General features: G+C 40.9%; 4 protein-coding genes and 1 non-coding gene across 12 annotated transcripts; 2 read left to right on the top strand and 3 right to left on the bottom strand.

Annotated features, from left to right (window-relative positions):
- Window positions 1-3,285: 3,285 nt before the first annotated feature.
- Window positions 3,286-7,164, bottom strand: LOC104091212 (uncharacterized). Of its 4 annotated transcripts, none has more exons than XM_070187438.1 (10): window positions 6,986-7,161; window positions 6,700-6,786; window positions 6,403-6,606; window positions 5,773-6,201; window positions 5,053-5,456; window positions 4,808-4,907; window positions 4,656-4,715; window positions 4,304-4,390; window positions 4,014-4,142; window positions 3,286-3,904 (listed from the first exon to the last, which is right to left on the bottom strand). In XM_070187438.1, the coding sequence occupies exons 4-10, from the start codon at window positions 6,148-6,150 to the stop codon at window positions 3,599-3,601; spliced, it is 1,464 nt and encodes a 487-aa protein (XP_070043539.1). In that variant the 5' UTR covers window positions 6,151-6,201; window positions 6,403-6,606; window positions 6,700-6,786; window positions 6,986-7,161; the 3' UTR covers window positions 3,286-3,598. The 4 variants fall into 4 exon arrangements, with proteins under 4 accessions (XP_070043539.1, XP_070043540.1, XP_009594788.1 ...); XM_070187439.1 differs by having other exon boundaries at window positions 6,522-6,606; XM_009596493.4 differs by lacking the exon at window positions 6,403-6,606.
- Window positions 7,165-36,452: 29,288 nt separating this feature from the next.
- On the top strand, window positions 36,453-37,865 carry LOC104117444 (fasciclin-like arabinogalactan protein 21). Its single transcript, XM_009628502.4, has one exon. The coding sequence runs from the start codon at window positions 36,514-36,516 to the stop codon at window positions 37,702-37,704; it is 1,191 nt and encodes a 396-aa protein (XP_009626797.1). The 5' UTR covers window positions 36,453-36,513; the 3' UTR covers window positions 37,705-37,865.
- Window positions 37,866-39,466: 1,601 nt separating this feature from the next.
- Window positions 39,467-39,540, top strand: TRNAN-GUU (transfer RNA asparagine (anticodon GUU)). Its single transcript has one exon. It is a non-coding gene; the product is annotated as a tRNA-Asn (tRNA).
- Window positions 39,541-39,851: 311 nt separating this feature from the next.
- Window positions 39,852-45,991, bottom strand: LOC104117442 (protein TIC 62, chloroplastic). 4 transcript variants are annotated; one of them, XM_018778025.3, is made up of 15 exons: window positions 45,713-45,986; window positions 44,696-44,798; window positions 44,526-44,598; window positions 44,387-44,435; window positions 44,103-44,279; window positions 43,796-43,877; window positions 43,626-43,698; window positions 43,414-43,524; window positions 42,633-42,785; window positions 42,335-42,462; window positions 42,029-42,199; window positions 41,502-41,675; window positions 41,236-41,418; window positions 40,837-41,019; window positions 39,852-40,140 (listed from the first exon to the last, which is right to left on the bottom strand). In XM_018778025.3, the coding sequence occupies exons 1-15, from the start codon at window positions 45,891-45,893 to the stop codon at window positions 40,086-40,088; spliced, it is 1,896 nt and encodes a 631-aa protein (XP_018633541.1). In that variant the 5' UTR covers window positions 45,894-45,986; the 3' UTR covers window positions 39,852-40,085. The 4 variants fall into 4 exon arrangements, with proteins under 4 accessions (XP_018633541.1, XP_009626794.1, XP_018633542.1 ...); XM_009628499.4 differs by having other exon boundaries at window positions 42,029-42,244; window positions 45,713-45,985; XM_018778026.3 differs by lacking the exon at window positions 42,029-42,199 and having other exon boundaries at window positions 45,713-45,985.
- Window positions 45,992-47,751: 1,760 nt separating this feature from the next.
- On the bottom strand, window positions 47,752-51,516 carry LOC104117441 (protein DETOXIFICATION 29-like). Of its 2 annotated transcripts, none has more exons than XM_009628495.4 (7): window positions 51,149-51,516; window positions 50,178-50,719; window positions 49,996-50,082; window positions 49,586-49,642; window positions 49,111-49,349; window positions 48,427-48,632; window positions 47,752-48,086 (listed from the first exon to the last, which is right to left on the bottom strand). In XM_009628495.4, the coding sequence occupies exons 1-7, from the start codon at window positions 51,401-51,403 to the stop codon at window positions 47,991-47,993; spliced, it is 1,482 nt and encodes a 493-aa protein (XP_009626790.1). In that variant the 5' UTR covers window positions 51,404-51,516; the 3' UTR covers window positions 47,752-47,990. The 2 variants fall into 2 exon arrangements, with proteins under 2 accessions (XP_009626790.1, XP_009626791.1); XM_009628496.4 differs by having other exon boundaries at window positions 50,178-50,715; window positions 51,149-51,396.
- Between the last annotated feature and the right edge of the window lie 19,558 nt (window positions 51,517-71,074).

Genomic DNA, 71,074 nt, shown 5'->3' with positions numbered 1-71,074 from the left:
ATGCCATTTGTTGTCTCTACTCTTTCATGTTGACTCGAATTATGATAGAACACTTGCACAAGCATACACGCAATTAATCACCCATATCGTTTAGAGAAGATGAACCATGATGTCTATTGATCATTTACATATATCCTCGTATACTTGCCTTCTGTGTGAGAGTTGTACTATTGGTGCTGAGTTGTCCGTTCAGTTATGAATTATTGTTATTGCTAGCACGTGAGTTGTCCGTGCGGATATGAGATTAATGGAATTGGCACGTGAGTAGTCCGTGAGGTTGAAATTTATAATGTGGGTACAAGATGCCAAGTGATTTGGGCTCGTGATTCGAGACCCATGATTCATGATTTTGAGGTTTGGTACCTCGAGGAAATTCTTGAATAAATCTTGTGTGAAAGCGATTGTTCTTACTGAGTTGTTACTTATTTTCCTTTATTTGGTTTCACTGGAATTAAAGAGTGTTCAACTTACTCTACAGCATGTTACCTGTTCATTCCATGTTTCTAATTGTTGTCTCTAGTTTCCTATTGTGAGTATTGTTTTGTTACTTCTACCATGGTTAGTTTTATAATGACATTGCTCCCTGTTAGTTGCACATTCATACTTGTACAGGATATTAAGTCCAGTATTTTGTCTTGATTGGCCCTCATCACTACTCCGCCGAGGTTAGTCTTGATACTTACTGGGTACCGCCGTGGTGTACTCATGCTACACTTTTTGCATATTTTTGTGCAGATCCAGGTACCTCGGAGTTTGTTGATCATTAGCTAGTTGATCGGACATTGTTGTGGAGACTCAAGGTATACCTGATGCTACATTCGCAGGCCTCAGAGTCACCTTCTGAAATTTTATTTTGTACCGTTTAATTCTATTCTAGAACAGTTGTATTAGAGATTTTCTAGTAAACTCTGTAGAGTTTATGACTTGTACTACCGGTTTTGGGATTGTTGGCTTGTATTGATAAGTTTCTGTTTCATATTTAATAGTTGTTGGTTGAGTTTGCCTTTAATTCAGTAAGTATTAGGCTTACCTAGTCCCTAAGGCCAGGTACCATCACGATATTTTATAGAGAAAAATTGGGACCGTGACAGAGTTAATTGAATCGTAATTTATAGATATTGAGCAAACCTCTTTTGTTGTATACACAAAATCATCACATAACTAAAACAAAAATTGCTACTCCTTTCACCCATTAATTTGTCAATATTTTACTGTGAATATTACAAAAATATTGCCTATCAGATAAAAAAATTTACGTATGAAAATAAAAGTAAGAACAAAGAGAGAAAATTAATGAAGAGAGAAATAAAATGTTTCTTACCTTGGATTGAAGGAAGGAAGATCATGTGTGAGTTAGGTATAGGTTCATTGCCCCTAAAGCCTTTAAAGACTTTCTTAATGGATGGACGGGTAATAATTTTATATGTAATAGGTATGTATAGTAATTATTATCCAAGTGGGTACAACCGGGTAATTAGTATAAGTTTAATAGGTAGTCCCCATAAATTCCCCAATGAATAATAGTCATCGCTTCGGTATGACCGTTACTCATTTTTTGGAATTTGAGGGCCATAAAACTAGAATTAAGGACGAATCCTAGATTTTCATATGCTATCACCCACGACATCTGCATGAAATTCAGGCAACCGGCCCCGAATCTTCTAAAACTTTTCGGGCCCACAAAAACGACATAATGAACAACAGTCATCATTTTGCCATGACCGTTCCTCATTTTTTGGTATTTTAGGGCCCTAAAAGAGGAATTTAGGCCAATTCTCAGATTTTCGTGTGCTATAGGCCATGCCATCTCCATGAATTCAAGTGACCAACTCCGAATCTCCTAAAACTTTACGAGCCCATAAAAACGACCTAAGGAGCATTAGTCATTGCCTTGCCAAGATCGTTCCTCATTTTTTGGTGTTTTAGGCCCAAAGCTGAAATTCCGCCCGATTCCTAGATTTTCGTGTGTTATAGCCCACGTCATCTGCATGGGTCCGGGCGACCGAACCCGAGTCACCTAAAATTTTGTCAGACCATAAAAAATGACCCAAGGAACAATATTCAACGCATCACCTAGACCATTCCTCGTTTTTTGGCGTTTAGGGCCATAAAACAGGAGTTCCGCCCGATTCCCAAAATTTCATGTGCTATAGCCACACCATCTGCATGGGTCCGGGTGACCGAACCCGAGTCGCCTAAAATTTTGTCCGACCATAAAAAATGACCTAAGGAACAATAGTCATCGTCTCGCCATGACCGTTTCTCTTTTTTTGGCGTTTTAAGGCCATAAAATTGGAATCTCGCCCGATTCTCAAATTTTTATGTACTATAGCTCACGTCATCTGTATTGGTCCGGGCGACCGGACCCGAATCGCCAAAACTTTTGCCAGACCATCAAAAATGACTTAAGGAACAATAGTCATCTGCATCCATCTGGGCAACCGGACTTGAATCGCCTAAAATTTTGCCTGCCCATCAGCAACGACCTAAGGAACAATAGTCATCGCTTCTCCAACCGTTCCTCATTGGCGTTTTGGGGCCATAAAACTGAAATTCCGCCCTATTCCCAGATTTTCGTATGCTATAGCCCATGCCATCTATATGAATCCGAGCGACCGGACATGAATCGCCTAAAATTTTGCCGGCCCATAAAAAATGACCTAAGGAACAATAATCTTCACTTCGCCATGACCGTTCCTCTTTTTTGGCATTTTAAGGCCATAAAACTGGAATTTCGCCCAATTCCAGATTTTCATGTGCTATAGCCCACGCCATTTGCATGCATCCGGGCGACCAGACCTGAATCGCCTAAAGTTTTGCTGGCCCATCAAAACGACCTAAGAAACAATAGACATCTTTTCGCCATGACCGTTCCTCATTTTTTGGTGTTTTAGGGACATAAAACTGGAATTCCGCTAGATTCTCATATTTTCGTGTGCTATAGCCCACGCCATCTGCATGCATCCGGGCGATCGGACCCGAATCGGCTAAAATTTTGTCGGCCCATCAAAAACGACCTAAGGAACCCTAGCCATCTTTTTTCCATGACCGTTCCTCGTTTTTGGCTATTTAGGGCCATAAAACTGGAATCCTTCCGATTCCCAGATATTTCCGTGTGCATGCATCAGGGCGACCGGACCCGTATCGCCTAAAATTTTGTCGGCTATAAAAAACGACCTAAGGAACAATAGTCATATACTGCAATTTTAGCTTTTTGCATGCATGTCCCACTTAGAGCAAATGCTCAAACTAAAAGATGTTTCACAAAAGGAAAAAGAGTTGCAGTTTGTGACCAAAATATTACAAAACTCATTCATTAAAATGAGAAAATGACAGTTGAATCACAGATTATATTACATAGACTCAACTACAGGTACATATCCAAAATACGCGTGTTTAAGCATCCGATACAAGTATATGCAATTCCAGTGTATTTTGAAAAATCCGCACAAAGTATTTGTAACACCTGTTAATATGGCTATGTCAAGACAAATGAAGGATCTTGTAACATAGGTCAAAGCTATGCCACTTCTCAGATTAGCAGCTCAAAACTATCTGCTAAACTGAACAGTTTTGATCAACTTGACAGTGATTTTGATCATAACGATATGACAGACTCGAGCAATTCATGTGAAATTAGGTAACGGAACGTGAAGTTGTGAGGAATCCAATCAATTTTCTTCAATATTCTCCCTTGATATTTCTTTATGAAATGTTCAGGTAATGCGTGTTGTATCATTTCCATCAATCCAGAAGCGCACAAATCAACTTCCTTCGCATAAGATTCCACATTCTTTGGGAGTAGTAGTTTTTGTTGCTTGTTTACCCTTGTGTTTGTCTGAAGGTACTCTTCTTTAGCCACTTCAAGCTCCTGGAATACTCTCTTTGGCGTGTACAACCGGAGCTAAACATAATACATGGAGTGAGAAGTGAAGTAAAACGAAACTAATATCAAAGTAGAAAAATAGTCGTATCTGTTGCTCCTTCCGTTTCAAATTATGTGACACACTTACCAGAGCATCAGAATGGCTTCCTGAGCATAGAGCAAAGCGTAGGCGAGGGTCTGGGCGCTCTATTGCATATCCTTTTCTTGTATCTCCAGCCTTAAATTTTTGCTTTGGAAAGAACAATGATTGAATCCACTACAGGAAAAATTAAGTTCAATAATCTCCATTTGAGAACACAAGTGAAACTCATTATTATACATAACATTCACGAGTCTAATGAATTAACAATCTATAATGCATGAACCAGAGGGAATCAGGGGACTGAAGTTAAGTAGAAAAGCAAGAATGGGATTTACCTGACCTGGTCGGGGCAATCGACATCCTAGTATAGAACTCTGAATCATCTCCACATTTACTGTATTCCCTCCAATGTTATAAGCAGCCTGTAACAAGAAAAATGTTCCAAGCTATAAGCAGCAACGAATCTAGAGTGTCATTTATGGGTTCACGCCAGTAGTTTTCGCCCAGACCCTATGTGTATTAAGAAATCAACTAAATATCCATAAATATTTGACTATTGCCCCAACTATTACTGTATATTAACTTGAAGTCGTTGTATATTAACTTCAAATCCTGAATCCACCTCTGGACTTATAAGAACCAGTAAAGCACCTAAATAAGTTTTCATAGACATCAGACTATTATTACCTTGAGAAGTTGAGATACTCTCTTGAGATTACTTCGCGGAATTCCATAAGCTAAGAATGCCTGCAACATATACAATGCTTGTTACTAATTCTTCACATCCTGATACGCAGTATAGATTTCTGCAGAAAATTTTGCTACAGAAATGTTATTACATGCATCACTAGTGCGTTGTGGACATTAATCCAGAAAGCTAGCTTTTCTTCATGTTTCAGCTTTCTCGGATCAACTTCCGCCAATTTTGAGACTAGATACCTGTATTGGCAAGTTGAAGAACTTTTAAGTACTAAGTTACACAACTCGGAAATCTTACTGAAAAACTTTAGGTTACATATGTTTAGGTACAATTCTTTATTTGCAAGAGGAAAATGCAAACTACAAATTGAGGTAGTAGCCTTACCTAAAATGTTGTAACATGTGCTCTACACCATCTAAGCTCCGTTTATCTCGACATAGCCCTTGCACTTCAATCATTGTGACAAACGATCCACTATATTCTCTCGACTCTTTAATGTGAAAAGGGTTATTCATTGTTGAATTGGAAGATGAACTTTCTTCGCATTGTAAAGCCCCCATATCGGTCTGACATTGAGGAAAGGATTCCAGCGTTGATGATGATAACGAGATTGGTGAGAATGGGTAATCATAACTGAACAAAGGGGGATCAGCAAGCTGAAAATATATGGCTGAAATACACTTAATCATTTCTTCAGACAGCTGGTTTGGGACACGTCGAAAATGATTTGAAGAACTAGTAACAAAATGTTCTGCCGCTCTTCCATTTGAAGTGGATACCTGAGCATGCTGGTTACAATTACATGATACAATTTTGACATTGTCAGTCGCATCACAAATAGACAATAGCAATAATAAGTCTAGTCATTATATATAGGGCTTTAAATAACCACACAAAGAAAGTAGTAGACTCCGCCTATAACCAAAGTACACTACACGCGTATCCAAGATTTAAATTGTACAGGTTCAGATTCGGATGTTCTAGCAAAATCAAAGACTGAATGTTCTAGCAAAACCAAATAATAGACTCCTCCTATAGCTAAAAAACTAATTATTCTAGAAAACTATAAACTTTAAACACACTGCATTCTCTAACATTACTTACCTCAAGCATTGACAAAGGCAAAGAATGGTATGAATCTACAGCATCAGCAAGAAATCCGACTGAAGGCGAAGGTTTGAAAGAAGCAGCAGTGTGAGACAATGATGAGTGGCTTCTCATAATAGTAGTGTCAACTAAGTTTGGAGCTCCTTTTTTCTCGGTACATTCTTCTGGTGGATTTCCGAAAGGCGACAAAGAAGGACTAGTACTATTAGTTATTGGATTTTCCTTCGATTTGTTGTTGTGCTTCTTGACTTCTGAAAGTTTCCTTTCTTTGGTAGCTGAATTGGATTTTGTTTTGTCATCCTTCACAGACAGTGATTCTAACCGCTTAGCAAATGTTTTTCGGTAAAGTGAAAGAAGATACTTCTCTAAATACATAACTTCCAGCTCCAAAACAGCAACTTCTTTAATCAGATCCTCATTAGCAGTCTACAAGCAAATTGAAACAAGAAGAAATAGCTGAGCAAAAAGTCAATTTGATCAGTGTAATGAGCCTAAAATAGGGCAGCCCAGTGCACTAAGATACCGCTATAAGCACGGTTCGGGAAAGGGCCGGACCACAAAGGTCTATTATACACAACTTTATCCCGCCTCACCCGTGACCTCCCGGTCACATGAAGGCAACTTTACCAGTTACGCCGATAGGCAGAATTGGAAATATAGGATTCATATAGCCGATTCCAACTAGTTTGGCGTTAACACTTAGTTGATTGATTGACTGAATTAACTTCAGCTCGCAGTCTATTTACAGCTGATGATTTATTTCAGTTATTCCTTTTCTTCGTTCTTTTTCAAGTTTCAGTCTCTCCAGCTAATCTTGCTAGCCCTTTTTCCCTATATATGAAAAAGCATAATCATGTAACTAAAAGAGCAAGTACAGAACTAGAAATGCATGTCAGATGAAAATTTGGTAATGAATCTTCTTACATCAACTTCTTCCTTTGAAGAATTATGATTTTCACTGACTGGTAATTGTCTTTTCAGCTCAGCATAATTCTTCTCTAGCCCCATATCCTGCAGCATAATGAAACATAAAACTGTTTAAATGGGAACAGATATTGACAACTGTTGCCCAAAAAGAAGCAGGACCAAGTTATCAAGAACATCCAAAAAAAACATTAAATGCTAACAATTAAGAAGAGGGCCTTGTAAAGATCTGCTCTATAATTAGGAGCAGATCAGTATAATATATTGACAGAGGGATATTACTCACCAAACAAGTATCCTTAGGAAATTAATCAAAACTTCTGTATAATGGCAAAGAGGTTCAATCTCATAATATATTCCTAATCAGCGTTATGCTGTAGCATTCGATTTTCCAATCAAAGTTGTTGGAAAGAAAGTGGAGGGTATCATTGGTTAAAAACAACTTTTTTTCTTCCCTCCTTTTAATTTGTTTGACATATATAGTTCATTAGTTAATTTGACTAGAGACGGAATTTAAAAAGAGGAAGGAAATTTTAAAATATGGGGTCTCGGAAAAAATCATAAAAAAAATAAATAAACTGATGTGATCTTAAGCATGCATGTTAATACTTATGTGGAAACAAAAACTTCTTATTAAGAAAATATTAGAATATAATATTGTCATTTTTTTTTAGAATAGACTAATAAAAAAATAGTTAAATAAAATATTACTCACAACAAAATTTGGCGGAAAACAAATTTGTGGATTGAGTCCATTTCACATTACATTTTGTAAAATTATTTTTATCTATTTAATTAATTTCCACTGTTGGCAAAAAGAAAAAGTAAGGAGCGTCGTTTGTTTCTGCTTCTTGAAAATGTGGTTATTTTGACTAGTCACTTGTCTTAAAAAGCAGTAGAGCCTTTGTCGTGGCCCCTTTTTCCTTTTGCATGGTGGGAGCTTTTTCTTTGCATTAAAGTAAATTAGCTAGTAACCTTTTTAAATTTAAAAAAAAAAAAAAATTTGCTGACTCGGTAGATTAAATGGTAAAAAGTAGTAGTAACAATATTTTCTAATGCATTTGGCCGATCATTATCAAATGACCAAAACAAGAGGCAAGCTAACAGATTGTACCACGTTTCTAGAAGACATGTTTGGCAAAATTATATGGGGTTAGAACTTAGGACTAGTTTAATGAATTGATTCTAGCCCAGTGTTTATCTCGCACGTTGATACATCTTCGAATTTTACTTCTTCTTTTTTTTTTTTATGTGGCTGGAGTTTGTCTTGGACCCTTACCTTGTATATTAAAATCCAAAAATAGAATACATGCCTGAGATGGACATAAAACCTAATCTCCATAAAAATAAAAGATGAATTGGACATTTCCAATTCTGAAAAGTATGAGTGGAATTGCTCTAAATTGTGATAACGGATAGACAATGACATTTTCATATATGATAGAGAGGACTCCTCTCTTTACAATTTGAGTAACCAAGACAAAAAATAAACATTATGCTCATTGTTAGTCTATCTATAACATCATGTACAAAATATATTGTTCGAATTTTACTTGTTTTAAAATATGGGGTCTCAAAAATATCATATTGTTGCTATTCATATACAGAGAACCAATGATGAAATGCTAACTAAATTAACTTATGGAGCTTAGCTTGGAGCAGTATTAATAATAATAGTTTTCCCTTTTCCACCTCTATACGTAAATTAGAGTAGGACCATATCACCCAATCAGAGGGAAGACAAATCTTTATCAGTAGCTGTTGAGATATAAAGTCGGAGTGGGATTTTAGCTTTTAGCCATTGACAAAGGTCATGCACTATAACAAGAGGAGAATAGCGAGAGTCACCTCAAAAGTGCTGAAAGTGAAAGGCCAAAGCAAAAGCCTAAAGGAATACAAGGAGAAACTTAAATGACCACCTTAGTATTTGGTTGCTTTACCACCCCACAACACACACACACAAAAAAAAAAAAAAAAAAACCATTTAACTTTTTTTTTTCTTAAACCCCTCCCAAATTAGGAGGATCTATAGTGTTTCCACACTTCTCCTACAATGAGACTCGAACCCAGGAGCTAACGGTCGTGGGTGGAGGTGTCTTTTACCAACTGAGCAAGCCTCAGTTGTCAACCATTTAACTTTAATGCTCAAATTTGCAGCCAAATGCTGGATTGAGTCACGTAAAAGAATCTTTTTTTAGCAATACTGACCATGCATACGATTTACATACATTAACTAACTAGTTTGACGGATTATAGCAAGTTACTTATATACATTAACTAACTAGTTTGACGGATTATAGCAAGTTACTTATATATTAAGAGTGTTTTTTAGATAGATTGCGAATCAATTAGTTAGAATACAATGAGAAAATTACTTATTAATGTTCCAACTGCAGCCACAATATGTCATACACATTTATTAGCTAGTCAAAAGCTCAACCAACTGTATGTTTGCAGAAAAGACCTTTTTTACTTTGCATTCTTTTTTAATCAGTCATCACCAAAACATTCTTGCTGAATAAGTTTCATACTTCAATTTTTCGCTTTAGAGGATAACGAACACCACGTGTGACTGATTTTCTGCCTTTTGTCAATACATGAGGGTCTATCTTTTCGTGCACTTTTAGAAGAAAAAATTACATGCAGTAATTTTTGTTTATACATTTATAAAATAAAATAAACTTTTGGAAAAGTTTTTAAAAGTTAGATAGGAGAATAAAGGAGGACAAAGAAATTTTTCTTTTTGAGATTTTATAGTATTGGATAGCTTGAAATGTTACTTTACCATTTAATCATACAGCATGCTTATTAAAAATTTCACATTTTGCTTTTGATTACTTTCACCTTTCAATTTCCTATTCAACTTCTCTTTTATTAAGTATCCTAGGATAAAGGTATCCTATGCAACAAGAAAATTAAGTGTAACCATTTTTGACTTGGGTAATTTTTGAAATTATCCTAAGTGAGATCACAATGAAGTGCATTTGAAATTGATATATGTAAAAAGAAAGTAACTATGAAGTCCATCATAATTCATAATTGTTGAAATATCAAAATAAAGGCAGTAAATACTTTGGCTCATGGCCATCATGATAAAATTAATTAGTGGGTATCTTAAAAGAAACTCTAGTAGTAGTTAAGACGAAAAATATATACTGATTGTTTGAATTTTTTCAAGAAAATAGTTTAACTGGTTGTACCAAATTATTTATGATCTAGATTATCAACTCAGACACGTCACTAAAATATTTTGCATTACAATGCATAAATCAGATTCAAGCCTTGTCTCAACAGCCACAGACTATTATAAGTATAAGAAATCATTAAAGTTAAACGATAAAGATTGAAGTATCAGATTGATTTAAACTAATTAATTATTTGTTTTCCCTCAAAATCGAATAACAATTGAATTTATAAGTGGTTTTAAGGATACGTGATTTAATTTGATACTAAACGACAAATCAGATTGCAATTGAAACAAGTAATGAAAAAGTGAATGCAAACCGCTTAAGTTGAACAGTCTTAGCCTTTGAAGGTTAGTCACCCTCGAGCCAAAAATGCTTTTATTGATAACAGAACAATAACAGAATAATAAGAACTTGAAGAGAATAATAATATACTACTTTGGGATGCGTGTAACGTACAATGTGTTTTTATAAGTAATCATACCCCTTTTATATAGTAGGAGAGTCCTATTTTAGGTACAATTTTATAAAAGGTAAAAATCTCCTGGTTTGCTGATTTGCCGGTTCTTTATTGATACGTGCCGAGATTCCCGCCGAAATATCCGACCAGTTATGGATATTTCGGCCTTCCGTTATTTCGGTCTTCTGTTGGTTATACCGGCAATGCTTCCTCAAGCTTATTTGGGGTCAAGGTCGATTTCGGGATCATGGGCTCAATGTTCTCGAAGACGGATATTCTGACCTCGTGTTCCAGTTTGATGAGACTCGGGGTCAATCTTCAACCCTTCGCGTTCCGAGTTCGATCTGTTATGCAATAGTCGAGCCCGATTTTGATCATATATAGATAGTCCCCTCGTTTTTCGAAGAATAAACGACGAGAAATGATATTAGCTTTCGATTCTCACCTCGATACTTCGCGTCAGAAACGACAAAATGAACGGAATGTCTCGTCACTGTCTTAATGGCATTACATGCTCGTCAGTTGCTGGTCGGCCACTCCTGATTTTGAACCGTCGTTTGGAAATTATAAATACCCCCTTCTTCATTCATTCAAACTTTACATCCAAATCTTCTCTAGTCTTGTTTCTTAGAAATTTCAACACTTCTCAGCATTAAATTTCTGGCTATTCTTAAATCATTTTTCAAGAACTTCAGCTCTGTTTTTATCCCCAACCATCAAGCTTAATCTTTAAACTCCCTTTATTTTCTTCATCTATCAAAGAAATGGCGAAGACGTCAAACTCCGTTCCCCAAAAACAAAATTCATCTGCCTCGCGACCAGCTGTAGAGGAAAATATTTCGTATGCTGCTACCGAGGAACCGGCACCGGAACCTCCTCTGAAAATGTTCATCCCCGGGGGGTGTCTGATCGGTGCTGATTTTAAGAACGAGAAGCCCTCCTCAGTACCAGTTCGGTGTGAGTCGGTCTCGAGATATATTTGCTCGATCACCGAGGACATACTTTTCGAGGTCAAGAAAGATTGCAATTGGGCTAATAAGCACGTAATGGTCCCCAAGCCCGAGGAAGCCATTACTACCCACGTGGAGGGATTTTTAAGTGTCTACACTTCTCCCTTCACGCTGGGTCCCTTGGACCCGGTCATTATCGCATTCTGTAAGAGGTACGAAGTGACCCTTAGTCAAATTCACCCTTCGTTTTGGAGGATAGTAATTCTCCTTCATTTTTTTGTAAGCAAGATCGAGGGGTATCCCTTCACCCTCGACCATCTTATGCGCCTATATAGTCCCCAACTTTATCGAGAAGGACTAATCAAGCTTGCTCGTCGGGCCAGTAAGGCCCCGTTCTTGAACATCGATGAAGATCGGGATCGAGGCTGGTTAGACCGATATGTCCGAGTGAAGACCTCGGATTTGATCCTAGCCGAGCACATACCATTCCTTGAGAAGTGGAACATGACACGTAGGTATAATCTTGTTTTTAATAATTTGTTCATCGCTTTCCCTTTTCCTCCCTTCTCATCGATGTTTTGTGGTGGTACGACTGTTGCTCGGATGCCGGATGTAGTTCCTCGACTCAAGGAGTGGGTCGAGGGCATTGTGTCGCAGAAATCGTATTCTGAGCGCGCATGGCACGAGTTTTTGAAGGGCCGGTGGGAGGCCTGTTCTCATGGTGAGATTCTTTTCTTGAGTGGATAACACTTAGGTTTCCTTTGTGTTGTTGAGCCCTTACTCATTTCTTTTTTCTTTGCAGGTCTTTCCAAGGATGTGACAATGAGGTCTCCATCTGGTGACGAGAATTGCCCCGCCGAGTCTCTGGCTCCGAGACAGGGTGGGGAGAAGACAAGAAAAAGGGCTTCGAGTTCTCCAAACACGAAATCGAAAAAATCGAGGAGGAGGCTGGTGCGCAAATTCAAAGAAAGCATCAGCGCCCTAGAGCTCCCATCGGACTCACTCCATCGGCTGAGAGATAAGTCCAAAGAAGAAGAAGAAGCTTCTGAACTGGTGGCCCGCGTGTGAAGCGGCATCGAGATGCCTCAAATCGGAGGGGCCGATGAAAAGACAGTGGTCGAGGCCTCCGAACTAGGGAGGGGCGAGGCCGTTTTGCCCCAAGTTAGGGAGGCCGATAAAGAGACCGCGGCCGGTGCTTCTCGGGCAGAAGATAATGCCTTGAAGGACGTACTTGGAGTGATAGATCTCTCTAAGTCGCCTTCATTTACCAAATCTATGATTAACGAGGCTCATACGCTAAGTGGGCGTCCCAACACGCGGACCCAAGGGGTGGCAGACCCCTTTCACAACTTTTTTGATGGTTTAGACTCTACCGCCTCGGAAGACGTCACCGGGTTGGGTGATTTACCGATACCAAGGAAAAGTCCGCCTTCGGGAACCAGTGGGCCTTCTTCAAGTCCGAAACTAGTCGACCGGTTCCAAGCTCTGAGTGTGAATCCTAACCGGAAGCGGTCGGTCATCATGTCTATTTTAGAGGATGCATGGGTCCTTTCTACCCCCGTAGGGATCGCCAGTTATCTTCGGTATCTGGTGATTGAAGAGGATCAAGCCAAGATGAATGAGGTGGAAGCCCCCTGCCTATTCAACGAAGCACAACAAGCGTTAAAATGGGTAACTTCGGATGCCTCTTGACGACCTCTATTATGTACTTAGATTAAGTCGTAAATAATCGTAACTTTTTTCTTTGTGCTTGCAGGTCTCGATGCTTCATCACGAGACTTTTCTTCGATATCGGGAAGAGTTAAACCAACATGAGGCCGAGACTCGAGGGCTTACTGATAACAGGGGTGCTTACAAACTTCTCGGTGAGAAAGTCCAGGTTGAACTAGAGGCGGCTCAAAAGGAGCATGCCGACCCGGTCGAGCAGGTAAGAAGAGTATTTGAGGTTAGTGAAGATGAGTCAGATATGGTGGCTAACGGTCTGAACCCGCAGGTCCAAAAGAAACTTGATCAGATCGAGCAGCACCAGGTGGAAGTGGATGCGGTGAAGGCCGAGGCCGAAGAATGGAAAAGAAACACGGACCGTTTGGCCTCGGAAAAGGAGGTTGCCCGGGCATAGTTGGCTTCGGCTAAGGTCCAGCTTCGAGTTGTGAAGGAAAAGGCCTTGGTGCATGCCAAAAAGATCGAGGAGCTTCAATTTCAGCTAAATACGGCTGTTTCCGATTGAGAAAACCTGGCCAAGGAGCTCCAGACGGCCAAGTCGGAGGCCAAGGCAGTTAAAACCGATGCCGACGATATGGTGGCCATTTATAAGGCCGATGCCAAGGCATCTCAGGTTCGAGCAAAATATTTCATCGAGCACGCAAAGTGGCAATCTAGAAGGGAAGCCCTCGAGAAAATTCATGCTCGGGGTTTCAACTTATCGGCTGAGATTAAGAGTGCCAAAGAGCTCGAAGTCGAGGCCAAAAAATTGGCCTATCCCGAGAATGATGAGGAGTCTGAAGATTTGGGCGAGTCCGAGGATGGCGGAGACCCCGAAGGTGATGATGCGGCCCCCGACAAAGACTAGGCCACTTAGGCCCTTTTTAGAGTTTTTTATTTTTTGCTTTTTGTATTATCGTTTTGTTGAGGCCGTTCGGCCTTTGTAAAAATTTCCATCGGGGCAGTTTAGCCCTTGTAAAAAGAATTTTTGATTGTATGTAAGGATTTTTCCCTTCAACAGCTTTTGATTTTTCCCTTTGCTTTATTACTTATATTTGCAAAGATCAAAATGCCTTAGCATGAAATAGTTAGGTTATGTTCGGAGGTTCGAACAAACCTTGCCTTCAATATTAAGGCATCATGGGTTTTCGGTATTACCGAAAATGTTTCCCAAGTAGTTTAGATTATAGTTTGTCGAGGGTAGCCTTTAGAACCGGTTATGAAATTTTGAAGGCCTTGTTTTTTTGTTACGGGTCTCTGACGTCTCCGAGACGTTTTAGTATGGCCATAGCCTTTTTAGTTCGGGTGTTGCCCAGTGGGCTTTACTCTGAGTTATCTGGGCTTTGCCTAAGATAACAGTCCCCGAATAGGGGTGGCCATAGCCTTTAATGTTCTGGCGTTGCCTAATAGGTCTTGTGCCCCTGGGCTCCGATAGCCCGAGCCGTTCGAGTTTGATTTTGAGCGGAAGTCCCCGATTGGGGTAGTCGTTTGAATCCGGGTAAAGGCAGCCCTTAGGCTTTGTACCTTTAGGGGATCGGATGTATGAAATTCCTTTTAAAAAAAAAGAAAAAAGAGAAATTCTAAAAGGATAAGATATTTATCCGCAAGGTAGAAACTTCTTTTATTCTTGTGCGTGATAGTTACACATGTGTACAGGTTTTATGCCAGGGATCGAGTAGTCTATGTGGGCACGGTTCATGTGACCGTTTTGCCCTTACAGTAAATCCTACAGATCGAGACGAGATCATTGAATCATAAAGTTTCCTTACTTGCTAAAGTTGTTATCCGAGAGTGATGTCCCCCAGTGTTCGAGGTCGAGAATAGAGAGGCCTCGAATACTTTTGTAGTAACCTTTGATACCGGTTCGTAACCGACCTTCAATTATAAGTTAGCACGATTTACTGTTGCCTCATTAAAAACCTTATCGAAAAACCCATTTGGGACAAAATCGCTTCAAGGGAAAAAGAGTGCAACGCGCGCTTTCTGACTTAAAAATCATGTCGCTTCTCAATGATTCCCTGCAAGTGTTAGTTCGGAATGTAAATAAATAAAAGGAAATGAATTGGATCGTACCTTAGCAATAGTATCATTTCAAGTGCGCTATGTTCCAGTTGTTTGGTAGTTGCTCACTGTTCATCGTTCCGAGTTTGTACGATCATTTACCGATGATCTCGATTATTTGGTAGGGGCATTTGGTAGTTACACATGTGTACAGGTTTTATGCCAGGGATCGAGTAGTCTATGTGGGCACGGTTCATGTGACCGTTTTGCCCTTACAGTAAATCCTACAGATCGAGACGAGATCATTGAATCATAAAGTTTCCTTACTTGCTAAAGTTGTTATCCGAGAGTGATGTCCCCCAGTGTTCGAGGTCGAGAATAGAGAGGCCTCGAATACTTTTGTAGTAACCTTTGATACCGGTTCGTAACCGACCTTCAATTATAAGTTAGCACGATTTACTGTTGCCTCATTAAAAACCTTATCGAAAAACCCATTTGGGACAAAATCGCTTCAAGGGAAAAAGAGTGCAACGCGCGCTTTCTGACTTAAAAATCATGTCGCTTCTCAATGATTCCCTGCAAGTGTTAGTTCGGAATGTAAATAAATAAAAGGAAATGAATTGGATCGTACCTTAGCAATAGTATCATTTCAAGTGCGCTATGTTCCAGTTGTTTGGTAGTTGCTCACTGTTCATCGTTCCGAGTTTGTACGATCATTTACCGATGATCTCGATTATTTGGTAGGGGCCTTCCCAGTTCGGCCTCAATTTTCCATCATTCGGGTTTCGGGTGTTTAGTGTAACCTTTCTTAGTACCAGGTCCCCGGCGCTGAAGTGTCGAAGGTTGGTCCTTCGATTGTAATATCTCTCGATCCACTGCTTTTGGGCGGCCAATTGGACAAGGGCTGCTTCGCGCCTTTCGTCCAATAAATCGAGGCTCGTGTTCATAGCTTCGCCATTTGACTCCTCGGTTGCATATCGGAACCTGAGACTCGGCTCTCCGACTTTGACCAGTATTAGAGCTTCGGTGCCATAGACTAGTGAGAACGGGGTGGCCCTTCTGAATAGGGTTTCGTCTTCGGATAGGCTAAACCGGGCTACCTTTTTACGTAGGGCCCTCGATTCCTTTGGATCCAACGGCAGTTTTCCGATCTTCAGGTATTCTATATATTTGTTTCTCCAGTCCCAAGTTAGGCTTGTTGAGTTAATATCAGCATGGCCTTCCTCCACTACCGATCTCATAAGTTGTACGACTGACCCCGAGTTGAATTCGTCATCCTCGAGAGATGACCCTAGGTTAGCGAGGGCATCGGCTTTGCTGTTTTGATCCCGAGATATGTGTTGCAAAGTCCATTCTTTGAATCGATGTAATATTACCTGCAACTTATCTAGGTAGATTTGCATCCGTTCTTCTTTGACCTCGAATGTCCCATTAACTTGGTTTACCATAAGAAGGGAGTCGCACTTAGCTTCAATTATCTCTGCCCCCAAGCTTTTGGCTAGTTTGATACCTGCAATCATGGCCTCATATTCGGCCTCATTGTTAGTCAATTTCACAGTCCTAATAGATTGCCTAACTACATTGCTTGTTGGTGGCTTCAATGATGCAAAGTCCGGACCCTTTTGCATTTGAGGCGCCATCTGTAAAGAGGGTCTAGATTCCAGAGGAGGTCCCTGAGTTGATTAATAACTCTCTTTCGACCTCGGGTATTAGGGCAGGCGTAAAGTCGGCTACAAAGTCCGCCAAAATTTGAGACTTATTGGCGGTCCGGGGTCGATATTCAATATCGTACCCACTGATTTCCACGGCCCATTTGGCCAACTAGCACGAGATCTTAGGCTTATGCGTAACGTTTCTCAACGGGTAAGTAGTTAAGACACATATGGGGTGACACTGGAAGTATGGTTTTAGTTTCCTAGAGGCACTTAGCAAAGCGGGCGCCAGTTTTTCTAGGTGAGGATACCTAGTTTCGGCCTCACCTATGGTCCTGCTAACATATTAAATTGGAAATTGCATACCTTGCTCTTCCCGAACCAGGACTCCACTTACCTCTATCTCCGAAACTGCCAAGTACAAGTATATTTGTTCGTCTGCCTTCAGTGTATGAAGCAGTAGTGGGCTCGATAAGTACCGTTTGAGTTCCTCCAAAGCTTGTTGGCATTCCGGGGTCCATGAGAAGTTATTCTTATTCTTCAATAGTGCAAAGAATCGGTGGCTCTTGTCGGATGACCTCGAAATGAATCGCCCCAGGGCGGCTATGCGCCCGGTTAATCATTGCACGGCCTTCACGTTGTCCACAACCATGATGTTTTCGATGGCTTTGGTTTTGTCGGGTTTGATCTCGATTCCTCGGTTGGATACCATTAACCCGAGGAATTTACCTGATCCAACTCCAAATGCGCATTTCTCCGGGTTCAGTTTCATATTGTATTTCTTTAATATGCTGAAGGTTTCCTGCAAATGTTTTAAATGGTTCTCTACTCTCAGGGACTTAACCAATATGTCGTCAATGTAAACCTCCATTGATTTTCCTATTTGTTACTCGAACATCCTATTTACTGGGCATCGGTAAGTGGCATCGATGTCCTTTAAACCAAATGGCATCACGTTGTAGCAGTATGTGCCATATTTAGTGATGAAGGAGGTTTTTTCCTGATCACCCAGGTCAATCCGTATTTGGTTGTTCCCGAAGTAAGCATCGAGAAAACTGAGGATCTCGTGGCCGACCGTGGAATCAATCATTCGATCGATGTTAGGAAAAGGGAAAGAATCCTTGGGACATGCCTTATTCAAATCCTTATAGTCTACACACATTCTTAATTTGTTCCCTTTTTAGGGACTACTACTACATTTGCTAACCAATCCAGGTATTTAACCTCCCGAATGGATCCTATTTTAAGGAGTTTAGATACCTCGTCCTTGATGAAATCATGTTTTACCTCGGACTGGGGTCTCCTCTTTTGCTTGACCGGATGGAACTTCGGGTCTAGGCTCAGCTTATGAGTGGTTATCTCCAGTAGAATCCCTGTCATATCAAGGTGGGACCAAGCAAAACAATCTATGTTAGCCATAAGAAAATGAATGAGTTTTTTCTTGAGCTCGGGATTTAGTCATGTGCCCAGGTATACCTGTCGGTCGGGTAGATGCTCAACCAATATGACCTGCTTTAGCTCCTTGACCGTCGATTTGGTGGCGTCGGAATCACCGGGGGCTATAAAATACCTGGGTACCCCGTAATCATCGTTTTCATCAGTCCCCTATTTTTTTCGGTTGAGTCAGAGCTAGTGTCGGTAATTGCTATTTGGTTTCTGGCTTTGTAATCGAACTCGACCCCTTTGTCATTGTAAGTGCGGATACCGGAATCGCCTCTTCAACCGCGAACATCTCCTTTGCGGCTGGCTGTTCTCCTAGATCATTTTAATTCCATCTGGAGTTGGGAATTTTAACACTTGGTGTAGAGTTGAGGGTATTGCCCTCGTATTGTGGATCCATGGCCTTCCAAACAAAGCGTTGTACCTCATGTCCCCTTTGATTACATAAAACTTAGCTTTCTGTATGGTCCCGATGGTGTTTACCGATAATATTATCTCACCCTTAGTGGTTTCACATGCCATGTTGAATCCATTTAGAACTCGGACTGCAGGCACGATTTGGTTTTGTAGACCGAGCTGCTCCACGACCCTCGATCGAATGATGTTTGCTGAGATACCTGGATCAATTAACATACGTTTAACTTGAATTTTATTTACGAGTACAGATATTACCGGCGCATCATTGTGGGCCTGTACAATCCCTTCTGCGTCCTCGTCGTTGAAAGATAAAGTTCCTTCCGGTATGTAGTCTCGAATTCGTTTCTCCCTAGTGATGGATACTTTGGTGCGTTTCAACATCGGTCCCTGAGGGATATCGACCCTACCTATGTTCATGTTAATGACATATTGAGTTTCTTTTTGTTCTGTTTGTTTGTTAGAATCCATGTTCCTGAAATGATTCTTGGCTCGATCGCTAAAGAATTCTCGAAGATGCCCGTTATTGAATAGTCGGGCCACTTCCTCTCTTAGCTGTCGACAATCTTCCGTTCTGTGGCCATGAGAGCCATGATATTTGCACATCTGGTTAGGATCCCTTTGGGTTGGATCGAATTGTAGAGGTCGAGGCCATTTGGTATCTTTGATGCACCCGATAGCTGATACAATGGCGACAACATCTACATTAAAGTTATATTCCGATAGCCTCAGTGCTTATTTAGGCCCGATGGACCTGTCGAAGCTATTTTTGGTCAGGAGTCCTCGATTGCTCCGACTTCGGTCATTTCTCCTTTCGTTTCTCATGGAGTTCCGCCCGGACCCACTGCTTCTTTGGTCTCCATTATATGGCTGCGATCCTTGTTTGGCCTCAGTTCATGATCGATGTCTCTCTTGACTCTGTCGAAGGTTCTGACGGGATAAACAGACCCCGAGGGGGCTCCGAGTTGATCATCTTCCACTCTGATCTTTGATTGACACCGGTTATGCACGTTGACCTAAGTAACGGCCGAATATTCTATCAGGTTTTGTTTCAACTACTGCGAAGTCATCGAGCTTCGAACATTGAACCCTTGAGTGAAAGCCTGAACAGCACAATCATTAGCGACCGGTGGCAGATTCATTCGTTCCATTTGAAAACGGGACACGAACTCTCTGAGCATCTCATTATCCTTTTGTTTTACTTTGAAAAGGTCTGATTTCCTGGTCTCAACCTTGATGGCCCCGGCGTGTGCTTTCACGAAAGAATCAGCAAGCATAAAAAATGAATCAATAGAATTATGAGGTAAGTTATGATACCATATCATAGCCCCTTTTGATAGGGTTTCTCCGAACATTTCAATAGGACAGACTCGATCCCATCATCCTCTAAGTCATTCCTTTTGATGGCATATGTGTAAGAGGTTACATGCTCATTTGGGTCGGTTGTTCCGTTATACTTAGCAATCTTGGGCATGCGGAATTTCTTAGGGATTAGCTTCGGAGCCGCGCTCGAAGGAAAAAGTTTTTGCACGAACTTCTTGGAATCCAAGCCTTTTAATATTGGCGGCGCTCCTGGGATTTGGTCTACTCTGGAATTGTAGGTTTCCACCTTTTTGTCATTAGCTTCGATTTTCTTCTCCCCTGATTCAATCTATTTTGTCAGCTCCCCGAGCATCTTTATGATCTCGGGGTTAGCCACCGATTCATGTTCATTTGACCTTTCTATGACCGGTTCATCCCTGCGGGCGATTCCCGGGGTGGATCGGGCTCGAACCTGCTCGGTGCACGACTTTGGTTCTGTAACTGAGCGATCGCCGCCTGTTGAGACTGCAGTATTTCGAAGATCACCAAAGACTAACCCCGTCTCCTTCAATGTTTTGTGTGTTTCGAGTTGCCAATCGGGCTCCACCACGGACGCTATTTTCGGGGTTGGTAGGCAAGTTTGCGTCGATAGCCACATGTGAATTAGCGTCAATCGGATCTACGATCGGAATTCCAATGGGATCAACGGGCAGTACTCCTTCACCGGGCGCTATGTGGTTATTTTCACTGTGATGACCGGACTCGTTGTCAACGTGTAGGGGTGTTGATTGAGAGTTTGACATTTTGTGTTTTAACCTGAAATCAGAGACACTTCTAAGAGCAAGTGTAAAGTAGTGTGTGTTATGGAGATTTGTACCAAATTACCACTATTATCCTTAGCCCCACGATGGGCGCCAAACTGTTTTCCCTCAAAATCGGATAACAATTGAATTTATAAGTGGTTTTAAGGATACATGATTTAATTTGATACTAAACAACAAATCATATTGCAATTGAAACAAGTAATGGAAAAGTGAATGCAAACCGCTTAAGTTGAACAATCTTAGCCTTTGAAGGTTATTCACCCTCGAGCCAAAAATGCTTTTATTGATAACAGAACAACAACAAAATAATAAGAACTTGAAGAGAATAATAATACATTGCTTTGGGATGTGTGTTACAATGTATTTTACAAGTAATTACACCCCCTTTATATAGTAGGGGAGTCCTATTTTAGGTATAATTTTATAAAAGGTAAAAATCTCCTGATTTGCCAGTTCTTTATTGATACGTGCCGAGATTCTCGCCGAAATATCCGACCGGTTATGGATATTTTAGTTTTCCGTTATTTCGGTCTTCTGTTGGTTATACCGGCAATGCTTCCTCGAGCTTATTTGGGGTCAAGGTCGATTCCGGGATTATGGGCTCAATGTTCTCGAGGACGGGCATTCTAACCTCGTGTTCCGGTTTGATAAGACTCTGGGTCGATCTTCAACCCCTCGCGTTCCGAGTTCGATCTGTCACGCAATAGTCAAGCCCGATTTCGACCGTATACATTATTGAAATCAAACTATAAGGAGAAAAGGTAACCTAACTACAGGATACTTATATAAACATATATACGGGTGGTGTTATAGCACTAAGGTATATTTTAGGGAAACTTACACAAATGTACCAAATAAGTCTCAACTTACCAACCTCTAGCCACTAGTTATAGACTTACCAAAACTAGTCAAGCACATATAAAAATTAAAAAACCAAATAAATAAGGTTCTTTCTCTCAAAGAATCACATGCAAAAATCTCCTTCCATATTTTTAAACGTGATTAGCAATATTAGATGCAAGACGAAAAGTAAATTTCATGGATGAGGTAGCAAATAAGGTGATGAAATACAAAATAAAATATAATATTCCAAAAATCTAAGCAAAAAAGGAACTTTTTCAATGGGTATAGTTGAAATTCATTGAAAACATATAGATAAGTCAATATACAAAATTTGAGGAAGATTGGAGGTGATTTGGACTGCTTTTGTATCAAAATTCGTAATTAAATCGAGTTCAAAAAATGCTTATGCGACACATGTATCAAACATGTATCATGCATGTATCTCTCAAACAGGTATACATGTGATACGCAATTGATACAAATATGATACATATGTGATACACAAATGATACACAGTGTGATACACATATCATTTTTTTTCATATTTCGTTTTTACTTCGAATTTTCAATTCAATCAACCTCAAAACTTCACCAAATCATCCCAAAACTGAGATTCAAGCTCCTTAAGATATACCTATGGGTGTCAATTTGAGCCCAAACTCATTCAACCCGCCCAACCCGCCCAGAGATTAATGGGTTGGGCTATAAATATTTTAGCTCATGGGTCTATTTGGGTTGAGTCCAAGTTAATCCATTATTTTTTATAGCCCATTTTGACCCATGAAGTAGCCCAGAAGAAGACAATAACGTAGCCCAGTAATTCAAAATATTCTAGGCCCAAACCAAAGATGAATAGCTGAAGTTGCAAAATAAGGAATCTGACTCTCTCGATTTCCTAATCTCTCCATTTCTCCAAGTTCCTACTTGGATAGGAGACATTTGTCATGGTTAAAAATCAATGGATACGATTTAATTGAATAAAATAAAGCTCTAACTATAGTTAAAGTGTTTAATTCCTTCTTTTATTCATTCTTGTTAGGTGTTGTCTTGATTTTCTTACCATATTTGATTTTCCTATCTCTTGAAGGAAATGACAACATGTTACACAATTGAGCTTTTCTTTTCCTAGAAGGAAAATATAATTTATCCATATTTGGCTAGTCCCTTTTCTTGGAGGAAAAGGTTTGGGCTTCTATAAATTGAGGATCATTCTTTCTCATTCAGTAGCATCCATAATGTAGCCATAGAGGATTGAGAGTCGTGTTTAGGGAGAGAACTTTACGGGACAAGTGTTAGTGTATCACTTGTGTTTGCATCTTCGTGAGATTGTTCTCTCGATATTTTGTACTCTCTTTTATATAGTGGATTGCTCATCTCCGCCGTGGATGTAGGTCAATTGACCGAACCACGTAAAATGATTGTGTCTCGTTTGGTATATTTCTCGTTTGTTATCTGATTTATCGTGGTATAAGGTTTGTTTTACTAGCTTTTGCATGACACCTGATTATTTCGATCCTAACAATTCCCAAATAATATCTTTTGCAATCCCACAATTATAACTACACATCATCTAAGATTCCTTCTCTCTTTCTTGTAGTAATTTTCTTTCTGTTAGTTAATTTTTTTTTTTCAATTCTACAAAAGAAGTAAACTGAAAGTATCATAATTCTTTTTTTCTTTTGATCAAGATTTTCATTCAGAACTGAGAGTTGCAAAACGATCATACTCAACCCAAGAAAATAGTTGCTTCGAATTTTCTGAGGAGATAAATATGTCTTTCACACAATCAAAATGTAAGAAGATTTTAGGAAACCCATATAGCTCGTTAACATCGGAAGTTAACAGTTTGGTAAGCGTGAACTAAAATTGGTAGCTGTAATTGTGGGAATATTGCAGCTAAAATTGGTAAAAGAGAAGAAATCCTAGATAATGTAAGAGAGAATGTGTAGCTGTAATTGTGGGAATATTACAAAAGATATTTGTATACGGTCAAAATCGTGCTTGCCCGATTTTGTATGGTTAATCGAGACCGGGGTGGCAGACCGAGGTTCAATCCCGAGTTATATTGGATCGTTACATGAATAAATATTTCCTAGCTCATGATTCAGGGATCGATCGAGATCGAGACCAGCTAAGGTCGAGACCGAGAAGGAAAGGGATCTAGCGAGATCGAAGGAAGCCTTCTAGGTCGAATAACAGAAAGTCGAGGAATCCGTGACCGGGCGAGGATTGTGGCGGAGATCTCGGCATATATCAAGTCAAGACCGGTTGATTAGCCAATCAGAAGATTTCCTTTTATATTAAGAATTGTATCATATGTAGAACTCATCTACTATATAAAGGGGGTTCCAATCATTTTGTAAGGCGACACACTCATAACAAAGCAATATATTACGTTTTCTCTCTTAAGCTCTCTTATTCAGTTGTTCAGTTCTTACTTTTCAATAATGTACTCAGTTGGTTCGAGGGCGACGTAGCTCGAGGGCCAAAGTTGCATGTTACATTGCTTTGTTTCATTTTGCAGTTAATTTCTAACTTTAATTCTTATATTTCTCAGTTTGTGCAAAGTGAAATCACATATACTTAAAACCACTTACAAATTTAATTGTTATCCGGTTTTAAGGGTAAATAATTTAGCGTCCACCGTGGGGCTAAGGATAATAGTAATTGCCTGGTGCTAATTTTCATAACACATACTGCTTTACACTTGTTCTTGTAAGCATTTTTGATTCCAGGATCAGCATGTCGAACTCTCAAGCAGTACATACACACATCGACAATGGTCTTGGTTTTCATGGCGAAAACGACAATGTAGCCGCCCCGGGAAATGAAGTGCCTCCAGTTGATCTCGAGGGAGTACCAGTTGCAGACCCCATCGATGTCAGTTCCCATGTTGCCCTGAATGCAAATCTGGGCATCGACCCCGAAAATAGCATCCGCAGAGACGTTCGATCAGCCGATCAGAACGTACAGGGCAGTGAAGAAGGTGGAATCAGCCTTCAAATAATATTCGAAATGCTGTATGCTCAACAAGTTGCAATAGCACAACTTCAAAATCAGAATCACGCGCTGAGTAGGGTCGTACCCGAGCCAACAGAGGAAGTTGTTCATAGGGCCGAACCAGTGTCGGGGAGGTCAAATGTGAATGAGTAAATGACTGACCCCGCTATCTTGAAAATGTTCGAGGAGCTGACAAAGCGAATTGAATCGGGGGAGAAGAAGATTGAAGCGAATGACAAAAAAGTGAAAACATATAACTCTCGAGTTGATCAAATTTCGGGGGCATCACCGATTTTGAAGGGTTTGGATTCAAAGAAGTTCGTACAAAAGCCCTTCCCCACCTAGCGCGGCTCCTAAGCCCATTCTGAAGAAATTCTGCATGCGAGAAATTCCCAAGTATAATGGAAATACTGACCCTAACGAGCATGTCACTTCTTACACATGCGCCATAAAGGGGAACGATCTAGAGGACGATGAGATTGAGTCCGTACTACTGAAGAAATTTGGAGAAACTTTATCAAAGGGGGCGATGATATGGTACCATAATTTGCCACCTAACTCCATTGATTCTTTTGCCATGCTTGCTGATTCCTTCATCAAAGCACACGCCGGAGCGATAAAGTTCGAGACTAGAAAGTCGGACCTCTTCAAAGTAAAACAAAAGGACAACGAGATGCTTAGAGAGTTCGTATCTCGGTTCCAAATAGAGCGTATGGATATTCCACCGGTCACCGATGATTGGGCCGTTCAGGCTTTCACTCAAGGCCTAAATGTACGAAGTTCGGTAGCCTCACAACAGTTAAAGCAGAACGTGATCGAATATCTAGCTGTAACCTGGGCCGATGTGCACAATCGGTACCAGTCAAAGATTAGGGTCGGGGATGACTAGTTGGGGGCTCCTTCCGGGTCCATTTATCCAAACAGGACCATCGATAGAGTTAAAAGGGATATTGACCGAGAACCACGGTCAAACAGAGATCGAAATCAGCCATACGATCGAGATCGTAGAAACAACGAGCCTGGACGCAACCCTATTTGAATTGATAGAAGAAATGATCGAGGACAGAGCTCTCAAGGGCTCATGAATAAGAGCAGTTTCGACAAAAATGTCGAACCCAAAGAAGCACCACGACTATCGGAATACAACTTCAACATTGATGCATCAGCTATTGTATCATCTATTGGGCGCATCAAAGACACTAGGGCCCCCCAACCTTTGCAGACTGATCCGGCCCAGAGAAATCCTAATCAAATGTGCAAATATCATGGCACCCACAGTCATAGAATAGAAGATTGAAGACAACTGAGGGAGAGGGTAGCCCATTTGTTCAACGAAGTGCATCTTCAAGAATGCTTAAGCGATCGGGCTAAAAACCACTTCAAGGACAGAGATTTAAACAGACAGAATGAGCAAGAAGAGCCGCAACACGTGATCCACATGATCGTTGGAGGGGTCGATACTCCTCAGGGGCCCTTATTCAAACGCACCAATGTGTTGATCACGAGGGAAAAACGGACTCGAGACTATGTACCGGAAGGGACCCTATCTTTCAATGACAGGGATGCAGAGGGGATCTTACAACCCCACAATGACGCACTGGTAATATCTATCCTTATGAATAAAATTCAAGTTAAACGTGTTTTGATTGATCCATATAGATCGGCCAACATTATTCGATCGAGGATCGTAGAACAGCTCGACTTACAAGATCAAATTGTGCCTGCAGCCCGAGTACTTAACGGCTTCAACATGGCAAGCGAAACAACCAAAGGTGAAATTACTTCGCCAGTGAACATGGCCGGGACCATCCAAGAAACAAATTTCCATGTGATCGAGGGTGACATGAGGTAAAATGCCCTGCTCGAAAGGCCGTGGATCCATAACATGAGGGCAGTACCTTCGATCACCAAGTTCTGAAGTTCCCAACATCAGAGAGAGTCAAAATAGTGTACGGGGAATAACTCGCCGCCAAGGAGATGTTTGCAGTCGATGAAGTGATGCTGGTATCGGCACTCTCATCAATAAAGGGATCAGATTTGAAGGGAAAGTAGGAGGCCAAATAGCAACCACAGACACCGTCCTCGGCCCAATTACAGAAGCAAGGGATCGACGAGGATGACGACTACTGGATCCCTCGATCCTTCATAATTCCTGATGACTCCGACGCCACCAAATCGACGGTCGAAGAGCTGGAACAAGTCACACTGGCCAAGCATCGGCCCGAACGAAAGGTATACTGGGCACGGGGCTAACCCCAGAGCTCAGGAAAAAAATTATTCATTTCCTTAAAGCTAACATGGATTGCTTGCTTGGTCCCACCTCGATATGGCAGGGATCCCACCAGAAATTACCACTCACAAACTGAGCCTGGACCATAAATTCTGCCCGGTAAAGCAAAAAAGAAGGCCCCAGTCTGAGGGCAAACATGCCTTCATCAAGGACGAGGTAACCAAACTTCTTAAAATAGGATCCATTCGGGAAGTAAAGTATCCCAAATGGTTAGCAAACGTAATGGTAGTCCCTAAGAAGGGAAACAAACTTAGAATGTGTGTAGATTATAAAGACCTGAATAAAGCATGCCCCAAGGATTTTTTTCCTTTGCCTAATATCGATCGTATGATTGATGCCACGACCGGCCACGAGACTCTCAGTTTTCTCGATGCCTACTCCATGTACAACCAGATACAGATGAACCCAAAGGATCAGGAAAAGACCTCGTTTATCATTAAGTACGGTACCTACTGTTATAATGTAATGCCATTCGGTCTAAAAAATATTGGTGCAACTTATCAACGCCTAGTAAACTGAATGTTCGAAGAACAAATAGGAAAATCAATGGAAGTTTATATTGATGACATGTTAGTTAAGTCCCTGCGAGCAGAGGATCATTTAAAGTATTTGCAGGAGACTTTTGATAGATTGAGAAAGTACAATATGAAGCTCAACCCCGAAAAGTGTGCATTCGGGGTTGGCTCGGGCAAGGTTCTTGGTTTCATGATGTCCAATCGGGGAATCGAGATCAACCCCGATAAAATCAAAGCTATCGAGGATATCACGGTAGTGGATAATGTAAAAGTCGTGCAGAGGCTGACGGGGCTGATAGCCGCCCTAGGACGATTCATTTCGAGATCCTCAGATAGGAGCCACCGATTCTTCTCGCTGCTTAAGAAGAAGAGCAATTTTGCATGGACTTCGGAATGCCAACATGCCTTGGAGGAACTAAAGTGGTATTTATCGAGTCTGCCACTGCTTCACACCCCGAAAGTGGACGGGCAGCTTTACCTATACTTGGCAGTCTCGGAGATATCGGTAAGTGGAGTCCTGGTCCGAGAAGAACAAGGTACGCAATTCCCTATCTATTATGTTAGTCAGACCTTAGGTGAGACCAAAACTAGATATCCACACTTAGAAAAATTAGCGCTTGCTTTAATAAGCGCCTCAAGAAAACTAAAACTATATTTCCAATGTCATCTAATATGTGTTGTAACAACTTATCCTTTTCAAAATAGGTCATAGAAATCAGTGGGTACGATATTGAGTATCGACCCCGAACCACCATCAAGTCTCAAATCTTGGCGGACTTTGTGGCTGACTTTACGCCGGCCCTCGTACCAGAGGTTGAAAAAGAACTACTGATAAAATCGGGTACAACTTCGCGAGTCTGGACCCTCTTTACGGATGGTGCTTCAAATGCGAAGGGGTCTGGATTAGGCATCGTACTAAAATCACCCATAAGTAATGTAGTTAGACAATCTATTAGAACTACAAAATTGACTAACAATGAGGTCGAGTATGAGACTATGATTGCAGGTCTCGAACTAGCTAGAAGCTTGGGGGCGAGTGTGATTTCCTCCTCGTGGTAAACCAAGTGAACGGGGCTTTTGAAGTCCGAGAAGACTGAATGCAGAGGCACTTGGATAAACTATAGGTGACTCTACATCGGTTTAGGGAATGGACCTTGCAAGATGTACCTCGAGAACAGAACAACAAGGTTGACGCTCTTGCAGACTTAGGTTCATCGGTCGAAGACGACGAACTCTACTCGAGGACTGTCGTACAACTCATGAGATCGGTAATCGAAGAAGGTCACGCCGAGATAAACTCCACAAAATTTAACCTGGGATTGTAGAAATAAGTACATAGAGTACTTAAAGAACGGGAAGCTTCCATCAGATCGAAAGGAGTCGAGAGCTCTGCGTACAAAGGCAGCATGGTTCATTTTGTCCGAAGACGGAACGTTGTTTAGAAAGATGTTCGATGGACCGTTGGCAATATGTTTGGGACCGGGAGATACCGATTCCATCCTACGGGAAGTTCACAAAGGCACTTGTGTAAATCATTCTGGTGCCGAATCGCTGGTCCACAAAGTAATCAAAGCAGGGTACTATTGGACCGATATGGGGAAGGATGCAAGGGAGTTCGTTCGAAAATGCGACAAATGCCAAAGGCATGCGCCCATGATTCATCAACCCGAGGAACTACTCCACTCGGTCCTGTCCCATGGCCCTTCATGAAATGGGGAATGGACATCGTTGGCCTTCTCCCGTCGGCCCCAAGTAAAGTTTAATTTATTTCTTTTATGACTGATTATTTCTCTAAATGGGTTGAAGCACAGGCTTTCGAGAAAGTCAGAGAAAAGGAAGTCATAGACTTCATTTGGGACCACATCATATGTCGATTCGGTATGCCCTCCGAAATTGTATGTGATAATGGAAAACAATTCATCGGCACCAAAGTAACTAAATTTCTCGAGGATCACAAGATCAAAAGGATCCTATCAACACCTTATCATCCCAGCGGGAACGGATAAGCCGAATCGACCAACAAAACCATCATCCAAAATCTTAAGAAGAGATTGATCGACTCCAAAGGAAAATGGAGAGAAATACTACCTGAGGTTCTATGGGCATACCGCACAGCATCGAAATCCAGCACCGGAGCAATACAGTTCTCGTTAGTTTATGGCGTTGAAGCTCTGATCCCGGTCGAGGTCGGAAAACCTAGCATCAGGTTTCGATATGCAACAGAGAAGTCGAATAACGACACCATGAATACGAGCCTATAATTGTTGGACGAAAGACGTGAAGCCGCTCTCGTCTGATTGGCCACTCAAAAACAGCGGATTGAAAGGTACTACAATCGAAGAGCCAATCTTTAACATTTTAACATCGGGGACTTGGTGCTAAGAAAAGTTACCCTCAACACCCGAAATCCGAATGAAGGAAAACTGGGTCCAAACCGGGAAGGACCGTACCAGGTTCTCGAAATCATCGGAAAAGGATCCTACAAGCTCGGCACGATGAATGGCGAACAACTGCCGAGCAGTTGGAACATATTGCACCTAAAATGATACTACTGCTAAGGTACGACCCCTTCCATTTTCATTTATATTTTAAAATAACCCTTGCATGTATTCGACCAGAAACAACGATGGATTCTTCAACACGAAGCCTTTAGGTATGAAAGCACGTGTTGCACTCTTTTTTCCTTAGACCAGTTTTGTCCCAAATGGGTTTTCCGACGAGGTTTTTAATGAGGCAACCATTGATCGTGCTAACTTAGAACAATTCAACAGTATCCGAGGTTTCTTTACAATCAACCTCAAATACTGGGGACATTACCCTCGAATGTCAACTTTGATGCGAAGAAATTACTTCATGGCAGCAGGGTCTCGATAGGAAAAATTTGTAAGGGTCAAACGGTCAAACGAACCGTGCCCGCGTAGTTTGCTCGAGCCTTGGTACAGAACATGTATGCATGTATAATCATTTATAAAGAGAAGTATTTTTCTTTGCCGATATCTCATGCCTTAGAAAAAATTTTCTACTTTACAATTTCATACTCTCGGTCTATTATATAAACAGGCTTAAGGGCCGACCATAACCAGAGTTTGGATGATTACCCCCACGCTCGGGGACTGCCGTCCAAAAAATAAACGAGATCGAATCATTAAAACTTCGAGATCATGAGACCTTTTAGGCAACCCTCGATTTTTATAGGCCAAGGCCACCCAACTCGGGGACTGACACTTCGGGCAAGCTCGAAGTAAAATAGGAAAATAAGCCCAAAGGGCAAATCCCGAACTAAAAAGGCTACGGCCGAATTAACACAGTTCGGAGACGTCGAATTCCGTAACAAAATAGGCCTTCGAATTCCCTTATAAATCGGTTAAAAGAGTTATCCCTAGCAAAATCATAAAAGGCTTCGATAATATCAAGCCTCGAAAACTCTAATGAGTACAAAATTGTTCGAACTCCCGAACAATTCCTTATTGCATTCTAAGGTATTACAAGTTTTGAAAATATAAATAATAAAAAACTTTTTCAAGCCGAAAAGGGGAGAAAGCCATAAACAATCTTTTCACAAAGGCTATATCGGCCTAATACAAAAGCCTAAGGGCTGTTTTTGCTTTGAGTTCGAGAGACCATCCTCTCTCAAATAAAAAACCTAAGGATTACCTTGATTGGAGTTCGAGCAAGCACTCACTCGATCGTAAAGCCTAAGGGCTATACTAGTTCGGTTTCAATAAAATTGTCTAAACCTCGGACCTTAGAATACAACTTCATAATTTATAAGGCAGAAAGGAAGAAAGTTTATATATATATATATATATATATATATATATATATATATATATATATATATATATATATATATATACTCGTCAAAAATCATTTACAAAGGCAATATGACCCGATCAAATTTCTCTATAAAAGACCGAAATGGTCTTAAAAGAAACATAAAAAACACTAAAGGACTTAGTCCTCTCCGGGAGAAGCATCTCCGCCCTTGAGGCCTCATTCGCTTTCAGATCCGCTCATACTCCCGGTATCATCATCATCAGAAAAGGCCAATATTCTGGCTTCGACTTCAAGCTCCTTAGCATTCTCGATCTCGACTGTAAGATCGAAGCCACGAGCATGGATCTCCTCGAGAGTCTCCCTCCGAGACTGGAATTTAGCATGCTCGGCAACCCAGTTTGCTCGAGCCTGAGCAGCCTCGGCAACCTCCTTTGCTCGAACCTGAGCAACTTCAGCATCGGACCGGTAGACGGCCACCATTGCATCAGCATTAGCCGTGGCTATTTCGACCTCCAATTTGGTCGCTGCAAGTTCTGTAGCCAGTCTCTCTCGATCAGAAGTTGCTGAGCCCAACCGAGACTGGAACTCCTCGATTTTCTTAGCTTTCACCAAGACCTTCTCTTTCAAGCTTCGGAGTTGGGTCTGAGCCGAGGCCAGTTGAGTTCGGGCAGCCTCCTTTTCTAAGGCAAGGCGGTCCATGTTCTTTTTCCACTACTCGGCCTCCGCTTTCACGGCGTCCACTTCAACACGAAGCTGCCTGATCACATCGAGCTTTTTCTGGACCTGTGGGACCGAACTGTTAGCCATCACATCCGAGTCAGTATCATTAACTTCGAAGATTCTTTATACCTGCTCGGACAAATCGGCTTGTTCTCTCCGAGCTGCTTCTAGATCAGCCCGAAGTCCTTTTGCTTCTCCTTCTCTCTGCTCACTGAGAAGCTTGAAGGCATCTCTCTCCTTGGTAAGCCCTCGGATTTCGGCTTCGTACCAGCTCAACTCCTCTCGGGATCGGAGAAATACCTCGTGATGAAGCACAAAGGCCTATAAAAATAGAAAGAAGGAATTATACAAGGAAAGAAAAATACAAGTATGAAAATTAACAAAGAGAAAATTAACTTACCCGATTCAGGGCCTGTTGAGCTTCGTTGAAAAGATAAGAAACTCCCACCTCGCCCGAGATCTTCTTCGGAGCCTCCAAGTCACTCAAACCGCCGACATCTTCTACCCCAACAAAATAACCACGGAAATGATCTTCCTCTCTATGGGTTCCCTCCCAGTGATAAGTCTCTACGGCCTGAGCATCACGTATCATTGATCTCAAAATCGGCGATAGTGATTAAGAGAAAAAGGGCCTTAGACTTCGAGGGTCAAAAACCCAAGAAGAGAGCGGCCCGTAAACCCAAGGTAAACACAATCCCACTGACTATGGAGTCAGTCCAAAGACTTAGAGATGAAAAAGAAGAAGAAGAAGAAGTAGGTGGTTCTGGGCTGGTGGCCCGTGTACGAGCTGGCACCAATATTCAGAAAACTTCGGGACCTGTGAGAGCTGATACTGCTCCGTCTAGGCTCGATGAGGTCGAGGAGGAGACTCCAGCCCAAATTCCCAAGCCGAGGAGAATCGAAGATGCTTACCTCGGGGCGAAGGGACCATTAAGGAGGCGATGGATGCTGATGCAGAAACCGGGCTTGAGGCTCGTCAAGACGAAGGCGGCGCCCTAAAAAACCTACTCGGGGAAATAAAGATCAGGGATTCTCCCTCGTTTCCTTCATTTTCCCAGGTAAAGCTTCTTCATCACCGGACAAGGGTCTCATAGCCGCATCCTTTCCGAGACCTACAAAAGGAGAAAGTAAATAAACTCATACTTGAGGACAAATGCTTGAATGATAGGCAAATCGACAAGCCAAGAAGAAGGCTTACCATTATTACGAGCCTCCCACTGACCCTTTGACAAATCGCACCACGCGCGGTCGGCGTATGTTGATGTCAAAACCAGGTTCCTGACCTAGTTCTCAAGGTGGGGAACCGCACCCGGCATCCAAGCAATGATTGCATCGAGAAAAACACTGATAAGAAAAGATGAAGAAGTAAAAATAACAAAAACTAAAAACGGGATCATACTTACGTTTCATATTCCATTTCTCAGGGAATGGCATACTTTTAGCCGAGATTAGATCCGAGGTCTTCACCCGAACAAACCGGCCCATCCAGCCCTGATCTTTGTCTTCATCTATACTCGAGGTAAACGCCTTGGTGGCCCGGCATTGAAGCTTTATCAGACCACCTCGGTAGAGTCGAGCGCTATATAATCTTACGAGGTGGTCGAGGGTGAAGAGAAGCCCGTTGATTTTGCTCACAAAGAAACGGAGAAGTATCACGATCCTCCAGAAAGAAGGGTGAATTTGGCCAAGGGTCACCTGGTATTTTTTGCAAAAATCGACGATGACCGGATCGAAGGGACCCAGCGTGAAAGGATAAGTGTAAACACTCAGGTACCCTTCCACGTGGGTAGTGATCGCTTCCTCTGGTGCCGGTATCACAACCTCTTTGTTTTCCCAATTGCAATCTTTCTTCACCAAATCAAGAAGACTTTTGGGTATCGAGCATATATATCTCGATATCGGCTCGCATCGACCAGGAACCGATGAGGTTTTCTCGACCTTAAAGTTGGAATCTATGACACACACCCCGAGAATAAGTTCTTCAGGGTGTGGCTCCACCACTGGTTTCTCGCCGGCCGGACGAGATGAGGAAGTAACCTCTTTCCGCGGAACGATTTTAGATGTTTTTTCCATTTAGATTTTGTGAACAAAAAAGAATGAAGACTGAAGTATTTGGTGTTTTAGGAAGAACAAGCAAAGAAACTCAAAGATTTGAAGATAGGAAGCTTTGAAGATGGCAAAAAACTATGGAGATTGGAATGAAAAAGATTTGAAAGTAAAGTTTGAAATAATGAAGAAGGGGGCTATTTATCGTTTTCACAACGACGGTTCAAAACTGGTAGTGGCCGACCGTCGACTGACGCGCATTAAATACTTGGGAAACTGTACCGACGAGACGTTTCTGTCACTTCTACTGCTTATGTCACGACGATTACATCATGATCGAAGGCTCAAATTGTTTCTTGTCATTACTCTTCAAAAGATAAGGGGACTATCTGTATACGGTCAAAATCGTACTTGCCCGATTTTGTATGGTTAATTGAGACCGGGGTGGCAAACCGAGGTTCAATCCCGAGTTATATTGGATCGTTACATGAATAAATATTGCCTATCTCGTGATTCAGGGATCGATCGAGACCAGCTAAGGTTGAGACCGAGAAGGATAGGGATCTAGCGAGATTGAAGGAAGCCTACTAGGTCGAATAACAGAAAGCCGAGGAATCCGTGACCAGGCGAGGATTGTGGCGGAGATCTCGGCATATATCAAGTCAAGACCGGTTGATTAGCCAATCAGAAGATTTCCTTCTGTATTTAGAATTGTACCATATGTAGAACTCCTCTACTATATAAAGGGGGTTCCAATCATTTTGTAAGGCGACACACTCATAACAAAGCAATATATTACGTTTTCTCTCTTAAGCTCTCTTTTTCAGTTGTTCAGTACTTACTTTTCAATAATATACTCAGTTGGTTCGAGGGCCAAAGTTATGCGTTACATTGGTTTGTTTCATTTTACAGTTAATTTCTAACTTCAATTCTTATATTGCTTAGTTTGTGCCAAGTGAAATCACATATCATTAAAATCACTTACAAATTTAATTGTTATCCGATTTTAAGGGTAAACAATATTATTTGCGAATGAATAAAATAAAGAATTAAATATTTTAATTATGGTTAGGACTTTATTTTATTCAATTAAATCTTATTCATTGATTTTTAAGCTGGACAAATGTCTCCAATCCAAATAGGAACTTGGAGAAATGGAGAGATTAGGAAATAGAGGGGAGTTGGATCCCAAAAGAAGGAAGTTACATATTTGGCTAGTCGGCCAAAAATAATTACATTCGCTTGCTACATAGATAAAAAATATACACAAATTATGTATATTATATATTATATATAAAAAAATATTTATTTTTCCGATTATTATTTCTGCGAGTCTCAAGATTGACAGAATAAAATTTCCTTGGCCCGCACAAATAAAGCTTGGATTGTAATTAAGGATTTGATGATAGGGATTGACTTAAGTGATAGGATTTAAGTTATATATAATAATGTAAAGCATTTTATATTATCAGTATAATTTAACATGTAATATCAGTTAATTACTATTTTTATTAAGTTAAAAATGAATATATATCATATATATATATATATATATATATATATATATATATATATATATATATATATATGTAATTACCTTTTAAGTCATGACCTAATCTTGTAAATATATATCTTGTCTCTAAATTAACGAATTGGAGGTGCAAGTTAGGTTAGAAGTAACTGTAAAATTACTATAAGTAATACTCAGCTTGGACGAAAATGGATTGCAAGGATTTTAAATAGAAGTTTCTTAAATAGTTAACAGAATTACATTGTATTGACTAGAACGAAGATTTCAGAAAGTGACAGTTAATTTAAGCTTAATCCACTGAGGTAAAAAAAAATAATTCCAGTTCAAAAATTAACGGTCCTTTTTAGAAGTTATATACCAGCTATATATAAGAAGTCGGATCGTCAGAATTTTACTCTTACCTATTTTTGCAGTCAATGTAATTTACTTGATTATAAAAAGCTACTACATTTATCCTTTTCCCTTACGGCTTGTTTGGATGGTTGTTACCCATTGTATTGTATCGTATTTTTACTTTAAATACGATGTTTGTTTTGATTGTTACTTAAATTTTATTGTATCGTATCGTTAAATCCGTCGTTACATAACAACGAAATGTGCCACTTTATGTAATGATCGATTTGGTGTGGTCGCATTATTATCTTGTCTTTTTCTCTAAATCTCACCCTTTATTATTATTAAATAATTTTATTTTATTATTTACCTTATCTTTTTATATAATAATTTTACCATGTATTATAATTGTTCTTTATAATATTGCAAGTTTATTCTTCATATTGCTGGTACATGATATCATGAAACGATGGCAAATAATACAATCTATTTAAATATTATATTTATCAAATAATACAATATAATACAATACATTACAGTACGATACGATAATGCTTTAACAATCATCCAAATTACCAACACATGCTTTACAAAATCACTTATACTTGCTATTGCTTTTAAGTGATCTAAGTAAATATCTAAACGTAAGGGCAAACCTGTCAATTCAGGGGAGGAATCTCACAACCGACTTTTCCAACAGAATTGGATATCCCGCCCTGAGAAATTGCAGTTATATATACACATGCCGAGACCCCCTTCACACATATACCACTCACTCTTCTCGATTCATCTTTTTCACACACACACACACACACTCTCAAGCAACAACAATGGCGATCACTCAAAATCTCCTTCTGATTCTCATTTCTCTGTTCATCTCCGCCGCATCCGCCACTTTCCCCGACTCAATTCCACCGCTAACTCCATCTCCGATGATATCTCCTCACGACCACACTTCTCTCTTAGCAACCGTTCTCTCTTCTCTCGGATTCCAGCAGCTCTCCACTGCAGCAACCGCCGCAAATCTCACCACCACCACCACTCCAATCACCGTCTTCGCTCCCGCCGACTCTTCTCTCATCACTTGCCCTACTTGTTCCCTCCCTCTTCTCCTTCAGGAACACTCTGTTCCTGGCCTTTACCCTCTTCACTTCCTCCGTACTTTAGCCTTCGGTACTAAACTCGAAACCCTAGCTCCGAATCGTTGCCTCACTGTCACTTTCTCCACTACTACTCGTGACGCGAAGATTTTCATCAACGGCGTTGAAGTCACTCAGCCGGATCTGTTCAATAATGGCTTGATCCTTGTGCATGGCTTACGTGGCTTTGTATCGCACCTCTCTCCGCTTTCCTGTAATGTGGAGAGAATGAGTTCTCTGTCATTTGATTCGTTTCCTATTCCTAATTCGGTGTCTACAGTGTCCTCTGCGTCGCCTTTCTCTATCATGCGCTTCATGCTAAAGGACGCCATTATCAGGTTGCGTAACAGCGGTTACAGTATTGTAGCACTGGCGCTGAGAGTGAAGTACGCTGAGCTTTCCGAGCTCAAGGCGATGACGGTGTTTGCTTTAGACGATGTGTCGATTTTTGCTAGTGGAGGACATGCGTATCTCTCGAATTTTAGGTTTCACGTTGTGCCAAATCGGAGGATTATGGCTGGGGAAATGGTGAGTTTGCCGGCGGGGACAGTGTTGCTGACGTTGGACGGTGAGGAAAAATTGGTCGTAACTACTGCTGGCGGAGGAGGCGTGTTAGCTCCGATGAAAGTTAATTACGTGAGGATTGTGAGTTTTGATCTGCTGCATAACAGTAGGATTGTGGTTCATGGAGTGTCGGTTCCATTTCCTCACATGCATCATCACACAGCTGATCAGAAAGCCTTTGCTCAGATGGAACAGTCACGCACACACTGTGATGTTACTGGAAACGGTGGGGTGTGTGACGTCATTCACGATGATTTTGCGCCAGCTGGCATGCGATCAGTGATGGGGAATAATATGGAAGAACATGAGGGTCTCTGAAACTTGACTACTGTAATACTGTTTGTTTGACTAATATCAAAACTATAGAGTAAATAATTGAATTTCACTTGATCATTCTTCTGATAGAGTGCAAATTACGTGAGTATTATAGCTTTTGTAAAATGAGATTACCATTTCTAATATGAAGAGCACTTGTAGTATGTTTTGCTCCTGATTTGTTGTTTCCTTATTTTTCTTGCCATTTTTTCCTGTTTTGGGTCCAAATTTAGAACTAGCTAGTATACGACAATGAAGATTACAGTGCGTTCCAATTTTTAGTGGCTATTTAGTTTATCATATTACTTCTGATAATTAATTCCAGAAGTGAGATGAAAAAATCTTTTCGCTTAATCGTTAGAATAAAGAATTACTGCATATAATGAATTCTTATGTTAGATTAGCTGGTTAAAAAGAATTCTCCATCAATCTCTAAAATCTGGAAATGAAAATAAAGAAACACCTTAGTATGTAAAGAATTCCATATATAATAAAGGTGGAGATTGATTCAATGGGATGCTCATTATTGTTTCAATGGCGTTGAAGAACCAGAAAATGTAAACACAACAATGATCGATAAAAATGGAGAAGACGTGGAATCCTTCGTACTTTTGGTAAAAATATTATTATTTAGGTAGAAAAAATGTAGAGTCCAAGTTATCTTCTACAACTAATTTCCTTATTTATAATTTAAATATTAAGAAAATAAAAACATTTTAGAACTTACTTGTAATAGGCTTTAAAATACCTAACAGTGTAAAAACGAGTTTATGCCATCGGTGGATATTAGTTACACTCTTTATAGTAATGAACGAGAGCTAGGTGTATTGTATAATGATTGAGTTTATACTTGTCTAAGAGGTCTTAATTACCAACTTATCATTGTTCTTATCCAAGAGATATAATATCTAACACTAGTTAATACGAATAGCGACTTATCCATTTGTATGGCATCGGTAATAAGTATTATTTAATTTTACAACATTCCTTACATTTTACTCCATTTTTTAGGGGTGTCAATTTGAGCCTGACCCATTTGACCTACCCAACCCGTCCAAGGTTGGGCTGGTCATTGACATGTCCATTTATTGAATTCAACTCATTTTTATTCAACCCATACCAACACATCTAAAGTTGGGCTGATTTTTAGCCCAAATTGATCCATGAATAACTTTGTTAAAATATCTTTAAAAATAAATTTTTTTGTTTGATATGTTATATATGACCATAACAAAAGAAAAGTCTTACACCCTCTGTTCCAATTTATGTGAACCTGTTTGACTGGGCACAAAATTTAAAAAAATGAAGACTTCTGGAATTTGTGGTCCTAAACAAGTCAAAATGGGGCTCAGAGTATTTGTGTGATTATAAGAGCTTCTCATTAAGGATAGAATTGGAAGTTTAAGCTAAATTATTTCCAAATTTAGAAAGGGGTCATTCTTTTTGGAACGGAGCAAAAAGGAAATAGGTTCACATAAACTGGAACGGGGGAGTATTTGATAATTAAACAATTGATAAAAAAAAATTCACATTAATTAAAGTTTGGTAAGAGTTGGGCAATGACCCAAATTTTAGCCCAACTACCCAACTCATCTCAGCCCAAGTTCTCATTTATTGACTCAATCCATTTTAACCCGCCCAAAATTAGCCCGCCCATTTGACACCCCTACCATTTTTGGACAAGTCAATAAAGTTAGCCAAATCTTATAAGTTTTATCATGATAAGAATATTTTAAATTATTATAGTCTCAGCCCTTACAACAAAGCTGGAATAGCTCAGTTGGTTAGAGCGTGTGGCTGTTAACCACAAGGTCGGAGGTTCAACCCCTCCTTCTAGCGTTTTTATATTTCCTTTTTTTTTTTGGTCAAACTTTAGTGAGCTTTTCCCTCCATTGTAACCCACTACTTTGAGTTTCAATAAAAGTAAAACCAAATACAAGTGTGAGTTTCAGACATTAATCTCACCAACACATCTTTTGATAGTTCCATTACTTATTATTATCAACCAAATATCACTGTCCATGTCTCCAACCCATCCTAAACCCTCCATCAAAATCACTATTCCCAAAAGGTGATTGTCCACATCCTTTGGCCTTAAATTAGCATTTCTTTTGTTCAAAATTGGAAATTTTCCTTTCCTTTTTCACATATAAAGAAGGGAAATGTGGTCTCATTTTATACAATAGCAATCTGAATGCTAATGAACTTAAACAGTCGACAGAATACAAGTGGCACCAACAAGTTAAATACAAGGGAAAGAACAAAATACAGACATAAAAAATTGCTCTAACTGTAATGCTGAGTTGATGCATTGCACGATAGGCTTGCCGAGATACAACTAGTTATTTATTCCTTGAAGCAAAACAGAACAAGATTCAAGTCCTTCACATTTTCTTGAAAGATGGCGTTGGAGAAGTTGGAGGCTTCAAGTCCTCGTACCTGTCCATTGCAAGAAAATGCAGTACATTCAGTTTGATGGCGCTACTTAAAGAAGCAAAAGACAGGACAAACATGGCATGGATTATGTCATTTTTTCATCCTTCAAGAGGATCGAAGATATCTAAAACATAAATCATTAGCCTTTAAGGCTAGTATCAAATACTACATAAAGGCAAGAATAAGAAGGCATAAGGAGTCAACTAACGGGGCTTGTGCACGGTAAAAGGTTAAAAGGAGTGTTCGTTTTAAAGCATTTGCATGCTTTTCATCCCCTGATTTCTCTACAATTGGAAGCTGAGTCTTGTCTTTCTGTGACACGGTTGGTGCATTTGGTGATGGCAAAATGGGGTGGGTGGGGTTTGAGGTTATCGTATCTGATCATGGTGTAGCCATAAGATAAGTCTAAATTAGTCAGACCATATAATAACATCAAGAAAAGCAATAGAACGGGGATTATCATGACTCAACATAGAGTATTTTACTCAACTCATTTTTATCTTGTTTTCTATTCTTTTCAGGACAAATATCTGATCAAAAAACTGGACTCAGAGTCTGAAAATATATGGTCAAGTTATTGAAAAGAAACTTCCACTTATCCCGAAATAGGAAAAAAAATGAAGGAGATATAGCTGTTATCCTGTTACTATCAAAATTGATGCAGTGGAATCTGTCAAGTTAAAAGCTATCTCTACTTACATAGGGTAGGGAGAACGAGAAGAAGCTAAACTTGTTGAAGGATCTCCGCAGGCAGAATTGATAGCACTACTGATTACCACATCATTGCCTCCAGTAAGTGGTGATGTAACTTCCACTGTTGGTGAGGCTTTCGTACCACTTGGTGTTGGAGTTGGGGAGGTTGGTGGCTTTAAATCATCATAACTGGCAACAAAAAATCAGTCAGTAAATGATTAGATTGTTCAAAGACAATTCCACTTGAAGAAAACCGGCAATCTGTAGAAACTGAGGAAGAAGCAGACTAGACAAGTAATTCCGACAAAATGAATGCGCCACCATTCTGCGTGAAACAGAAAAAAATTGAAGAAATTTGACATCATAGTTGTCCAATGTGTCGAAAGAAGACCTATCTCTACTTACAAAGGGTAGGGAGAATGACAAGAAGCTACAGTATGGGAAGGATCCTTCTCAGTGGAAATGGTAGTGATGCTAGCTGAAATTTCATTGCCTCCAGCAAGTTGTGGTGCAGTTTCTGTTGATATTGAGGCTTTCGGACCACTTGGTGTTGGACTCGGAGATATAGGTGGCTTTAAATCTTCATAACTGTCAAGATTGAATTAGTCAGCAAATAAGCTACTCTATACTTGGTGTTTAAGTAGTTGGACTAACTCGAGGAATGACTTAACGCAGTGTATGGAGACAAAGGCCTTGCAGTCAGCAATTCTGCTTTGTCAGAAGTACCATCAACAACAACAGAGGCTACCGTATCGGGTTTCCCATCTTCTGCTCCACGTGCACTTACTAAGCGACCACCGGGAGGATTTGGGGTAGGAGATGTCGGCGGTTTAAGATCTTCATAACTGCATTAATAACAGTAATGATATGTAAGATTTCAGTGACATCAGTAGATAAAGCTTCAACTGATGTTTTCTTATTTTGCGTAGATGCATTCCTTAATGAGCATTAGATCAGGTTGCATGAGACAAGCACAGAGTGAAAATACAAAGCATATCTTTTGAATCAACTGATATCGCAGCATCCTTTCACATTTGAGGTGTTTCCTGAGTGCCTATCGGATTCTGCCACCATGAATCTGAAATTCCGTAATACTGTGGACCATGATGATTCTACTTGAAAGATTCTGGGGTGTCTTTACATCTTATATAAAGTCAACAACAGTGAAAATTAAAGTGGAGGCTGTGAATGAGCTTACAATATATAAGGAGAGGAAGGAGTTGTTTTCTTTTTGTCTGTCCGTTGAGTTGTGCTATCCGTGTCAGGGATTGAGCTTTCTGAAGAATTAATTTCGGAAGAAGAAGATGGTGAATCATTTGCTACCACTGTTGACATGGCTTTGCTCTCTTTGGTCGAACCTGTCCCGACGCTAGGGGTTGGAGTAGGAGATGTTGGTGGCTTTAGATCTTCATAGCTTCCAGAAAAAGAAAAAGAAAAAAGCATCTAGGTTAATTTGAAGAGGAAACATAAACCTAATAGAAAATAAATAAATCATCAAGCTTACACAGCATATGGAGAGAGTGGTGCTGCTGCCTTTAACTTTGTTTCAGCAGGTTCTTTCTCGAGCGAGGTGCTTGGGATCTCAGACGTAATACTGCTTGAAGCTGCAGGCTTCTGTAAATCACCAGTTTCCTAGAAATAATCGGTGTAATAAGTCTAAAACAGAAGATTCCTTCAAAAATAAGAAAAATGAAGTAACATTTGATAAAGATTATTGAATGCTTCAATATCATATTTTTGTATAAAAGCCAATTTGGTCAATATCATCTCTCTGTTTTCCGTGACGAACTAAATGAAATTACCTTGGTTGGTGAAACCTCAACACGTTGGGGAGGAATTTTTGCAAGAAGGTCCTCCATGGGGGTCAATGGTGCTGTTGTTTCTGCAATTACTTCAACCACTTTACAATATGAAAGGCTGCGGTTTTTTGCCATTACTGCCATTAGTTCTGCCACCTGATTTAATCAATCAGAGTTGTCTTAGCTTCTAACGGTAAAATTGCTAGCTCTTTATGTAAATAGAATTTGTGAGACTTAGCAAATACCTCAACCACTTTTCGTAATGTCAATAGATCTCGTACGTGCCACTTATGAATGTTCAAGAAAGTAAATACCGCTTATAAGAGGAGCTACCCCCTAACAGCCTAGTTAAAATGCTATTGGATGACACTAGAGCTAACAAATGCATGTGGTTTTTAACTCATAATCGCTCGTCACCCACTTGGCCAATGGGATTATTCGTTATGTCCTCTTCATTATGTCCTGTAGGACTACTGTGCTTGTGAAATTTGAACCACAAATAAACATTTTAACCTTAGCAGTCAATCTATACTTCTAGTTGAAACTTGACACAGAAAAAAAAAAAGAACTTTTCACTGAGCAGAATATAAAACAGTAGCTAGTGCAATTCTCAACATGAAAATTATTTATGGAAACTGTTATACATCACAAGCCAATTGAATTTTCAAGTTGCAATGTATTTTCATGTCATGTCAAATTTTGTTATAGCAGAAAACATATCAACTTACACTAGAGAGGTATATGCTTGAAGAAATTCTAGTTGCAAATAAAGATTTGTAAAAACCTGAAGGTTCGACACTTGACCACCAAATAAAGTATCTTCCTCCGAAAGAGTAATATTATGAGTTTCTTTGTAAGAATCAGTAGGACGTTCCATTCCTCCAGGTCTCACAATCTGAAATAGCAGGGGAAATATAAGCACCATATTGCATTTCACACAAATCCAGATCACCTCACTTATGTAATCTTTCCAATGCATAAAATAGAAGAACTCACAGTATAAGGAAGCCCACTGGCGAGCAGTGCCTCCTCTGCTTTCCTTTTCCAAACAAGGACTCCCCAAAACAAACTTCCATACCAAAAGAAAAAGGAGAATCATATTCATATTTAAAGCCAAATACATCTTTCGGGGACTCTCATGTGAATCAGAAGACTCCCAGACTTACTTGAGAATGGCTGCAGGAAAACCGACCTTGTTTGTTCCCAAAGATGTGAGCAAGATAAAGTGGTCAACTTTTGCAGCAGTTGCTGCACGGAGAAAGATATCAACTTTCTGCCACTCATTCTATGTTAGTTTGAGTAATTTATTGGCAGCACATCTGATTTTAGTCAATACCAATTGCTTCTATAGGAACTAATTGAAGAGGACAACATGAGGAGAAATTATCTAGTATAACATTTCCTATAACAGTATGACCAACTTATTGGCATTGTAGTGAGGAAGTCTACAACTAAAAGCAGAACTCTTTTTACCTGCATCAATAAGGTTCTTAGTGGCTTGGTAATCAATTCGATATGGTCCAGTAACATCAAAGATCTCCTTCTCACTGGCACCAATGCAACATATAACGATTGATGCATTGCCCAGTGCAGGCCTAATCCGATCAATTTTCTCCAGATCGCATTCCACAATTTCAAGCTTCTCTATAGCTGGGCTAAAGACCAAATGTAACATGTGATTTTCCAAAGAAGTACATTTACTCTAAACTGTTAATACCATAACCAGTTACCAGTCGTCCTTTCCACATCAATCTTACCTTTTGCTCCTCCGTCCGCAGCATTCTCAAGTTTCATCTGCTCAACACTCTGTAACAAGGAACACTTGATGAGTCATAAAGGATCTAGATGCACGTTAACCAGTAAAATTGATATGTTTCCACTAGTCAGAACTTTTACTTTGACAAGAGGTTGAGCTCTTTGAGCACTCCGAACTCCCGCTCGAACTTTAAAGCCTAATTTCAAAAGCTCCCTGAAAACATTCTGGTCTTTCAGCAAAACAGACTTAATAGCAGGTTTATTGGATTTATATAATCTAAAGTCAATGTTGTAAAAAAAAAAAGTACAACCTTACAGTCCGAGAACCAACTTTACCGGTTGCACCGGCAACAAAAACAAGATTTCCATCTTTTGATTTGACATCTTTTGCAGGTTCCAATGAGCTAACTTTTGCTGCACATTCAGATATCCATATAATTATAACACCAGTTAGAAGGTTGCATATTTGTTAAGTACATCTAAATCACAACATACAGAAATGAATAAATTTGTTTCCTTCTAGAGATGGCTCCACAGGCCAGCTATCAGAAATCATCCTGTAAAAGCTCTCCAAATCATGCTTATAAAAGCTAATAGAAGATCATCCAGAAAAGGCATAATCATAAAAGGGCAGTCCGGTGCACTAAGCTCCCGCTATGCGCGGGGTCCGGGAAAGGATTGGACCACAAGGGTCTATTGTACGCAGTCTTACCCTACATTTCTGCAAGAGGCTGTTTACACGACTCAAACCCTTGACCTCCTGGTCACATGACAGCAACTTTATTTAATGTAGGTGCAAATGCTCCCAATCTGTGGCCTACCATACTATCCGTTATATAAATAGCCAAATGCTCTTTTCCATCATGGATAGCAATAGTATGACCGATCATTGTGGGTATAATGGTAGATGCCCGGGGCCAAGTTACTATTATTTCTTTTACCAGTTACGTCAAGGCTCCCTTCAGAAAAGGCACAATCATATATCCCAAAAAATTCATCTATTTGAAGTTCATACACTGAGGAGTTTCTACCATGCCTTACAGGAAGAACATAGGACTCTACTATAAGCATTAAGCTGCTTCGGATTCAGGTACCACTTTCCTGATTGAGACCATCCGCCATTTGCAAGTTTGACGCATTGCCAGTAACTTTTGGTTGAATTTAATGAGGATTATTGACAATTAAATGCCACTTCTTTCCACTGTTACCAGTGATTAGATGAATGTCGAGCCAAATTTACAAATTACAAGGAAAAACAATCTAGAATCTAATTAGAAACTGTATTTAGTTGACTTCTGAACGAAATTCGAAGCTAAAAATTGCATTACCTGAAGTTTGAGCTCTGAAACGAAGGCATTTGAAGTTGTTGGAATTTGGGTTGTATCTCTTACTACTAGTCTGAATCAAAGTAAGAGGCTGTCCACACAAAAATGGCTTCTCTGCTAACCCATTTCGAGGTATATTGCTGGTGATGAGAGACTGTAGACAGCGGAGTTCCATTGCTGACATTCTTGATTTCGTTGGAAATCAGCAAATTAAAGTGAAAAGAAACTGTTGTAGTTGTGTGTTTAAACGGTTGGCAGGTATAAGCCATGTGGAGGTAAAGGTGGAAAAGTCAGGAAATTCTGACCACATAGTGTATATCATAGCAACTCTTATAAATAATAAGTTATTCAATATTATCTATAAAAATAATCTTTTGTTTGGTTTAATATTGACTTCTAGAATTAAAAATATATTGGACAGAAAAACTTGTTTACAAGAGCTATTCAAAAATAACAGATAAATTATACGTATATTATATATTTTTGGGATGTTGTCTGAGCAAAAGATTGAAAAAAATAATATTGGACGATTTACACGTTGCTAATAGTTTTTTTTGTTGTTGGTTAAACTGAAATTTTTTATTTAACCAAATAAAACATGTAAAGTTGACTCTTTTGGATTCAAGAGTCACATCTCACCGCGAAAAAAAACATCTCCATAAAACTTGGATGAAATTCAAAAATAACCGGATTTATAAGTGGTAATTAAAAAATAGTCACAGTTTCAAAAGTAATCAAAATTTAATCACTTTTTATGTAAAGATAAATCTGAACGAATACACTGTTCAAAATCCGGAAAATATTACAACATAATATACTGGAGTTCCAGTATAATATACCGGACTTCCAGTATAATATACCGGACTTCCAGCATAATATACTGATCCAACATAATATGCTGGAAGTTCATACACAGGTGCTCCAATCTTCAGTATATTATGCTAGCACTTTCCGTGTGTTGGAGTTCCAGCATAATATGCTGGAAGTTCATACACATGTGCACCAATCTCCAGTATATTATGCTGGAACTTTCCGTGTTGCAGTAAAATAGTGGCTATTTTTCAATAATTTTGCAAACTCTGGCTATTTTTTAATTATCAGCCCGAAAACTGACTAGCCCGTACCATTTTAATATAAAACTTAATTCTATACAGGATAAGTGTCACATTGCTAATAGTCATATAGTATTTTAACCTTTTAATTAGTCTTTTAATTGCATTTGCATCAATATGCTTAATTAGGGATCAACTTTAGACTTGCACTAGATTGGTTTTTCTACCATTTATTTCAAAGTTCTTGGTTTGAACTGTCGTTGAATACTTGCAATACTTGTCCATTTGTGAGTTGTGTTTCAATGAACGTGTGTGACATACTGACATTAGCCAGTTTCATCACGAGATATTTAAATACTCCATTTATTTTATTTTGTATGATGGTATTTGATTGAATATAAAGTTTAACATGTTAATTCGGCTTATCTAATATGATGGTGATAGAAGAAAATATTAAAGTAATGGTTGAAAGAAAACAAACATCAATATCGATGTTTAGGTGTGAATAGTTTAAAATTTTACTTCAAAAGTTAATGAAAGTTATATAAAATTAGAATGGTGTCAAATACTATGAAACGTCTTAAAATGAAAGGAGTGTCATATGGACTACAGGCTACAGCCCAACGAGTAATTACTTATGTCATTTTCAAAAGCCAAACTAAATGAAAACAATTGACTGTAATGTACATGGACCCCTCAATATTTACCAAAAAGAATGTCAAAAGAATGAAGGAGAGTTTTGGCATAACTGATAAAGTTGTTGTCATGTGACCAGAAGGTCACGGGTTCAAACTGTGGAAACAGTCTCTTGTAATAATGCAGGGTAAGACTGTGTACAATTGACCCTTCTATTCTGATCCTTTCTTGGATCCGCGCATAGTAAGAACTTAGTGAACTGGGCTGCAATTTTTTAATGTTAGAAGGATGGGAAGTTGAAGTAGCCACAACTTGCCACATTTGCTAGGCAATAAAAAAAACCAACACAAGACAAGAAGCAAACATGCAGAATCAAACTTCAGCTGATTCCCTTCCTTATATTAACCTCTCAAAAGTCCATAAACAGACTGATCAATATGTATATAAATTACAATGTAGAAAGATTTATAATAGGAGAAGAAGGCAACAATTGGAGTGAGCTTGCCCAGAGATGCCACCTTCAATAATGTACACTGACCCTTGTGTTAAAATAGGATCGAGTTTCGCTTGTTTGTTTCCTTTATTGAATTGAATTAGGAATCGATTGAAAGGGACTTGCCTATATTAGGACTTGATTGATTCTCCACTTCACCACCCCAAGTTCTCACTCTCTCCTCTGCTTGAAGAGCCTGCAATATATAATTTCATTTCTTAGTTAGTGTGCCCGTATCTACCGCATTAAAAGGGAGCCCGATGTACGAAGCATTCTATGTTCACGCAAGGTGCGGGAAGGGCCACACACCAAGGGGTATGACGTAGGCAGCCTATCCTGATGCAAGCATCATTAGCTGATTCCACGGCTCGAACATGTGACCTATAGGTCACACACAGACAACTTTACCGTTGCTCCAAGGCTCCCCTTACTGATACATTAATATCATAACTGATGGAGTTATCTGGTGGAATAGTCGAAGTGCACACAAATTTTGATTCAGATACCACCGTTATGAAAAAGGAAGTCATAATTACCTGTTTGTGCCAACTAGTTCGAGCAATGATAACAAACTGGGAGAGGGTCTGAAGCAAGCTTCCAGCAAGCATAGCTGAAAGTATGCCTTCAACTCCAAATTTGAACTTGTAACCAAGCAATGCACCCATTGGTAATCCAAAACCATAATAACATCCAATGCTAATTAAGGCTACTTGAAGCTGCCATCCTGCACCAACTGCCACTCCTGTATTTTGCAAATTGGATTAATATTTATGCTCTACATCTACTTTTCCATGTTCAATATTTTCCTTTTCCTTTTCCTTTTCCTGAGATGATGCTAATCCAAAACTATTTGCAACGACCCCATTTGATCAAAAGTTCATGACATGCTACAATAAGTAGTTTCCATAGGTTCTAATAAAATGTTAGGGCGTCTAGTAACAAGAAAACATTTTTATAACTCGTTCAAATGACCTTTATAACTTGTTCTAACTGTGCTTGCCTAAGCCGAGAGTCTCTGGAAATAGCCTCTCTACCTGCATAAGGTAGGGGTAAGGTTTGCGTACACACTAGCCTCCCCAGACCCTATATGTAGGAATATGCCGGGCAATGTTGTTGTTGTTGTTATTTTCGTGAACTTAGTTGCCTGGATTTGTGAGAAAATTTGTATATTCATGTACCACGAAAGTATATCAATCAGTAAAATTTAAAGAGAAATGTACCGAGTAGAACAGGTTGGATGCCATTAAGAAACATGATAGCTGCAAGAATGTAGCCTAGTTTTGATGTCTCCCTTATCACATGCTGCTCATTTGTGAATAATCTTGGAAACTCTTTTTTGGTAGCTAATATTGTAGCTGAGAATACAAGGCCAATTACTGCTGATATCAAAACATTGACTGAAATTGAGAATTTTGCAGCTTTTGGATTTCCAGCTCCTAATTCATTAGAAACTCTCACACTGCAATGCCAGAATAATCTCGGGGTAAGGTAGATTTCCAACCAAATGGGGGAAAATTTGTTGAATAGAAGCAGAAAAATGTTATCATCCGAGTTAGTTTTGCTAACGAAAATCGTGTAAAGGTTACATGCTTTAAAACCATTACTCCTACTATGTTTCTTGGACTGTTTTCATTCTTTTTCTTGTGGTTTATTCGACCTTCTTCCGCTATGCATTGTTAAGGTGAGGCAACTAACCTGGTTGAAGATGTGAAACCATAGGCGACAGTCAGTGTCCATAGTTGCAAGCCGATGCTGCCATATCCAGATCAGTTGGTTAACAAATAGGATTGGTAGTGAAAGAGAAAATCAAGAATCAAAATTTGTGAGACAAGAAATGGGAGGTTATCTCAAAAACTGTTAAACCGAGAGGTGAAGGATGTAAAGTACAGTCAGACTTTTCTATAACAGAATCGCTATACAACAACCATTCACTATAAAAGTCAGGCTTCTTTTGGAACCAACTTCCATGCTATGTTATAATATATGTTCTCTATAACAGCACTTCGCTACAACAACCAAATGTTTTTTGGAACAAACGAGACTGTTATAGAGAGGTTTGACTGTATCTCAAGAATGTAGTCACTATGGAGCAACATTGTACTAACCAGATCGATATGGCGTCAACAGAAGTTGTAGCATTTTTAAAGCCTCCTACCATCAGAATCACTGCTGTGAAGTACCAAAACTCTAAACTGCCACCATTCAATTAGCCACATCAAAAAAATGATACAAGTTGAACATTACTCAAGTCTAGTACAAACTTTTTGAGGTTCCATTCACAACTTACCACACCATTATTGCAGAGGCAAGTGATAGCTTCAAGAAGTTAGTCAATGACTTGAAAGCGAGACACGAAAAACCAGTCCATGCCTCGGGAAAATAGCCCGAGATTATGTAAATAAACTGAGCAATGTCCAAAAGCCACCAAGAAACATTTCCAGCAATTGCAGCACCAAAAAGGCCCCACCCTGCCTTTACTACAAGAATCCAATTTAGCAATACATGTACTGCCAAACCTCCCATTGAAGTGATGGCCATGAACCAAACTTTACTCTGAGATTGAAGAAACTTTTGCATAGGAAAGTTGAGTGCATATGCAAACATTTGAGGAATGATCCAAATTGCATATTTTCCTGCAAGATGAGATATGTCTTTATCTTGATGTAGGAGCTTTAGTATTGGCGAGGTGAAGACGAACATTGGCGTGAGCAACAAAGACGTAAATCCAGTAATGATCCATGATCTCTGCAAGTAAACTCCAAGCATGTTGAACTGTCCTGCTCCCACTGCTTGACCACAAAGTGTTGCCAGAGCACTTGCCATCCCTAACTAATACCCAAAGAGTTAACAATGCAAAGAAATCTTTAATGAAAAGATCCAAATCATGTTAAACTTAGATACAGTCAAACTTCCCTATAACAAACATCCTCAATAGCAACACTTCAATAAACGGCCAAGTTTACTTTGGAACTAATTTTTCATGCTATGTTATAATATATGTTCTCTATAGACAAGGCTGTTATAGAGAGTGTTTGACTCCAGGGCAAGCGAGTTTTGTGGGTTCAAGTGAACCTATTGTTTTTTGGCTCGAACTATGAGAACATATGATATAATAAATTCATAATGATTCTGAATCCACTAACTCTAGATCCTATTGTCGTCTATGTTATTAAAAAGTTCAGGATGGAAAGTATAATTTTCATTTGAAGATTATTTCAAAGGGTCCAAAAGCAATTAAAGAGGAGCTTATTATCATACCATGACACCATAGACAAAGCCTGCTATAACATTATGAACTTCTGAGACTGCAGCAAGCTCTAAATCTCCCAATCTTCCAGCAAAGGCAGCTGTGACAAACTCAAGGGAGAACAAAGAGACTGCATTTAAAATAGCTGGTCCTGCTATTTGCCACACCTTCTTTGCTTCAACACACCATTTCTTGGCTATCTTTTTCTTTAGCTGAATGTCACCATCAGTTTCATGGCTGCCTATTTCAAAGGTCTTTTGTTCCATTTTAGAACCTGATGCTTGAAAATCTGTTGTTTTCTCTCTTTTACCTTTAAAAATGAATCATTGGATTCCCCCCATTATGTCAAAACTAACTATACTAAAGAATTCAACACCCTGGAAATTTCACATGAATTGTCTAAGAAAAAAGGTGGATGTTTCTTTATTAGAAGTATAGTCAAAGTTATGTCTATTATATTATTATATGTATACATGTTCCTCCTTGTCTTTGTGTGTATTATTAATACAAATCATCTGCAAATTGAGTTATTAATCTATGGGTTTACAAAGTTCTAAAACATAATTTTGGCAGGTTATATGAGTTGGGTTTGGTATGCATAGTTATATCAAATATAATATTAATGTATAACAATATCCTGTCTGTTTCATGAGGTGTAAAAGATTTTCAAATTTGGGCTCCTCTGACCCTTTTTATTGACCAAGGACAATTTGGTAATATACTGTACATTGTCCTGTCAAATATAATATTAATGTATAATAATATCATGTCTGTTTCATGAGGTGTATAATAATATACTGTACGTTATCGATATATATAACACAAAAATATAATATTGTGTGCATTGAAATAGATAATAGGAGTTTAGTTGGCTAAGACCCCAACTTGTTGCCATTCAAACAGACTCTAATTCAATGCACACAGCAGAATCAAACTGAATTTAAGTTATATATATCGACAATGTACAGTATCAATGTAATTTAATCTATCATTATAGGTTACTTATCATTTTATCACTAGTTAATTTTCATCAAAACTATTACGTATAATAACCTTATAACTGACTCGATTTATAACTAATAAAAAAACTGAAGTTGGCATCCTTGACATAAGACTCTGACTAGTTTCCATTCAAAGTTTCAAACAGACTCTTAACTCATGGAACATTTTCATTTCCAACTTTTTGGAATTTGTTATAACAAATCAAGAATTAAAAAAAAAATTGACATTGACATACTTGACTTTAGTTCCCATTAGGTCCTTGAATCTTTTCAGGAAATTAGCAGTTTCACTTGAGTGGCTTACCTTAAAAAAGGCATATGTCGATTTTTCTTAAATGGTTCGCAAAATGCACTAATGTTCAATTTGGCAAAGAATAATAACATCTCAGAGAATTTATTCATTATTTGTTTACCAATTAGCTCCATGTTCAAGAACGGCTGACAAAATAACGGGCTTAGTTGAACCTACAAAACTCGCTTTAAATCGAAAAAACAAGCCGACACGAATAGCCGAGAATAGGTAGGTCTCAAATCCTACCGGGGCCGTTATTGGACTTTTAGTGACGACATATATGACTTTTAGTGGCGACTAAAGTTGCCACAAAACATAAATAGGTAGGTCGACTGGCGCCATCATTGGACTTTTAATGGCGACATAATTAGCTTTTAAGGACGACTAAAGTTGCTACAAAAGTAAATAGGTACGTCGTTAATTCTACAGGCGCCGTTATTGGACTTTTAGTAACGACCTAATAAACCTTTGTGGCGACTAATGTTGTAGGTCTCCATTCTATAGGCGCCCCTATTTGCTTTTAATGGCAACCAAATCGACCTTTAGTGGCGACCTAATCGACATTTAGTGGCGACCAAATTTGCCGCAAAAAGCAGGTCGCGAATTCTACAAGCGTCGTTATTGGACATTTTAGTGGCGACTATGCTTGCCAAAAAAGGTGGGTCACCAATTCTACCGGCGCCGTTAATGGGACTTTTAGTGGTGACATAATTGACTTTTAATGGCCGACTGAAGTTGCCAGAAAAGGTGTCGCTAATTCTATTGTGCCTTATTGGACTTTTAGTGGCGATGTGATTGACCTTTAGTGGCACCTTAGTTGCCACAAAAAGTAAATAGATAGGTCACTAATTGTAGTGGCATCGTTATTGAACGTTTAGTGACGAAATAGCAGTTGAATCAGAAGAATGACGAAGATGATGACTATAGGGTCCCTCGATCCTTCGTGGTCCCCGATGATTCTGACGCTACCCAATCAACGGTCGAATAACTGGAGCAAATCATGCTAATCGAATATCTACCCGAGCAAAAGGTATACCTGGGCACGAGGTTAGATCCCGAGCTCAGAAAAAAACTTATTCAATTTCTTATAGCTAACATGAACTGTTTCGCTTGGTCTCATCTTGACATAGCAGGGATCTCTTCGGAAATAACCACTCATAGACTAAGCTTGAATCCGAAATTCCATCCGGTAAAGCAAAAAAAAAGGCTCCAGTCCGAGGTCAAACATGCCTTCATCAAGGACGAGGTAATCAAACTTCTTAAAATAGGATCCATTCGAGAAATAAAATACCCCGAATTGCTAACAAATATGATGGTAGTCCCTAAGAAGGGAAACAAACTTAGAATGTGTATAGATTATAAAGACCTGAATAAAGCATGCCCTAAAGATTCTTTTCCTTTGCCTAATATCGATCGCATGATCGATGCCACGGCCGACCACGAGACTCTCAGTTTTTTCGATGCCTACTCCGGGTACAACCAGATACAGATGAACCCGGAGGATCAGGAAAAGACCTCGTTTATCACTAAGTACGGTACCTACTGTTATAACGTAATGTCATTCGGTCTAAAAAATACCGGTGCAACTTATCAACGCCTAGTAAACCGAATGTTCGAAAAACAAATAGGAAAATCAATAAAAGTTTATATTGATGATATGTTAGTTAAGTCCCTGCGAGCAGAGGACCATTTAAAGCATTTGCAGGAAACTTTCGACATACTGAGGGAGTACAATATGAACTCGATTGTCGGGGTTGAACTCAGGCAAGTTTTTGAATTAAATTCAAGTTTAACCCCGAGATCTGGTTAGGTTGGCTCGGGCAAGTTTCTTGGTTTCATGGTATCCAATCGAGGAATCGAGATCAACCCCGATAAAATCAAAGCTATCGAGGACATCACGATAGTAGATAATGTGAAGGTCGTGCAGAGGCTAACGGGACGGATAGCCGCCCTAGGACGATTCATTTCGAGATCCTCATATAGGAGCCACCGATTTTTCTCACTACTTAAGAATAAAAGCAACTTTGCATGGACTCTGAAATGCCAACAGGCTTTGGAGGGACTGAAGCGGTATTTATCGAGTCCGCCTCTACTTCATACCCCGAAAGTGGACGAACAACTTTACTTGTACTTAGCTGTCTCGGAGGTAGCAGTAAGTGGAGTCCTGGTTCGAGAAGAACGAGGTACGCAATTCCCTATTTATTATGTCAGTCGAACCTTAGGCGAGGCCGAAACTAGGTATCCACACTTAAAAAAATTAGTGCTTGCTTTAATAAGCGCCTCTAGAAAACTAAAACCATATTTCCAATGTCATCTGATACATGTTGTAACAACTTATCCTCTTCGAAGTATTTTGCACAAACCCGAGCTTTTGGGTCGATTGGCCAAATGGGCCATAGAAATTGGCAGGTATGATATTGAGTATCGACCCCGAACCTCTATTAAATCTCAAATCTTAGCGGACTTCATGGTTGACTTTACGTTGGACTTCGTACCCGAGATTGAAAGAGAACTACTGATAAAATCGGGTACCTATCCGGGAGTTTGGACCCTCTTTACGGATGGAGCCTCGAACACAAAGGGGTTCGGACTAGGCATCGTACTAAAATCGCCCACAGGTAATATAGTTAGAAAATCTATCAGAATTACAAAATTGACTAACAATAAGGTCGAGTATGAGGCCATGATTGTAGGTCTCGAACTAGCTAGAAGCTTGGGAGCGGAGGTCGTAGAGGCTAAGTGTAATTCCCTCCTCGTGGTAAAACAAGTTAACGAGATTTTCGAAGTCCGAAAAGATCGAATGAAGAGGTACTTAGATAAATTACAGGTGACTCTACATCGATTTAAGGAATGGAATTTGCAACATGTACCCCGAGAACAGACCAGCGAGACCGACGCCCTTGAAAACTTAGGTTCATTGGTCAAAGATGACGAACTCAACTCGGAGACTATCATACAACTCATAAGATCGGTGATCGAAGAAGGTCATGCCGAGATAAACTCCACGAGTCTAACCTGGGATTGGAGAAACAAAGATATAGAGTACTTCAAGAACGGGAAGCTTTCATCAGGTCTAAAGGAATCGAGAGCTCTGCGCATAAAGGCAGCATGGTTCACCATGTCCGAAGACGGAACGCTGTTTAGAAGAACGTTCTATGGACCATTGGCAATATGTTTGATACTGGGAGATACCGATTACATCCTACGGAAAATTCACGAAGGCACTTGTGGAAACCATTCTGATGCCGATTCGCTGGTCCACAGAGTAATCAGAGTAGGGTATTATTGGACCGATATGGGAAAGGATCAAGACCAAAAGGATCCTATTAACACTGTATCATCCCAGCGGGAACGGACAAGCCGAATCGACCACCAAAACCATCATCCAAAATCTTAAGAAGAGATTGACCGACGCCAAAGGAAAATGGAGAGAAATACTACCTGAGGTCCTATGGGCATACCACACAACATCAAAATCCAGTACCGGAGCAACGCCATTCTCATTGGTTTATGGCGCCGAAGCTTTGATCCCGGTTGAGGTCAGAGAACCTAGTATCAGGTTTCGATATGCAACAAATGAGTCAAATAACGATACCATGAATATGAGCCTAGAATTGTCGGACGAAAGATGAGAAGCCGCTCTCGTCCGATTGGCCGCCCAAAAATAGCGGATCGAAAGGTACTATAATCGAAGAACCAATCTTCGACATTTTAAAATCGGGGACTTGGTGCTAAGGAAGGTCACTCTCAACACCCAAAATCCGAATGAAGGGAAACTGGGTCCAAACTAGGAAGGATCGTATCAGGTTCTCGAAATCGTCAGAAAAGGATCCTACAAGCTCGGTGTGATAAACGGCAAACAACTATCGAGCAATTGGAACGTATCGTACCTAAAACGATACTACTGCTAAGGTATGACCCTCCCCTGTTCAATCCCCCATGTTCATTTATATTTCTAAATTAACCTTTGCATGTATTCGACCAGAAACAAGATGGATTCTTCAACTCGAAGCCTTTAGGTCTGAAAGCACGCGTTGCACTCTTTTTTCCTTAGACCGGTTTTGTTCCAAATGGGTTTTTCAACGAGGTTTTTAATGAGGAAATCATTGATCGTACTAACTTAGAACAATTCAACAGTATCCGAGTCCTTTTTACAATCAACCTCGAATACTAGGGAGCATTGCCCTCAAATATTTCAAGTTCGATGCAAGGAAGTTACTTCATGGCAACATGGTATCGATAGGAAAAATTTGTAAGGGCCAAATGATCAAGTGAACCATGCCCGCATAGTTTGCTCGAGCCCTGGCGCAAAACATGAACACATGTATAATGACTTATAAAGAGAAATTTCTTCTTTACCGATATCTCATATCTCAGAAAGATTCTTCTACTTCATGTTCTCGATCTATTATGTAAACAAGCTTAAGGGCCGACCATGACTGGAGTTCGAATAATTACCCCATAAATCGGGGACTTCCATCCGAAAAATCAATGAGATAAAGCTCTATAAATCCTAAGGGCTACCTTAATTCGAGTTCGAGAAATCATCCTCAATCGACTACAAAGCCTAAGGGCTACCTTAATTCGAGTTCGAGAAATCATCCTCACTCGACTCCAACGCCTAAGGGCTACCTTAACTCGAGTTCGATCAAACCCTCACTCGACTACAAAGCCTAAGGGCTACCTTAACTCAAGTTCGAAAAAATCCTCACTCGACTACAAAGCCTAAGGGCTACCTTAATTCGAGTTCAAGAAAACACTCACTCGACCATAAAAGCCTAAGGGCTACATTGCTTCGAGTTCGAGCAAACCCTCACTCGACTACAAAGCCTAAGGGCTATCTTACTTCGAGTTCGAGCAGACACTCACTCGACCATAAAGCCTAAGGGCTACATTACTTCAAGTTCAAGCAAACACTCACTCAACCATAAAGCCTAAGGGCTGTTAATTTAATTCGAGTTCAAGCAAACACTCACTCGACCATAAAGCCTAAGGGCTACATTGCTTCGAGTTTGAGCAAACCCTCACTCGACTACAAAGCCTAAAGGCTACCTTACTTCGAGTTCGAGAAAACACTCACTCGACCATAAAGCCTAAGGGCTACATTGCTTTGAGTTCGAGCAAACCCTCACTCGACTACAAAGTCTAAGGGATATCTTACTTCGAGTTCGAGCAGACACTCACTCGACCATAAAGCCTAAGGGCTACATTGCTTCGAGTGTGAGAAAACCTTCACTCGTCTACAAAGCCTAAGGGTTACCTTACTTCTAGTTTGAGCAAACACTCACTCGACTATAAAGCCTAAGGGCTATTATTTTACTTCGAGTTCGAGCAAACACTCACTCAACCATAAAGCCTAAGGGCTGCATTACTTCGAGTTCGAACAAACCCTCACTCGACTACAAAGCCTAAGGGCTACCTTACTTCGAGTTCGAGCAGACACTCACTCGACCATAAAGCCTAAGGGCCACATTGCTTCGAGTTCGAGCAAACCCTCACTCGACTACAAAGCCTAACAGCTATCTTAACTCGAGTTCGAGCAAACACTCACTCGACCATAAAGCCTAAGGACTATTTTTTACTTCGAGTTCGAGCAAATGCTCACTCGACCATAAAGCCTAAGGGCTGTTTTTTACTTCGAGTTCGAGAAAACGCTCACTCGACTATAAAGCCTAAGGGCTATTTTTTACTTCGAGTCCGAGCAAGCACTCACTCGACCATAAGGCCTAAGGGCTACACTAGTTCGATTTTGATCAAATTATCTGAACCAGGTCCTTAAGATACAAATTTCACTATTCTATAAGGCAGTAATAAAGAAAGTTTTTATATACATGTCAAAATCATTTACAAGGGCAACATGGCCCGATCAAATTTCTTTACAAAAGACCAAAAAGGTCTTATAAGAAATACAAAAATACTAAAAGACTTAGTCCTCGTTGGGAGCAGTGTCTTCGCCCTCGTGGCCCCCTTCACTTTCAGATCCGCTCACACTCCCGGTATCATCATCATCAGGAAAGGCCAACACTCTAGCTTTGGCTTCAAGCTCCTTAGCTTTCTCGATCTCGGCTGTTAAATCGAAGCCACAAGCATGAATCTCTTCGAGAGTCTCCCTTCGAGACTAGTATTTAGCATGCTTGGCAACCCAGTTTGCCTGAGCCTGAGAAACCTCAGCAACCTCATTTGCTCGAATTTGAGTAGCTTCGGCATCAGATTGATAAACGGCCAATATTGCATCAACATTGGCCATGGTTTTCTCGACCTCCGATTTGGCCGCTGCAAGTTCTGTGGCCAATCTCTCTCGATCAGAATTTGTTGAGTTCAACTAAGACTGGAACTCCTCGATTTTCTTGGCTTGCACCAAGGCTTTCTCTTTCAAGCTTAGGATTTGGGTCGAAGCCGAAGCCAGTTGAGTTCGGGCAGTCTCCTTTTCTGGGGCGAAGCGGTCCATGTTCTTCTTCCATTCCTCGGCCTCCGATTTTACTACGTCCACTTCAGCACGAAGCTGCCTAATCACATCGAACTTTTGCTCGACCTGCGGGACCAAATTATTAGCCATCACTCCCGAGTCAATATCATTAAATTAAAAGATTCTTTGTACCTGCTCGACCAGCTCAGCTTGTTCTTTACGAGATGCTTCCAGCTCAGCCCGAAGTCCTTTTACTTCTCCTTCTCTCTGCTCACTGAGAAGCTTTAAGGCATCTCTCTCCTTAGTAAGCCTTCAAACTTCGGCCTCGTACCGGCTCAGCTCCCCTCGGGATTGGAAAAATGCCTCGTGATAAAGCATAAAAGCTTACAAAAATAAGAAGGGATTATACAAGGAAAGAAAAACACAAGTATAAAAATTGGCAAAGAAAGTATGAACTTACCCGATTCAGGGTCTGTTGGGCTTCGTTAAAAAGGTAAGGCGCTCCCACCTCGCTCGAGCTCTTCTTCGGAGACTCCAAGTCAATCGGACCGGTGACATCTTCTACCCCGATAAAATAACCACGGAAAGGATCCTCTCCTCCATGGACTCCTTCCCCGTGACAAGTCACCACAGCTTGAGCATCACGTATCATCGATTGGGGAAAATAAGGGAAAGAGGGGTAATCCCCGATCTCTATCGCCCGGAGTAGGTCTCTTTGAGCGCCACTCAAGCTCAGTTTGTGCACTGGCATCCACCGCCTCTTCGACGATCTCTTTACCCCGAGGTAAAACGTCCTCGGTCTCCCTCTTCTCGGGAACTTGGGTCGAAGTCTCCTCATCGACCTCATCAAGCTTGGACGGAGTAGTATCAACTCCCACCGATACCGAAGTATTTTGAGTATCAGTGCTAGCCCGTACACGGGCCAACAACCCGAAATCACTTTCTTCTTCTTCTTCATCATCATCCCTTAAACTCAGGACCGACTCCATAGTCAAAGGGATTGTGTTCACCTTGGGTTTATGAGACGCTCTCTTTTTGGGTTTTTGACCCTCGGAGTTCGAGGCCCTTTTTCTCGTAATCACCTTCTCCGGTTTTGAGATAGGCGGTAAAACTTCTTCATCACCTGATGGGGGTCTCATAACCGCATCTTTTACGAGACCTACAAAGAAAGAAAAGTAAGTAAAACTTATGCCTGAAAAAATACTTTAACAATAAGCAAATAGGTGAGCCAAGAAGAAGGTTTACCATGAGTACGAGCCTTTCACTGGCCCTTTGACAAATTGCGCCATGCGTGCTCGGCATATGTCGACATCGAAACCAAGCTCCTGACCCAGTTCTCGATATGGGGAACCGCACCTGGCATCCAAGCAATGGATGTGTCAAGAAAAACACGGATAAGAAAAGATGAAGAAATAAGAACAACAAAAACTGAAAACGGAATCACACTTACGGTTCATATTCCATTTCTCGGGAAATGGCATACTCTCAGCCGGGATTAGGTCTGAGGTCTTCACTCGAACAAATCGGCCCATCCAACCCCGAACTTTGTCTTCATCTATGCTCGAGGTGAATGCCTTGGTGGCCCGGCGTTAAAGCTTTATCACCCCACCTCGGTAAAGACGAGGGCTATATAATCTTACGAGGTGGTCGAGGGTGAAGGGAAGCCCGTCGATTTTGCTCACAAAGAAATAGAGCAATATTACAATCCTCCAGAAAGAAGGATGTATTTGGATGAGGGTCACTTGGTACTTCTTGCAGAAGTCGATGATCACCGGATCGAGGGGACCCAGCATGAAAGGATAAGTGTAAACACTCAAGTACCCTTCCACGTGGGTAGTGATCGCTTCCTCCGGTGCCGGTATCACAACCTCTTTGTTTTCCCAACTACAATCTTTCTTCACCAAATCAAGAAGGCTTTTTGGTATCGAGCATATATATCTCGATACAGGCTCACATCGACCAGCAACCGATGAGGGTTTCTCGACCTTAAAGTCGGAATCGATAACACATCCTCCGGGAATGAGTTCTTCAAGGCGTGGCTCCACCATCAGTTTCTCATCGGCCAACCGAGATGAGGAAGCAGCCTCTTTCTGAGGAACGATTTTAGATATCTTGGCCATCTAAATTTTCAAGAACAAAGAAGATGGGAAATTGAAATATTCTGGTGTTTGGTGAAGAACAAGAAAAGAAATTTTTAAACCTGGAAAAAGAGAACTTTGGAGGGGGCGAAGAACTGTGAAGGTTGGAATGAGAAGAGTTGAAGGTAAAAGTTTAAAATAATGAAGAAGGGGGGTTATTTATAGATTTCACAATGACGGTTCAAAATTGACAGTGGCAGACCATCGACTGACGCGCATTTAATACCTTGGTAACTGAACCGACGGGACATTTGTCATATACGTCACAATCGGGCTCGACGCGGACGTCAATGTATATCTAGTCAGAGGTTGAAAAATCATATCGTTTCTCGCCACATTCTTTCCGAAAAATGAGGGGACTATCTGTATACGATCAAAACCGAGTTTTCCCTTCGTATGACTAATCGAGATTGGGGCATGATGGACCGAGATTCGTCATTGTAATAACGAGCTATGATTTGAAGTTGGGTTGCTGAGTTCGAGCCCTAAAAATCGACCAAGGTCGGGATCAGCCAAGATCGATATCGAGCTCAGATAGAGGTCAAGCAAATAGAGACCGATCGAGACCGAAATCAGCCGAGACCGATATCGAGCCCAGATAGAGGTCGAGCGAATAGAGGCCGATCACGATCGAGAGCGGCCGAGTTCGAGCTCGAGCCAAGGGACAAAAAAGCTGTTATAATCGCATTTGGGGAGAGAATCTCGGCAGAAATCAAGGAAAAGACAATTAATTATTCTATCATGGGATCCACCTATGTATTTTTAATTATATCCAAAGTAGGATTCCTCCATTATATTAAGAGTAGGTGTCACGATCCAAACTAACCCCTGTCGTGATGGCACCTATCGTGGAACTAGGCAAGCCGACTCATTTCCAAAATAAACCGATATTTTCATTTCAAAGAAAATTTCAATGTTATTTAACATAAAAACCTTCGTAAAGGAGTTCAAATCAAAATAAAAGTGCAGGGAAAAGCCCGACATCGAGGTGTCACTAGTCATGAGCATCCACTACCATTTGTCTGACAATATCGAGACTAACATAGTCTGGAAAATAGCTAAATACAACTAAAGGAAGATAAGAGGGAGAAGAGCAGGGGCTGCGGTCGCCAAGCAGCTACCTTGCTATCCCCGAGAAAATCTGCAACCAGAATAATCAACAACCACTACCGTGTCCAGCTACACCTGGATTTGCACACAAGGTGTAGGGAGTAACTTGAGTACGTCAACTCAGTAAGTAACAACAATAAATAAAGACTGAGCAATAGTGACGAGCAATAAAGCATATCAAGTTCATATCACAAAACTTCAGTAAAGTACAACATGCTTTAAAAATCAGTGTTTGAATCAAATCATCTCGTCTAAACCCGATTCTAGTAAAAATCATTTAAAGATATTTTTCAACAGTTTTTCAAACAAAGGAAAAATGCAAAGGTGAGCAAAAAGGAAGAAATCATAAACAACCCCTTGGGAAAACCTTACAATCAGTCTTGCCACTCGGTCTTACCTCACAATCACTCATGCCTCCCAGTCACACAGCACTCAGCACTCGCACTCAGTAGGTACATGCGCTCACTCAGGGTGTGTACAGACTCCGGAGGGGCTCCTTCAGCCCAAGCGCTATATCAAGCCAAATCATGGCATAAATCACTCAGGCCCTCGGCCTATATCAAACATGTTGCGGCGTGCAGCCCGATCCCATAATTATGCAACATGCTGCGGCGTGCAGCCCGATCCCATAAATATGCAACATGTTGCGGCGTGCAGCCCGATCTCATAAATATCCTCACAAATCAGGCCCTCGGCCTCACTCAGTCATAAACCTCTCAAGCCACTCAGGTATTTCAGTAAAACAAGGCATTCGGTCCAAAACATTTATATCCATCAAAACAGAGTCATAAAACTGAGTTATGCGGTAAACAAGTATAATCATGACTGAGTATATATTTTTAATGGAAAACAGTGAGAGGATAGTAAGAAAAGGCCCCTAAGGGTCCAAACAACACTGGCACAAGGTCCAAACATGGCATTCAGCCCAATTTACAGAAACTCTTTCTAAAACATATAAGTATCATATAGTTTCAACAAAGTATGCAACTTTACAGTTTCTACGGGACGGACCAAGTCACAATCCCCAATAATGCACGCCCACACGCCCGTCACCTAGCATGTGCATCACTAAAAATAGTAGAATGATACAAAACTCCGGGGTTTTGTACCCTCAGTACTAGATTTATAATCGTTACTTACCTCAAACCGGTCAAAAATCTCTACCCCGCAATGCTCTTGCCTCTGGACTCGGCCTCTAAATGCTCCGAATCTATTCACAATCAGTACAATACCATCAATACGCGTTAATGGAATGAATTCCATAAGAAAAGCTACAAAATTAAACCAAAACCCGAAATTGGCTCAAACCCGGCCCCCGGGCCCACGTCTCGAAATCCAACAAAATTTATAAAACTAGAAAGCCCATTCACTCACGAGTCTAACCATACCAAATTCATAAAGATCTGACATCGTTTTGTCCTTCAAATCCTTAAATTACTCCTCCAAAAATCTCAAGCCCTAACCCCTTATTTTCACTAATTACATGTTTAAACAACGGGAAATCACCATATATACGAGTATTAGGGCTCAAGTAACTTACCTCAATGAAAACCCCTTTGATTCCCTCTTCAAATCTCTCCCAAAAGCTCCAAATCCGAATAGAAATGGTGAAGAATGCACCAAAATTCGCGAAGTGTGCAATATGTACCTTATGCCCAGGCTTCTCGCACCCGCGCGACCGCACCTGCGGTCCAAGAGCCGCACCTGCACAACTCACTTATCCGCCTAGCCTCCTCATCTGCGGCAAACCCGTCGCACCTGCGCTTGAGCACCTGCGCATGGCGTGCCGCATCTGCGAAGCCAACCTTCTTCCTTCCTTCCGCTTCTGCGCCCAAGGTCTCGCACATGCGCATCCTGCCTAGCCCAGCATTGCCCGCACCTGTGAATCCCTTTTGCGCACCAGCGACCTTGCACCTGCGACTTCTCCTTCCGCAGGTGCGGAAATAGCAGAAGCAGCAGCTCCAGCTGCAAATTCCAACTTCGACAAATCCGTTAACTACTCGGAATCACCCCGAGGCCCTCGCGACCTCAACCAAAAATACCAACAAGTCATATATCAACATACAAACTTAGTCGAACCTTTGAATCACTCAAAACAACATCCAAACACCAAATTACCCTCGGATTCAAGCCTAAGAACTTCTAAATTTTCAAATTCGGCAACCGATGTCGAAACCAACCAAACCACGTCCGAATGACCTCAAATTTTGCACACACTTCACAAATGACACTATGAACCTACTCCAACTTCTGAAATTCCATTCCGACCCCGATATCAAATTTTCCACTACCGACCGAAATCGCCTAATTACTAATTTTGCCAATTTAAGCCTAATTCTATCACGGACCTCCAAATCACATTCCGGACACACTACTAAGTGCAAATCACCTAACGGAGCTAACAGAACCATCAGAATTTAAATCCGAGATCGTTTACACATAAGTCAACATCCGGTAAACTTTTCCAACTTAAGGTTCTAAATAAGAGACTAAGTGTCGTATTCCACTCTGAAACCACTCCGGATCCAAACCAACCAACCCGGTATAACACAATATAGCTAAATAACACATAAAGAAGCAGAAATGGGGGAAACAGGGCTATAACTCTCGAAACGACCGGCCGAGTCGTTACATCCTCCCCCTCTTAAACAACCGTTCGTCCTCGAACGGGTCTAGAAACATACCTGGAGTCTCAAATAGGTGTATATATCTGCTCCGCATCTCCCGCTCGGTCTCCAGGTGGCCTCCTCCACAGGCTGACCTCTCCACTGCACCTTCACTGAAGCTATATCCTTTGACCTCAACCTTCGAACATGCCGATCCAAAATAGCCACCGGCTCCACATCATAAGTCATATCACCCTCCAACTGAACCGTGCTGAAGTCTAAAACATGGGACGGATCTCTGATATACTTCCGGAGCATGGAAACATGAAACACTGGGTGCACACTCGACAAGCTGGGTGGCAAGGCAAGCTTATAAGCCACCTCCCCAATCCTCTGAAGCACCTCAAAAGGCCCAATGAACCGGGGGCTCAACTTGCCCCTCTTCCCAAACCTCATAACACCCTTCATGCGTGATACCTTCAGCAAAACCTTCTCCCCAACCATAAAAGACACATCACAGACCTTCCTATCCGCATAGCTCTTCTGCCTAGACTGCGTTGTGCGAAGCCGCTCCTGAATCAATTTTACCTTATCTAATGCATCCTGGACCAAGTCTGTAACCAAGAGCCTAGCCTCACCCGGCTCAAACCATCCAACCGGATATCTACACTGCCTCCCATATAAAGCCATGTACGGAGTCATCTGAATACTCGACTGATAACTGTTGTTATATGCAAACTCCGCGAGTGGCAGAAACTGGTCCCATGAACCCCCAAAGTCAATAACACAAGCGCGCAACATGTCCTCCAATATTTGAATAGTGCGCTCGGACTACCCGTCCGTCTGAGGGTGAAAAGTTGTGCTCAACTCAACTTGAGTACCCAACTCTCACTGCACGGCCCTCCAAAACTGCGATGTAAACTGAGTGCCCCTATCTGAAATGATGGAAACTGGGACACCATGCAGGCGAACAATCTCTCGGATATAAATCTCAGCCAACCGCTCTGAAGAGTAAGTAGTATCAACTGGAATGAAGTGCGCGGACTTGGTCAGCCGATCCACAATAACCCAAATAGCATCGAACTTCCTCGAAGTCCGTGAGAGCCCAACTACAAAGTCCATGGTGATCCGCTCCCACTTCCACTCCGAAATGTCTAATCCCTGAAGCAAGCCACCCGGTCTCTGATGCTCATACTTAACTTGCTGACAGTTGAGACACCGAGCTACAAACCCAACTATATCCTTCTTCATCCGCCTCCACCAATAGTGCTGCCTAAAATCCTGGTATATCTTCGCGGCACCCGGATGGGTGGAATACCGCGAGTTGTGGGCCTCCTCAAGAATCAACTCTCGAAGCCCATCTATATTAGGCACACATATCCGGCCTTGTATTCTCAACACACCGTCACTACCAATAGTCACATCCCTAGCTTCACCTCTCAGAACCCTATCCTGAAGAACGAGTAAGTGGGGGTCATCATACTGACGCTCCCTGATACGGTCATAAAGAGAAGACCTGGAGACCACACAAGCCAATACCCGACTAGGCTCTAAAATATCCAATCTCACAAGCTGGCCCGCTAAGGCCTAAATATCCAATGCCAAGGGTCTCTCTGCTGCTAGAAGGTATGCTAAACTCCCCAAACTCTCCGCTCGGCTACTCAAAGCATCGGCCACCACATTGGCCTTCCCCGGATGGTACAAAATAGTGATATCATAGTCCTTAAGAAGCTCCAACCATCTTCGCTGACGCAAATTAAGATCCTTTTTCTTTAACAGATACTGCATACTCCAGTGATCAGTACAGATTTCACAATGAACCCCATACAAATAATGGCGCCAAATCTTTAAGGCGTGAACAATGGTTGCCAACTCAAGATCATGGACAAGATAGTTCTTCTCATGGGTCTTCAACTGGTGTGAGGTGTAGGCAATCACCCTACCCTTCTGCATCAAAACACAACCAATGCCTATCCTTGAGGTATCACAATACATAGTATAAGAACCGGAAGCTGATGGCAGAACTAACACTGGAGTTGTGGTCAAAGCAGTCTTGAGCTTCTGAAAGCTCTCCTCACACTCATCTGACCACCTGAATGGAGCACCCTTTTGGGTCAATTTGGTCAAGGGCGATGCAATAGATGAAAATCCCTCCACAAAGCGATGGTAGTAACCCACCAAACCAAGAAAGCTCCTAATCTCTGTGGCTGAGGACGGTCTGGGCCAACTCTACACCGCCTCTATCTTCTTCGGGTCCACCTGAATACCCTCACTGGACACCACGTGCCCCAAGAATGCTACTGAACTGAGCCAAAACTCACATTTGGAGAACTTTGCATAAAGCTTCTCCTCCCTTAATCTCTGAAATACAATCTTTAAATGCTGAGTGTGCTCCTCCTGGTTACGAGAGTACACCAGGATGTCATCAATGAATATAACAATGAATGAGTCCAAATAGGGCTGGAATACACTGTTCATCAAATGCATGAACGTTGCTGGGGCATTGGTCAACCCAAAATACATCACCAAGAACTCATAATGGTCATATAGGGTCCTGAAAGCTGTCTTAAGAATATCTGAATCCCGAATCTTCAGCTGGTGATAACCATACCTCAAATCAATCTTGGAGAACACCCTAGCTCCCTGAAGCTGGTCGAATAAATCATCAATACGAGGCAAAGGATACTTGTTCTTGACTGTGACCTTATTCAACTGCCTGTAATAAATACACATTCTCATGGAACCATCCTTCTTCTTCACAAATAGAACCGGTGCACCCTAAGGTGACATACTAGGCCGAATAAACCCCTTATCAAGTAGTTCATGAAGTTTTTCTTTCAATTCCTTCAACTCCGTCGGTGCCATACGATACGGTGGAATAGAAATGGGCTGAGTGCCCGGTACCAAATCAATACCAAAGTCAATATCCCTGTCATGCGGCATGCCCGGCAAGTCTGCAGGAAACACATCCGAAAATTCACTTACTACTGGAACAGAATTAATAGTAGGAGTCTTTGCACTAACATCCCTCACAAACGCCAAATAAGATAGGCAACCCTTCTCAACCATACGTTGAGCCTTCAAATATGAAATCACCCTGCTTGGTACATAATCTACAGAACCGCTCCACTCAACCCTCGGAAATCCCGGCATAGCTAACGTCACCGTCTTAGCGTGACAATCTAGAACGGCATGACATGGGGATAACCAATCCATACCCAATATCACATCAAAGTCAACCATACTAAGCAACAATAGATCCACTCGGGTCTCCAGACCCCCAATAGTCACCACACATGACCGATACACGTGGTCTACAATAATAGTATCGCCCACAGGAGTAGATACATGTACAGATGAAACTAAAGACTCACGGGGCATATCTATAAAGTGGGAAAAATACGAGAAAACATATGAATACGTGGAACCAGGGTCAAAAAATACTGAGGCATCTCTGTGGCAAACTGAGACAATACTTGTAATCTCAGCATCTGAAGCAATAGCATCTAGTCTGGCAGGGAGGGCATAGAAACAGGCCTGGCCACCCCCTCTAGGGCGACCCCTAGCTGACTCACCTCCACCCCGAGCTGATTGGGCGGGTGGTGAGGTAACGGTGCTGAAGTTGGAGACTGACTCCTCTGCTAAGATAGACCTCCATGACGACGAGGACAATGCCTCCAAATATGCTCAAGCTCCCCACACTCAAAACAACTCTCTGGTACTGGTGGCAGGAACTGAAGGGAACCCCTAGCACCGGGATAACTAGTAGAAGAACTTGGCATGGAAGAGCCCTGAATAGGTGGAGCACGGGACAAACTCTGAGCTAGAAGGGCACTAAGTGATGAGTGGCCCTGATGAGAACTGTGAGAACCATGGCTAGATAATGCACCACGATGAAATGGCCGAGCTGACTGAGCCTATCTGAAATGACGACCTCTACCGTGCTGGGACTGACCCCCAAAAGGAGCACTACTGAATCCACCCTGACCACGAGGTCTCTTGGCCTCCCTCTCAACCTTCTCCTGATCACGAACCATCTCAATCTACCGAGCAATGTCGATAACCTCATCAAAGGTAGCACCTGAAACCCTCTCTCTGGTCATGAGCAACTGTAGCTGATAAGTGAGACCATCAATAAACCTCATGATCCTTTCCCTGTCCGTGGGGACCAACCAGATAGCATGACAGGCCAACTCCAAGAATCGCATCTCATACTGCGTCACAGACATATCACCCTGGCGAAGCCGCTCAAACTGTCTGTGCATCTCCTCTCTGCGGAATCGAGCCACAAATATCTCCAAAAAGACCACGGAGAACTGCTGCCAAGTAAGGGGTGCTGCGCCAACAGGCCTACGCCTCTCGTATGTCTCCCACCATCTGAGTGCAGCCCCAGAAAACTGAAAGGTAGTGAATGAGACCCCACAAGTCTCCAAAATACCAGCAGTATGGAGTATCCTCTGATATCTGTCCAAGAAGTCCTGAGCATCCTCTCTCTCTGTGTGTGCCACTGAAAGGTGGTGGCTGGAGTCTCATAAACCACTCCAACCTACGCTGATCATCCTCAGGCATAGCAGGAACCACATAATCCTGAGCAACTGCAATCGGTTGGGCTGGTGGTGCCTCCGGTGTCTGAAGTCTCTGAACAACCTGCTCGGGCATGCGAGCAACAGGAGTTTGAGTGCCTCCCCCGGCCTAAGAAGTGGTTGTGGTCGTCGAGATAGAGACCTCCTGAGCAAGGCCAGTACACGCTGTCAGAATCTGAGCTAGGGCCTCCTGAAGGCCTGGAATCACAATAGGCACAGGTGGTGCTTGAGCTGTTGCATCAACAACTGGAATCTGGTCCTGATCTGGGACAACTTGTGGATCTGTGGGTACTTCCCCAGTTGCGGTATGGGCTACACCTCTGCCCCTACCACGGCCTCTATCGCTGCCTCGGCCTCTCGCGGCCCTGGCTGGTGGTAGTGGTGGCTGGCCCTCCTGACCGATAGTATGAGTCCTCACCATTTGTGAGAGAATGAAACAACAGATGCTTAGTTACTAGAATCAACAGATTCGCACGACAAGAATTCAAGAATGTGTAATCTTCCTAAAGGTTCTACAGCCTCTCGAAGAAAAGTACAGACGTCTCCGTACCAATCCGCAAGACTCTACTAAATTCGCCCATGACTCGTGAGACCTATGTAACCTAGGCTCTGATACCAATCTGTCATGACCCAAACTAACCCCTGTCGTGATGACGCCTATCGTGGAACTAGGCAAGCCGACTCATTTCCAAAACAAATCGATATTTTCATTTCAAAGAAAAATTCAATATTATTTAACATAAAAACCTTCATAAAGGAGTTCAAATCAAAATAAAAGTGCGGAGGAAAAAGTCCGACATCTGGGTGTCACTAGTCATGAGCATCTACTACCATTTGTCTGACAATATCGAGACTAACATAGTTTGGAAAACATCTAAATACAACTAAAGGAAGATAAGAGGGAGAAGATCAGGAGCTGCGGTCGCCAAGCAGCTACCTTGCTATCCCCGAGAAAATCTGCAACCAGAATAATCAACAACCACTACCGTGTCCAGCTACACCTGGATCTGCACACAAGGTGCAGGGAGTAACGTGAGTATGCCAACTCAGTAAGTAACAACAATAAATAAAGACTGAGCAGTAGTGACGAGCAATAAAGCATATCAAGTTCATAACACAAAAATTCAGTAAAGTACAGCATGCTTTAAAAATCAGTATTTGAATCAAATCATCTCGTCTAAACACGGTTCCAGTAAAAATCATTTAAAGATAATTTTTAACAGTTTTTCAAACAGAGGAAAAATGCAAAGGTGAGCAAAAATGAAGAAATCATACACAGCCCCTCGGGAAAACCTCTCAATCACTCTTGCCACTCGGGTTTACCTCACAATCACTCATGCCTCCCAGTCACTCAGCACTCGGCACTCGCACTCAGTAGGTACCTGCGCTCACTTGGGGTGTGTACAGACTCCAGAGGGGATCCTTCAGCCCAAGCGCTATATCAAGCCAAATCATGGCATAAATCACTCAGGCCCTCGGCCTATATCAAACATGTTGCGGCGTGCAGCCCGATTCCATAATTATGCAACATGCTGCGGCGTGCAGTCCGATCCCATAAATATGCAACATGTTGCGGCGTGCAGCCCGATCCCATAAATATCCTCACAAATCAGGCCATCGGCCTCACTCAGTCATAAACCTCTCAAGCCACTCAGGCATTTCAGTAAAACAGGGCATTCGGTCGAAAATATTTGTATGTATCAAAATAGAGTCATAAAACTGAGTTATGCGGTAAACAAGTATAATAATGACTGAGTATAGATTTTTAATCGAAAATAGTGAGAGGATAGTAAGAAAAGGC

The sequence above is a fragment of the Nicotiana tomentosiformis genome, chromosome 10, assembly GCF_000390325.3.
Source record: "Nicotiana tomentosiformis chromosome 10, ASM39032v3, whole genome shotgun sequence".
Classification (NCBI taxonomy): Eukaryota; Viridiplantae; Streptophyta; class Magnoliopsida; order Solanales; family Solanaceae; genus Nicotiana; species Nicotiana tomentosiformis.
Note: the sequence above shows the minus strand (reverse complement) of the source record. Positions and strands in the feature narration are given on the sequence as shown.

What these genes read in the sequence shown, in the direction of transcription:
- LOC104091212 (XM_009596493.4), bottom strand. Translation starts at nt 6,783, where the DNA reads ATGGGGCTAGAGAAGAATTATGCTGAGCTGAAAAGACAATTACCAGTC. An exon ending in GATTGCCCCGACCAGGTCAG is followed by an intron (nt 4,143 to 4,303) that starts GTAAATCCCATT and finishes TTTTTCCTGTAG; the next exon opens with TGGATTCAATCATTGTTCTT. An exon ending in GAAGCCATTCTGATGCTCTG is followed by an intron (nt 3,905 to 4,013) that starts GTAAGTGTGTCA and finishes TATTATGTTTAG; the next exon opens with CTCCGGTTGTACACGCCAAA.
- LOC104117442 (XM_009628499.4), bottom strand. Translation starts at nt 45,893, where the DNA reads ATGTCAGCAATGGAACTCCGCTGTCTACAGTCTCTCATCACCAGCAAT. An exon ending in CCACTCTCTCCATATGCTGT is followed by an intron (nt 42,245 to 42,334) that starts GTAAGCTTGATG and finishes TTTTTCTGGAAG; the next exon opens with CTATGAAGATCTAAAGCCAC. An exon ending in CCTTTGTCTCCATACACTGC is followed by an intron (nt 41,419 to 41,501) that starts GTTAAGTCATTC and finishes CAATCTTGACAG; the next exon opens with TTATGAAGATTTAAAGCCAC.
- LOC104117441 (XM_009628495.4), bottom strand. Translation starts at nt 51,403, where the DNA reads ATGGAACAAAAGACCTTTGAAATAGGCAGCCATGAAACTGATGGTGAC. An exon ending in GCTTTGTCTATGGTGTCATG is followed by an intron (nt 50,720 to 51,148) that starts GTATGATAATAA and finishes TTTGGGTATTAG; the next exon opens with TTAGGGATGGCAAGTGCTCT. An exon ending in GGTTTCACATCTTCAACCAG is followed by an intron (nt 49,350 to 49,585) that starts GTTAGTTGCCTC and finishes CTGGCATTGCAG; the next exon opens with TGTGAGAGTTTCTAATGAAT.
- LOC104117444 (XM_009628502.4), top strand. Translation starts at nt 36,514, where the DNA reads ATGGCGATCACTCAAAATCTCCTTCTGATTCTCATTTCTCTGTTCATC.